Source organism: Nicotiana tomentosiformis, chromosome 2 (assembly GCF_000390325.3).
Source record: "Nicotiana tomentosiformis chromosome 2, ASM39032v3, whole genome shotgun sequence".
NCBI classification, from domain to species: Eukaryota; Viridiplantae; Streptophyta; class Magnoliopsida; order Solanales; family Solanaceae; genus Nicotiana; species Nicotiana tomentosiformis.
In genome coordinates this window covers 124,091,964-124,163,769 of record NC_090813.1, presented here as the reverse complement: position 1 = coordinate 124,163,769, position 71,806 = coordinate 124,091,964, and the positions used below count along the sequence as shown (strand labels likewise).

The 71,806-nt window shown below is 37.2% G+C and overlaps 5 protein-coding genes and 3 long non-coding RNA genes across 10 annotated transcripts; 4 read left to right on the top strand and 4 right to left on the bottom strand.

Annotated features, from left to right (window-relative positions):
- The first annotated feature begins 11,287 nt into the window (after positions 1-11,287).
- Positions 11,288-11,961, top strand: LOC104094587 (uncharacterized). Its single transcript, XM_009600551.1, has 2 exons — positions 11,288-11,416; positions 11,623-11,961. Exons 1-2 carry the CDS (start codon positions 11,288-11,290, stop codon positions 11,959-11,961), a joined length of 468 nt encoding a protein of 155 aa, XP_009598846.1.
- A 7,457-nt stretch (positions 11,962-19,418) lies between these two features.
- On the top strand, positions 19,419-23,846 carry LOC104094582 (UPF0725 protein At3g44770-like). Of its 3 annotated transcripts, XR_011414208.1 has the most exons (5): positions 19,419-19,707; positions 19,792-19,926; positions 20,002-20,195; positions 23,099-23,234; positions 23,305-23,520. XR_011414208.1 is itself a non-coding variant. In XM_009600543.4 (4 exons), exons 1-3 carry the CDS (start codon positions 19,546-19,548, stop codon positions 20,191-20,193), a joined length of 489 nt encoding a protein of 162 aa, XP_009598838.1. In that variant the 5' UTR covers positions 19,422-19,545; the 3' UTR covers positions 20,194-20,195; positions 23,627-23,846. The 3 variants fall into 3 exon arrangements, 2 of the variants coding, with proteins under 2 accessions (XP_009598838.1, XP_070052168.1); XM_009600543.4 differs by lacking the exons at positions 23,099-23,234; positions 23,305-23,520 and adding an exon at positions 23,627-23,846 and having other exon boundaries at positions 19,422-19,707; XM_070196067.1 differs by lacking the exon at positions 23,099-23,234 and having other exon boundaries at positions 19,422-19,707.
- Positions 23,847-27,853: 4,007 nt separating this feature from the next.
- On the top strand, positions 27,854-30,870 carry LOC104094584 (cyclic dof factor 1-like). Its single transcript, XM_009600547.4, has 2 exons — positions 27,854-28,199; positions 29,199-30,870. Exons 1-2 carry the CDS (start codon positions 28,059-28,061, stop codon positions 30,468-30,470), a joined length of 1,413 nt encoding a protein of 470 aa, XP_009598842.1. The 5' UTR covers positions 27,854-28,058; the 3' UTR covers positions 30,471-30,870.
- Positions 30,871-33,151: 2,281 nt separating this feature from the next.
- On the bottom strand, positions 33,152-35,563 carry LOC138905323 (uncharacterized). Its single transcript, XR_011413537.1, has 2 exons — positions 35,489-35,563; positions 33,152-33,249 (listed from the first exon to the last, which is right to left on the bottom strand). It is a non-coding gene; the product is annotated as an uncharacterized lncRNA (long non-coding RNA).
- An 839-nt stretch (positions 35,564-36,402) lies between these two features.
- On the top strand, positions 36,403-38,033 carry LOC138905322 (uncharacterized). Its single transcript, XR_011413536.1, has 3 exons — positions 36,403-36,617; positions 36,758-36,819; positions 37,718-38,033. It is a non-coding gene; the product is annotated as an uncharacterized lncRNA (long non-coding RNA).
- Positions 38,034-51,379: 13,346 nt separating this feature from the next.
- Positions 51,380-53,688, bottom strand: LOC104116512 (uncharacterized). Its single transcript, XR_690854.2, has 2 exons — positions 53,072-53,688; positions 51,380-51,742 (listed from the first exon to the last, which is right to left on the bottom strand). It is a non-coding gene; the product is annotated as an uncharacterized lncRNA (long non-coding RNA).
- A 4,335-nt stretch (positions 53,689-58,023) lies between these two features.
- Positions 58,024-58,347, bottom strand: LOC138905545 (uncharacterized). The gene has a single exon (XM_070194065.1). The coding sequence runs from the start codon at positions 58,345-58,347 to the stop codon at positions 58,024-58,026; it is 324 nt and encodes a 107-aa protein (XP_070050166.1).
- Positions 58,348-58,509: 162 nt separating this feature from the next.
- Positions 58,510-59,462, bottom strand: LOC138905544 (uncharacterized). Its single transcript, XM_070194064.1, has 3 exons — positions 58,997-59,462; positions 58,739-58,837; positions 58,510-58,637 (listed from the first exon to the last, which is right to left on the bottom strand). The coding sequence occupies exons 1-3, from the start codon at positions 59,460-59,462 to the stop codon at positions 58,510-58,512; spliced, it is 693 nt and encodes a 230-aa protein (XP_070050165.1).
- Positions 59,463-71,806: the final 12,344 nt, after the last annotated feature.

Below are 71,806 nucleotides of genomic sequence, written 5' to 3'. Positions count from 1 at the left end.
TCATCATCTCCTTTACGTATTGTTTGGATGGTTGTTATTAGGGTTGTACATAGGTCGAGTTGGTTCGAATTTTCTAATTACCAAATCAAATCAATTATATTGGGTTATTAAATCGAAAGACCAAACCAAATCAATAAAAGTTGGGTTTTTAAATCTCGGATTTTTCGGGTTTTCGGATTGTTTCGGGGCTTTTTTCATAAAGTCTTCAGAGCACAAAACATATAATTTGTGCTCCAAATATTTCTTTCATCCTAGTAAGACAGAACTATATAAGGTATTTTTTAATAAAATAACATAAATATGAGATGATTCATGGTATTGTACTAAAATATTCAACAATAAAGATGAGAAAATCGCATAAAATAAATATTATTAATAAGCCATAATGAAAATAAACATAATTTAAAATTACTAATACGTTGCTAAAATAAGTACAACCAATAAGTACTATTATTTACATGACTAAACACTAAAAGAAAAATAAATTATGCATTTTATCTAAACCATGAAAAAACTAAAAAATAGATATCCAACACTATTTTCATTCATAGTACAATTGGTTTAGGATTTATTTGAGTTACTAACATTTATGGACTATAAAACTTATTGGAGCATCCAAAAATTATAAGTCAAAGCTTGAAATAATACGTTAAAAGATAAAATTATGAAAAATCTTAAGAAATATTTATAAACTACACTACAATAAATATTTTCATGTATTAAATATGTTTAAAACTTTTATACATATAATGTCGGGTTGGTTTGGTTTCAGTTTGACTTTTTTTAGTTAAAACCAAACCAAACCAAATATCGTCGGGTTTTTATTTCCAACACCAAACCAATCAAACCAAATCATGAATTTTTTTTTTCGGTTTGACTCGGATTATCGGGTTGGTGCGGTTTGTCGGTTTCATTTATATACCCCTAGTTGTTACCCATTGTACCGTATTGTATTGTTACTCCAACTACCATATTTGTTTTGATTGTTAATATAAAATTGATTATACCGTTTTTTTTATATGAAGTAATGGGTTTCATTGATGGCATCAAGAAGATGCATAATAGTTACAAAAGTAGTGAAAATTGCTAGCTCCAATACAAAAAGGCAAAAAAATCAGCTTAGTACTAGGGAGCTAACAAAGTTCGGATAACTGTTGGCCCAAATGAAGTTTGTTTTGATGGTTGACAAAGGAACTCAAGCATGAACTAAGTCCATACACAGTGTACACGGACACAGACATATTCAAGCACAAGGCATGCATGTGAAGAAGATAAGTTTGAGTGGTTATATCTTATATCTACTAAACGAAAAGATTACATAAATGATAAGAAGAAGGACTCCTTACTCGAGAAAACTCTATCCTAGATAAGAGAGGAGTTAGAAGTTGAAGATAACTATTAACTCTTCCACCATGAAAGAGTATAGCATTAGAACTCTAGTTATTTCCCATTCTACTAACTCTATATATTGCAGGATGTTCTCATTTTACAAGTGACGCACAAACGCTGAAGTTAAACGTGAGTTGAGAGCAAAATAGCAAGGTATTTTGCAAACAATTCTTGTGTGATTCAAGTGTGTGAACCTGAAGCTACATGAACTAGATAGAAGAACCAGTTTCAAGTGTCTGTCTTTTATTATAGTTCAATTGTAGTAGGGCTTTTCAAATTGTACCTTTCAGCTTTATCTAGAGGCAATTATATTAGGTAATGTGAGTATTCAAGTTAGAGTTAACTTGAAGTTGTCGCAACAGTTAGAGGTTGGTTGCCACAACGGGATTAAAGGTAATCCTTAGGTTTACAAAGAGTTTTGTAAATGCTGTTTTGACTCAGTGATTTAGTGAAGTGTTGGAAAAAATCCTACTGAGTAGTAGGTCGTGATTTTTTTACCTTTTGAGCTAGGTATTTTTCACGTAAAAATATTTGTGTTCTTTACTTTTCGCATTTACTATTTCCATAATAGTAGTATAAGGAACAGTTAGAAGAACCAGGTCCTTCTATAATCAGTACACGCGAAAATTGAACAACACACAAATCACCCACCTCTTATGTGGCATTGAAGATAAAATATTATTTGGTATCAGAGCCAGGTTATCCTTAAATAGGGTAACACCTTAGGAGAAGATCAAGATGACTACACCACCAGAAACTGGGAAGGGCAATCCACTGCTAGGCCACCACTCTTTAATGGCCAGTACTACTCTTGATGGAAAAACAGGATGAGAGATCATATTATAGGAGAGTACTATGAGCTATGGGACATCGTCACCGATGGTCCACTGGCTACCTTGAAGATAAATACTAAAGGAGTAGAGGTTCCAAAGACAAGAGTCGATTGCACTGCTGAGGACTTAAAGAAATGGGAGAAGAATGCTAAAGCCTATAAATGGCTTGTTTGTGGACTTGGTCCAGATAAGTACAGCAGAATCTAAAGTTGTATCACTGCTAAGCAAATTTGGGACACATTACAAATGGCTCATGAAGGAGCACCTCAGGTGAAGAGATCCAGAGGAACTCTACTGTATTCTCAATATGAAAACTTTGTTATGAAGGAAGAAGAAACCATTCAAGAGATGTACGCAGGGTTTACTACACTGACAAATGAGCTAAAGTCTCTTGGAAGGATTATTCCTGAAGAAGATAGAGTCGAGAAGATACTGACTAGGGTTTTGCCTATCACTTGGGAGAGCAAAATCACTTCCATTTAAGAATTAAAAAATATTGCCACTCTCCCACTAGATGAATTAATTGGAAATCTCACTGAATATGAACTTAGGAGACAAACCATGAAAATGGATGTACCTAAGAAGGAAATGAGCTTGTGTCACGACCCAAAATCCACCTAGTCGTGATGGCACCTACTCCAACCCATCAGGTAAACCAATTAACAACTATTCAATTTAGATGAGATTTATTAAGAAAAGAAAGGATAATAAAATTTCTTTTATACAAAATTTTCAAAGACTGGTAGTACAAATCATAAGCTTCTAAGATTAAAATTTACAAAGCTAGTAAGAAATGAATACATCATCTGTTCGAAATGTATATAAACATATTTTTATAAATCTAAGGCTACCATGAACAAGAGGCAGCTACAACCGGAATGCAGGTACGTCTTCAAATCCTGCTTCCGTCGATCACAGCAACATCAACATTCAATATCTACACGTAAGGTGCAGAAGTGTAGTATGAGTACAACTGACCCCATGTACTCAATAAGTAACAAACCTAACCTTAAGTTGAAAGTAGTGACGAGCTGGAACACAGGTCAAAGTTCAACACCAATAGCCAACAACAAGTCATAACAATATAATAAAAGTGGTATAGGAAATAACTCAAAAATAAAATGTTCAGCTCGTTCAAAGTTCCAAAAAATAGATATGCTTTTCAAGTATAACAGTGAAAACCCAAATCTTTTGCCAAAAACACCAAAATATGAGTAAGTTTGTAAAATCGTAATTTTCCTTCCAAAACTTTTCAATAGGTAAATGTTTCATTATCATATGGCATGAGGAAAAGTACATCTCTATGCCTACATGTCAATGTGTATGAGAAGTCATGAATGACGTGATACCGTACAGTATGAGAAAAATGCGTCTTTATGCTTGTATGTCAAGTGTGCATGTCAATGCAATACAACATAGTGAACAACCATATGCATACTCTCAGAGTATCAATCCACTCAATCCTCCCAATCACTCAGCACTCGCACTTAATAGGTACAGGTGCTCACTGGGGGTGTGTACAGACTCCGGAGGGGCTATTTCAGCCCAAGTGCTAAATCCGCACGGATAACTCACGTGCTATAGTATCAATATCTGGATCCGCACGGACAACTCACATGCTAAAGTATCAATATCTGGATCCACACGGACAACTCGCGTGCTATAGTATTAATAACCTCACAATCAGGCCCTCGGCCTCACTCAGTCATCAATCTCTCCAATCTTTCGGGCTCACTATGTCATGAAACTATCCCAAAATGATGATGTGATGTGTCAATAAGTAACAACAAATACTGAGATATGATATACAATGAATGTACATGACTAAGCACGAAATTACAATTTAAAGATATAATTAGACAGCAGAAATGACCTCGGTGGGTTCCAATAATACCAACATTTTCCTAAGCATGATTTTGAACATGAGTTACAACCCAGTTTCTTTAACACATGACAAATACATGGAAAAATAGAAGTTAATTGACTACACCGCTCTACGGAATCGACCGTGTCTCAATTTCTACGGTGCGCGCCGACACGCCCGTCACCTAGCATGAGCATCACCTCCAAACAAATTACATAACACGTAATTCGGGGTTTTATACCCTCAACACCAAGTTTAAAAGTGTTACTTACCTCGAACAAGCCAAATCCAATACCGATCAAGCCAAACGATGCTCCAAAAATGCCATCACGCGCGTACCAACCTCCGAACGATTCGAAACTAGCCAAAAGCAACTCAAATACATCAAATAATGCAAAAGGAAACAACTCGATCAATAAAGGTTGAATCTTTAATCAAAAGCCTAAAATGAGCCAAAAAGCCAAACCCGGGACCGCATCTCGGAACCCGACGAAACTCATAAAATTCGACAACACATTCAATTACGAGTCCAACCACACTAGTTTCACTCAAATCCGACTCTGAATCGACATTCCAATTTTAAAAATTCATTTTATGAAACTATAGACAATTCCTACGATTTCTCTTTAAAAATCAATAATGCAAATGCCGAAAACGAAGATTAATTCATGAAATATAATCACAAGTGAGCCAAAAATACTTACCCAAGGCGTGTGGAAAAATATCTCTACAAAATTGCCCAATTCGAGCTCCAAAATCCGAAAATGAGAATAACCTCAAAACCCATGATTTTATCTTCTGTCCAGGCCTCTTCGCATCTGCATAAAAACTTCCGCTCCAGCGGCCTCGTATTTATGAGCCAATTCCCGCATCTACAGATCCACACTCAATAGCCATCCCTCGCACCTGCGAAACTTCTTCCGCTTCTGTGCAATCGCAGGTGAGAGCCAAGGGTCCGTATCTGCGCTCTTTCCACTTCGGCCACCTCACACTGGGATACCAATTCCTCTTATGCGCCTTCAGCTTGGCACCTGCGACCATCGCACTTGCGCCCAGTGGTTCGCAGGTGCGACCACACCAGAACAGACCTGCCCAACTTTAAAAAAAATGATCTGAAACGATCCGAACCTCGTACGAAACTCATCCGAGCCACTCGGGATCCCGTCGAAACATACCAACAAGTTCGGAAACATAATACGAACCTACTCGAGGCCTCGAATCACGCATAACAACATCGAAAAGACGAATCGCACCTCAAATCAAACTTAAATGAACTTTGAACTTTCAACTTTCAAAACTTACGCTGAAACATAACAAATCATCGGAATGAACTTAAATTTTGCACACAAGTCCCAAATAACATAACGAAGTTATTTCAATTTTTGGAACCACAATCCAAACCCGATATCCACAAATTGAACTCTTGGTCAAACTTATGAACTTTCCAAACCTTCAAATTTTTAAATTTCACCAATTAGTGCAGAATCCTTCTAAGAACATCCAAATGCAAATCCGGGCATACGCCCAAGTCCAAAATCACTATCCGGACCTAACGAAACCATCAAAACTCCGTTCCGGGGTTAAATTCAAAAAAGTCAAACTTGGTCAACTCTTCCAACTTAAAGCTTAAACTATGAAATTCATTCTTCCAAATCGATTTCGAATAACCTAAAAACCAAAATTGACAATTCGCATAAGTCATAATACCTCATACGGAGCTACTCATGCCCCCAAATCTCCAAGCGAAGTGCAAATGCTCGAAATGACCGGTCGGGTCGTTACAACTTGGCACTCAAAATCACTGAAGGTTCTGATCTAGAAGATGATGAAATGACTATGATCACCAAGGACTTCAAGAAGTACCTGAGGAGATAAAAAGGTTCTTCAAGAAGTGGAAGCTATAGCAAGTCAAAAGCTCCTGAGAAGCAAATAAATGATGGTTGCTACAAGTGTGGAAAACTGATCACCACATCAAGAACTGTCCTTTATGGGAAATTGAATGGAAGAAGGAAAGAGTTGAACGAAGGAACATGTTCAACCCATGAAAAGAAACAACAAAGGATCAACCAAGGTTATGGTCGCTGCTTGGGGAGAAAGCTCAGATGAAAGCTCAGATGATGATGATGAGGATGAACAAGCACTTATAGCCATTGGAGAATCTGATGAAGAAACTTAGGTAAATGTAATTCATCTCAAAGACAAGATTAAATTATTGTCTAAAAAAAGGTTATCTGAGTTACTTCTAGAACTAATTGATGAATCTGAGGATGTAAACAATGAAAGGGAATAGTTGTCTAAAGAATATGTGATTTTGAAGGCTAAGTTCAAAAACCTGGAACTTAGGGTTAGTGAAACTGTAAGTGAAAATACTGTGTTGAAGAACCAAGTTCATGCACTTGACTCAATTGTCCTAGATCTTAGATCTGAAAATCTAAAACTGAAAGTAGGAACAGGTAAAAAGACAACTGATCACACACAACTCACTCTATAAGAAAATATAGGAAAAATGAAAGATGAGTTGTATAAAAGGGATGAGCAGGTAAGAATCCTAAAGGATGATCTAAGCAAGGTCAAGAATGAGCTAGACAGAACTTGTAAATGAAACAGGTCCTCCGATGCACTTTCATGGCTACAAGAACACCATAGTAGCAACAGAAGAGGACTTGGCTTTAGGAACCTAGCACCTGAGTGAGATCCCAAAAACAAGTACCTCACACTTTCTGAGAACAAGAGTTGCACACACTGTGGTTAAACAGGTCACTATAAAAGTGAATGTACTGCAAAAGAAAATGCAAGTCAAAAGAACAAAGAATTTGTTCAAGGGAAGAATAGGCTACCAAGTTGGGCTAAAAAGAATTTGATTCATCCTTTTTCCTATAGAAAGGGACCCAAACTAGTTTGGGGTCCTAAGACTAACCCCTGATTTTCTTTTGCAGGTCCAAGTGAAGGGGAGCAGCCAAATATGGTACATGGATAGTGGCTTCTCAAAGCACATGACAAGAAGCAAGAACTCGTTCCTTTCACTTGAGGACCTTAAAGGAGGTAATGTCTCCTTTGGAAATGGAAAGAAAGGTGAGATCATTGGGGTTGGAAAGGTAGATAAGACTGATTCTCACTCTATTGAGAATGTCTACTTGATAGATGGACTGAAGTATAGTCTAATAAGTGTATCACAATTATGTGATAGAGGTAACATGGTAGCATTCACCTCTACAAAATGCTTTGTGATTAATCTTACCACTGACAAGATAGTTTTGCAGGGAAAAAGAGTGAACAACATATATGTTGTGGATTTATCCACACTTTCAGATAATGAACTCACTTGCTTATGTGTGTTGGATAATAATTCCCTCATTTGGTACAAGAGACTTGGACATGCCAGTCTAAGTCAACTCAACAAACTAGTCTCCAAGGACTTGGTGATAGGGCTGCCTAATATTAAGTTCAAGGAATATAAAGTTTGTGAGGTTTGTGCAAGGGGGAAACAAGTAAGATCCTCTTTCAAAAGAAAGAAAGTGGTAAGCACCACCAGGACGATGGAACTGGTCCATATGGATCTTTGTTGACCAATGAGTACATTGGGCGGAGGTGGTAAGAGATATGTGATGGTGCTTGTTGATGATTACTCTAGGTTTACTTGGACATTGTTTTTAACATCTAAAGATGAAGCATTTGACATGTTCACTTCTTTTGTTAGAAAAACTCAGAAACAACTAGGTAATCAACTTGCATCAATTAGGTCTGATCATGGTACTGAATTTGAGAATGCTAAATTTGCTGAATTTTGTGATAAGAATGGCATAAATCACAATTTTTCTGATCCTAGGACTCCATAACAAAATGGAGTAGTTGAAATAAAGAAAAGGGCATTGGAAGAAATGGCTAGGACTATGCTTCTTTCTAGTAAACTGCCCCATAGTTTCTGGACAGAAGCTGTGAACATTGCATGTTGCATCATAAATAGGTACATTACTAAACCTCTTATTGAAAAAACTCCCTATGAGTTACTTAAAGGGAGAAATCCAAATATATCCCATCTTAGGGCAATTGGATGCAAGTTCTTTGTGCACAATAATGGTAAGGACTCCCTAGGTAAGCTTGATCCCAAAAGTGATGAGGGAGTATTCTTGGGATATTCTTCACATAGTAAAGCTTATAAGATTTATAACAAAAGAACTATGTGTGTAGAAGAAAGTGTACATGTGGTTTTTGATGAAACTAACATTCTTTCTGAGAGGCAGGAATATGATGATGAAGCAATTGGGCTGGTAAGAAACTCAAATGAAATCACAGCCCAGACTGAAGCTACACCAGAGGAAGGAACAGGTCCTTCCACCCAGGGCAACTTGACAGGGGGAACTGAACAAAGAGGAACTGATCCTCAAACCTCGAGGGAGCTTGTCCATGAACATGTTCCTTAGCAACACAACATTGAAGGAACGTCTAAGGGAAACTAGTTGGTTGTGAAACCTTACAAGTATCAAAGTTCTCATCCCATTGAGAACATAATTACTGATCCAACCTCTAGAATTACAACCAGATCTTCTTTGAAGAATCTTTGTGCTTTTAATGCCTTTTTATCTCCTATCAAACCTAAAAATATTGTTGAGCCTTTGCAGGATGCAGACTGGGTGAATGCAATTCAAGATGAACTCAACCAATTTGAGAGAAGTCAAGTTTGGAATCTGGTACTAAGACCCAAGGACAGATCAGTAATTGGCATAAAATGGGTCTTCAAAAACAAACTTGACGAAGATGGAACGGTTACAAGGAACAAGGCAAGATTGGTGGTTCAAGGATATAGTCAAGAGGAGGGCATAAAATATGATGAGACATTTGCTCCAGTTGCTAGATTGGAGGCAATTAGACTTCTTATAGCCCTTGTTGCTTATATGGAATTACTCTCCATCATATGGATGTCAAGAGTGACTTCCTCAATGACTAGCTAAAGGAAGAAGTGTTTGTCAAGCAACCTCCGGGCTTTGAAAGCAAGGAATGTCTTGAGCATGCGTACAAGCTTGACAAGGCACTTTATGGTCTCAAGCAAGCTCCAAGAGCATGGTATGAAAGATTATCAAAATTCTTGCTTTAGCATGGCTACAAGAGAGGTAAAATTGATAATACTTTATTCTTGAAAGAAAAAGGTAAAGATCTCTTGGTAGTTCAGATATATGTTGATGATATATTCTTTGGAATAACTACTAATAAGTTAAGTAAAGAATTTGCTAAACTAATGGGGAGTGAATTTGAAATGAGTATGATGGGTGAGCTTAATTTTATTTTAGGCTTACAAATTAAACAAAATTCAAATGAAACTATGATCCATTAGTAGAAGTATGTAAAAGAGTTGTTTAAAAGGTTTAAAATAGAAGACTCCAAAGAAATTGATACTCCTATATCAACAACCACAAAATTGGATGTAGATGAACCTGGTTCATCTATTGATCAGAAGCTGTATAGGGGAATGATTGGCTCTTTGTTATATCTCATTGCTAGCAGAGACCTGACATATTTTTCAGTGTAGGCCTTTCTACTAGATTTCAGGCAAATCCAAAGGAGTCTCACTTGATTGCTGTCAAGAGGATTTTCAGATACCTAAAAGGCACTACTGACCTTTGTCTATGGTATCTAAAAGGTATTAATTTCAACTTAATGGGATATGTTGATGCTGATTATGCAGGTTTTCTTGTAGATAGAAAGAGCACCTCATGTATGGCATATTTTCTTGGCTCATGTATTGTGACTTGGGTCACCAAAAAGTAAAATTATGTGGCCTTATCTACTGCTGAAGCTGAGTATGTTGATGCTGCCTCTTGTTGTGCTTAATTATTGTGGATCAAACAATAATTAATGGACTTTAGAATTGATGTAGGTTGTATCCCCGTCTTTTATGATAACATTAGTGCAATTAGTATAACCAAGAATCCGGTACTAAGCACATAGATGCTAGACATCACTTTTTGAGGGACAACTATGAAAAGGGTTTGATCACTGTGGAATTTTGTGCTACTAACAAGCAAATAGCTAACATCTTCACAAAATCTCTAAGTAGAGATGACTTTGAAAGGAACATGTTAGAGTTAGGGATGATTAAGATCACCTAAAAGGAACCGGTTCTAACTCAAAAATTTGGTTAGGAAATCTGTGAAGTTTTGTATATAATTAGATTAGATTTTGCTCAGTCTCATACTTTTATCATTATACTCTTGTTTCATGTGCTAAAATATCTCATTAATCTCTAATGATATTATCTTTATTTTCTTGAAAAATTCAGACTTACACAAGAGATTTCTCACTGAAGAACCTGGTTCATCAAGATTACATGGTACGTACTCTCCTCTCTGTATATTTTAAAATAATTATATTTGGATTATGATAAAAAGGAGAGTCACATTTAATCCTAACCTCCTTAAGCTTATCTGTTACGAGATGAACCAGTTTTATTCAAATTGAGTCCCAAAACGCAATAAGTGCCTAGATTATAGGGAGAGTCTTCAACGTCTTTTCAATCTGACTCCTAGTTTGATTAGACTTCTGAGCTTCTAAAAAAGCTTTTGTTACCCAATTAAACTCTTCTTCTTTATATTGATTAGGCCTTAGTTGTTTCTTTACTTCTATTTCACAACCGCCAAACAACTCCCTCTAATCTTCTCTCATCTTCCAAAAATATCAATATTCTCTCATCCTCTAACCATCAATGGCTAACACTTCTGTAAACCCTCATCACCACCAAAAGAATCCATACCCACTCCTTCAACCACACCCTCAACCACACCTATCTCTAAGGAAGGAAGATTCAAGATGCTTGCTCGCAAAGTAGTCGTTGGAGGAGAACAAATCAAGAAAATCAATGAGCAACTGAAGGTAGGTCAAGTAGATGAACCCTAAAAATTTGAAGATTCTTTTAAGTCTGCAACTGAGGGGGAAGAAACTATTTCTTCTGAAACAGAGCAGGTAACATCTGGTCCTAAAATTACAACTGAAGTAATCTCTGAGGTTGCTCTAAATCTGGAAAATAGATTTGTTCGGGTAGGAACTGTGGTTAGGGTAGAGACCAATGAGTCTGGGAAAATTGGTGGTAAAAATAAAAGGAGAAAAGAAAAGGAGAGTGAGGGTTCTCAAGGCGATGTGAAGGGGAATTTGAAAAGGAGTGGTTGAATCTTCACCCACTCCTATTGGTTTTAGTGAAGAAATTAGAGTTATGGTAGTATGGAGTGAGAAATCTGCTGAAGAAGAAGAAAGTGTGAGAGAAAAAGGGGGAAGTGGGTCTGGCGAAGCTGCTGAGGGGTTGGTTAGGATGAGGAAGAGGTTCCAAGAACCTGTTCCATCTGTGCAGGAACCCTCGAAGACCTATTAAGAAGAGTGTTTGACAGCTACAATCCTAAAAAGAAAAGGAGTTCATCAATTAAAATTCTTGGCACTGCGAGGGCAAACAAGAAAAGAAAGGCTGCCTCTTCTATCCCTGTAGTGACTCCTCCTACAAGAGGAAGAGCTACAAGGAGTCATAAGAAGTAGAGTGAGACTGAATTGGAAAAGGCCCTAGAGAAAAGTAAGAGAAAAGCTGCTGCAAAGGGAAAGAAGAAGGTGGTTGAACCTGTTGAGGCAGTTGAAATTGAGGAGATGGACCTGGTTCTTCGTGATGAAGATGAGGCAGAAGAAATGGAGGTTGTGACTCCAAAGGCAAACAAGATCAAGACTTCCACAAAGAAGTCTGTTTCAAAGACAAAGTCTGCAGGGCCCTCTATCTTGGCTAAAAGAACCAGGTCTACCTTGAATTCTAGAAAAGTAAAAGTAGTGGGAGAAGAAGAAGGGAGTGAAGAAGAAGAACAAGAATCTGATGCAAAGAAGGATAAGATGGTTAAGATTGGGAAATGAACCATCTTGAAAGGTAGACTCCTCGGGAACTTGGAGGAGGAAGACATGATGATGGTGCTGGAAAAGTTACAACTGCAGGGTTGGAAGGACATGGTCCTCAAATGGATGGAAAACTTGCCGGAACTGAAATTGTGGAGTTCATGGCAAACCGTGAGATAAAAAATAGCAGAGTCACCAGTGTGGTGAAGGGGGTAACAGTGAGTTTTGATGACAAGGAATTGGGAGAAATCTTAGGTGTACCTGTTGCAGGGTATAATGATTACAAGAAACTCAAATGGCCAAGTCTAGAGAATCTCCCTACTACCCTTGCCATTACAAGGAAGTTTGATGACAATGAAGAAGAGCTTGAGCCCAAGTCTATATACAAAAGTGAGATGAATCCACCCCACAAAGTGTTGTTCGAATTTGTTAACAAAGTTTTGCTGCCTAGGCAGGAAAGGAGGCATATTTCCACATTCATGGACCTGGTCCTTATGGAATGTCTGGATAGTAGAAGGCAAATAAATTGGCCTGGATTTATCATCCACCTTCTCGATAGGGTTCTGACTGGCACCAAAACTCATGCCATACCCTATGGGTTCATTCTCACGGCTGTACTCGCATATTTCAAGGTACCCATCAAGAAATGGGAAGTTAGTACAAGCAAGGATCACTTTGGGGCAAACACTTTGACTGCTTGTGACTATGAAGTCCACACCACTCCCAAAGAATATAGTTCATCCAAGAAGGTACCTGTGAATAGCAAAGTGCAAGCCTTGGTGCAAGAAAGTGGGCTAAGGATGCTGAAAGTAAAAGGCTAAAGAAGAGGTTGGCAGAAGTAGAAACTGAGAGAGATGCTCTCAGGGCTGAGCTTGCAAAGGAAAAAGAGAAGAATGATGGCATTCTTCATGATATGCTGAAAGTGTTTCAAGCCAAGAACCCGGTCCTTCCCAGCCTTAAAATCTTTCTAGCCTAGGTAGACAAACTGGTGACCCGGATGTGATTTCTTTTAAACTTTTTACTTATGATCCAGTATTTTTATTTCTCTTTATGCTTTGTGGATGACTAGTATCAATGATAATCAACTGTTTTTGTGCTCTAACTATTTGTTGATACTTCTTAGATGGACAATATCATTAAATCGATAAATGATTCTTGACTCCATGATTGCATTTGAAGTAGCCCCAGTGGCCATGAGTAATTTCTATTAAAATCTGGCTATCTAACATAATGATGCAAATTTTTGATGATGCCAAAAGGGGGGAGATATGTTGTACTTTTTACTTTGGACTGTGATGTTTATAACCTAATGAACCTGGTCCTTGATGATTTATAACTTTAAAATAGAAAGTGTTCTAACATTGTGTTGATGTTGAGCTGAGTTGACACAGGGCATATGCTTATGCAAAGCATAGAGTTTGTCATCATAAAAAAAGGGGAATTTGTTGGCCCAAGTGAAGTTTGTTTTGATGATTGACAAAGGAACTCAAGCATGAACCGAGTCCATACACAGTGTACACAGACACAGGCATATTCAAGTATAAGGCATGCACGTGAAGGAGATGATTATATCTTATACCTCCTGAATGAAAAGGTTGCATAAATGATAAGGAGAAGGACTCCTTACTCGAGAGAACTCTATCCTAGATAATGGAGGAGTTAGAAGTTGAAGATAACTAGAACTCTTCCACCATGGAAGAGTATAACATTAGAACTCTAGTTATTTCCTATTATACTAACTCTATATATTCCAGGATGTTCTCATTTTATAGGTGACGCACAAACGTTGAAGTTAAACGTGAGTTGAGAGCAAAATAGCAAGGCATTTTGCAAACAATTCTTGTGTGATTCAAGTATGCGAACCTGAAGCTACATGATCCAGATAGAAGAACCAATTTCAAGTGTCGGTCTTTTATTCTAGTTTAATTGTAGTAGGGCTTTTCAAATTGTACCTTTCTGCTTTATCTAGAGGCAATTGTATTAGGTACTATGAGTATTCAATTTAGAGTTAACTTGAAATTGTCGCAACAGTTAGAGGTTGGTTGCCACAACGGGATTAGAGGTAATCCTTAGGTTTACAAAGAGTTTTGTAAATGCTGTTTTGGCTTAGTGATTTAGTGAAGTGTTGGGGAAAATACTACTAAGTAGTAGGTCGTAGTTTTTCACCTTTTGAGCTGGGTGTTTTTCACGTAAAAATACTTGTGTTCTTTACTTTCTGCATTTACTATTTTTGCAACAGTAGTATAAGAAACACTTAGAAGAATCAGGTCCTTCTATAATCAGTGTACGCGAAAATCGAACACTATATAAATCGCCCCCTCTTATGTGGAATTCAAGTATGAAACATCAATAAATATCAGGAGAATCTATAGGGGCTAGATAAGCCCAACTAAATAAATACACTAGGCAAAAAACTTTGAGAGATTGGACTTCAGTTGATATCCCCTCAAAACACCTTATATTTCTTTCATTCTGGATAGTCCAAGAAATGGCTGCAGGTATCATCTTCCATATTTTCCTGATGAAGCTATCAACTTCCCAAAGGCTCCAGCTCTCAAAAGCTTCCCTGAAGTTTTGTGGCATGACCCATCTGAGTCCAAAACGAGATAAAAATATATTCCAAATATTTATTACGACTGTGCAATGTAGAAAGAGGTGACTGTGTGACTTTGCATTCCTCTAGCACATAAAGTCTCTATTAGCCATAGGGAAGTTTCTTCTAGCCAAGTTATCCTATATTAGGCAAGCTTCATGAAGTGCAGTCTAATTGAAGCAGATAACTTTAGGTGGTAGTTTGACTTTCCAAATTAGCTTCCATAGACACTGGTTAGTGATTGCATTATGAGCTAGTCTAATGCCATATGAGCTAGTCTAGTGCCAATTGGTTGCTTGAGAATCCATTTAGGCCAGTAGTCTGAGCAATTCCTCAAATTTTCAATCTTGTATGTTCCTTCTGTAAATTATGTTCCAGGTGTTGTCTTCCCTGTTATGTAATATTGTTGAGTTAGGCTCTCTGGCGATCTGGTATAGTGCATGATAGGTATTTATTAAAGTTGTACTGCCCAACCACTTATCCTTTCAGAACTTGATATGATGTGTATTCCCAACTACAAAGTGCATTTTCTATGAGAACTCCTCTCAGAGTTTACAGATATGCTTCCAAACTCTAACTCCATTTGGTGTTGTTTAGTGCACCAGTGGTTCTGTATACCATGTTTGGTATTAACAAATTCCTTCCGCAGTCAGTTATTCTCTTGAGTGTACCTCCATAGCCACTTCATTAATAAGCATTTATTATGTAAAGCTAAATCCTTGATACCCAGTCCACCTTGGTACTTTGGTAATAAAAGTTTAGACCACTTAACCAGGTAAAATTTGTGATCACTGTTATTCCATTCCTATAGAAAATTTCTTCTTATTTTATCAAGTTGTTTCAAAATCTTACTACTCATTGGAAATAATGACATATAGCAGGTAGGGATATTGTCTAGGACGTTATTGATCAAAGTCAGTCTGCCACCCATAGATAAATACTGCAACTGCCAGGAAGCAAGCTTATTCTCAAACTTTTCAATGACCCCACTCCATATAGTTTCTGATTTGAATTTAGCTCCTAAAGGGGTCCCCAGGAAGAAATGCTAGATTTAAATAGAGCACTTGATTTCTGTCTGCCCCATAGAAAATCAGGGTGTCATCGGTGTATAGCAAATGTGAGATGTTAACAGTGCAAGTCCTCCGTACATTAAAGCCATTCACCCACTGCATCTTCTTAGCTTTGTCTAATATTTTGCTCAGTCCTTCCATTGCAAGTATGAATATAAATGGAGAGAGAGGGTTACCCTGCCTCAAGCCTCTTTGAGGGGAAAAGAAACCTGTTGGACTCCTATTAATCAGAGCAGAATACTTGACAGTGGACATATTGAATTTAATCCATTTGATCCATCTTTCCCCAATTCCTATCCCCCTGAAGATAGAAATGAGATATGACCAATTCACTTGATCAAAAGATTTTTCAATGTCCAACTTGCATAGGATACCTCCACCCCTTGCTCCAATTGCCAATCAAGAACCTCATTTTCTATCAGTGAGGCATCTATAATCTGTCATCCCTTAATGAATGCATTCCGATGGTTTGACACCAGATTTCCCATCACTTTTTTCAATCTTTCTAAAAGAACCTTGGCTATGATCTTATACACACTACCAATGAGACTAATTGGCCTATAGTCCCTTAATTCCATAGCCCTTTTTTCTTGGGGATTAATGCAATGAAAGAAGCATTATACGACCTGACCATCCAATAATGTTGATGGTAGTGACTCATGGTTGCAAGGATGTCATGTTTGATGAATTCCTAAGAGTGCTGGTAAAAGGTCATAGTAAACCCATCTGGTCAAGGTGCCTTGTCTAGTGCACTTAATTGTATAGCTGCTAGTACCTCCTCTTCATCAAAAGGTGCTTCCGGACCATTATTCTCTTCTACTGTAATGGTTGCTATGCCTTCAAAGATTATAGAGGGCCTTTAATTCTCCTATTCTGTGTATAATTTTCTATAAAAATCTAGTATCTCCCATTTTATAAGCTCCTTATCATCTACACTTTCATTGTTAACTAAGAGTCTATCTATGCAGTTTTTTCTTCTTTGTGAGTTTGCAATCTTTTGGAAATATTTAGTGTTCCTATCACCTTACTTAAGCCATTGACACTTTGATTTATGCCTCCATGATATCTCTTCTACTTTGGCTAGCTATTGAAGCTCCATTCTCAGGCTCATCATTTGATTGGACTCGATTAAAACCAATTTTTTACCTTCTGTCATTTGTTCGAGTGTCATTAGCTCATCAAGAGCCCTGGTTTTCCTGGTTTCTACCTTCCCAAATTCTTTTTTGTTCTATCGGGTGACGTATTTCTTCAAGCTTTTTAAATTTTGCAAAAGTATAAAGTCTGCTCTAACAGAGAAATAGTAGCCTTGCCACCAGTTCTTCAATTTGTCAACGAAACCTTCAAACTGCAACCACACATTCTCAAACTTGAAATAAGAAGGGGTTGCATCTCAGTTCCCACTCTCAAATAAAATTGGCCTGTGATCTGAGATCAACTTGGGTAAAGCAATTTGTCTCACATCTTTAAATGAATCATTCCATTCAAGGAAAATAAGAAACCTATCAATTCTAGAAGCTTGTATGCAATTGTCACATTTCGACCAGGTGTAATGAGCTCCTTGAAGGGGTGAATACATGACATCAAGGTCCTGTATCATTTCAGAGAATGGATCTCATAGCTCTAGATCTTCTAGTACAGTTTAATCTCTCGCTTTCAAACCTACAAATATTGAAGTCACCTTTTATGACCTAGAGGCCTTCCCATAATCTCCTCACACCTACAATTTCATTCCACATCACCTCCCTCTGTGGATTAGAGTGAGGTTCATAAGCACATGCGAAGCACCACCTAAATTCATCTTGGGTGCTTTAAAGCATACATGAGATGGAGTAATAACCCTGACGAGCGTTTATTATGTTTCATTGCCTTTTATCCCAAATCATTACAATCCATCTCCTAGTTTCACTTGCCTTTAATTCAATCCAATCAGCCCATCTGTTACCCCATAATTATTGAGTCAATCTGTTGAACCGGTCTTCAATCTTTGTTTCATACAGACATAAGATATCCACCCTCCTTTTTTGAGTGAGAGATTTAATAGTGCTCTTTTTCTCCTCCTCATTCAACCTTTTTACATTCCAACTTAGGATTTTAAGCTTCATCCAGAGAAGAATTTGTAGTGCCTGCCCCTTGATTCACTGTCATGTTGCCCTTTTCGGTCAGAGTTTATCCCACAGAGTAACCTCTTTCTTTCCCTTTCTCCTTTAGTTTTTTTCCCTTCACTGATTTTCATTGTGATTCCTGCTGTTGAATTTGAGCTTATCTCTTTTGCTCTATTCGCTATATTAAACCTAAGAGATCATGCTCAAACCCGTCCGCATTAATTCCGAAAGTCTTGTATGCCTTAACCATGGTTATTTTAGTCCACTTCGAGGTCTCGATAATGGATGGTTCAATTTACTGACTGGGCCCCCTTCGTACCATGTCAATGCAGAGCTTCATAGACTGCTTGGGAGAAGAAGTCTTTGTCAGAACTGCTTACCAGAATCAAATCCATATTCTGAGAATTGATGCGCAATGGTTTATGGATTCTTGGATGTGGAGTGACTTCGTCATTTACGTCTGAGTGACTGATGTCTGAGTGTTGCTCTTGTATGGGAGCTATGGAGGTCTCCTGTATCTTAATTTCTTCGGATTCAAGAGAAGGAACAACCAAGGCGTTAAACTTATTCACATAAAGGTTAGGCTTGTGGCCAACAACCCTCCAGATGGTCTTTTCTTTTAATAGCTTTGATTCCTTCGCTCGGGCTCTTCTTTTTTGGCCCTTTTTATAATAACTTTGGTCAGCTTCCAAGCCCAATTTGTATTATTAAATTCATTGTTTTGAAACAATAAGAAGCCACATTTTATGAAACAACCAAATTGGTGTGGTGAATTGTTTTTCATTTCTTTTTCCAATTATGCTCGTACTTATTATTCCATATTTCAATTACCCTTTACACTACGCTATTATTTATGTTACTTCACCCGACAACGTACTTTGTCTTCATTCTTCTGTCGTCCACTATTTTGTTAGTTTTCACTCTTTCTTTTTTTTTTTTTTTTGTATTTTTTTATCTCATCTATGATCTCTACATACTTTTTGCTGCTTTTAATTAACTATTTAATTTGCTTAGGTCTCTACCCTTGTTTCGAAACTACATGTACTTCTTTTGTCTATGATCATATTTTTTTTAATTCTCCTCATTGTGTTGCAACTATATCTAATTTTGGAGATTTTTATTCGCATGAAGTAAGTTTTTCTATTAAGTCGTATGTTCGGTGATATAATTGATCAAGTTAAAATCATGGTTTAAAGTTTAGCATCAGGTTTCTTAAACTATTTTTATGAGTAATTCTTGATAACTTTACTATTTAAAATAATTAAGGGTATTTTAGTAAAGTTGAATGTTACAGTACGATATAATACAGTTAAACTAAACAATAAAGATGTTATTTAACAATAACAAATGATATAATTTATTCAAATATTATATCCATCAAATAATACAATACAATATAATATAATACATTATAAAATAATAGATAATAATGATCCAAACGGAATGTTAATTTCTTTCACTTGAATAGAAGACCTTACTTTTGTGCTTCTCTTCTAAAAATAGTTGATCACATTGTACGGGCCACGGGGTGACTTATTTATTTGGATAGAAATTAAAGAAAAGACACCATCAATCTTTCGAGTAAGGAAAGCGGTAGTCGACCTAATCAAATAAAACCTTAAAAAATTTACACTATCTTTTATTTTTGCCAAAAAAAATTACAATGTCAAAAGAATTACACAAGAACAAAGTTAATGTACCCAAAGTTACATGTTTTATTTATGTCATGAGGTGTAATAAAATGCATGAGAAAGCATAACCAAAATTTTATTAGGTACAATGTCAGAAAAGAGAAGAAATTAAAGTAGAGACATAAAATTGAACCCTTTTGAACTAAAAGATGGCGGAGAATCCTCCTAGTGAGGGGACGCGAAAATTGGAAGAGGATGGAGGACCAGAAGATTGCTACGATTCTGATGATGATCTTATTATGTATGCGGACGGTCGCAAAATGTGTATCCAACTTCAGAAAGAGTATCACAGGCAAGTCAAGGAGAGCGAGGTAGGTGCTATTCTATTAAGTATGCATGTTTTTTGTCCTTGTACTTGAGGCGTTTCTTTTTGATTTGTTCTTTTCTGCAATTAGGGTTTTGATATCACTCTGGATTTGACTTTGGATGCTGCTATTGGGGCTCCAATTATTCCTCAACGGGGTAAGGAGAACAAACCCAAATTTGTTGACCTCTCCCAGTTAACCATTGCAACTTTCAATTCACAGAATGTAAGTAATTGCTTAATTAACTGCTCATTCTATTCTGTGATTGATTGATATTTGGCTGTTTTTCTTATTATTTAGGCTACAAAATACGAATTTGTGAAAAATGTGACTGTGAACACATCATATGCTGCTGGGATGTGGTGTTATATCACCTTTCAAGCCAGGGATGCTGACGATACCATAAAGACCTTTCAAGCATTGGCGTGGTGGGGAATTGATGGAGATAGAGATGTGAGATTTTGCAGGTTTAAGAAATCATCCAAGTGTTGAAGGTAAGCTATTTTAATATGCATCTTCTCTCTTGTTATTTACGTTGCTTATACATTGCTACGTGCTTATGATAAGTGTGCTTGTACAATTCATTGATTTATGCCTTTGCATATTGCTACACAACAAATACAACTAGTCCTCAATTTCAGGTCTGTGGTATGAAGCCTCACTATCCGTTTCACTCCATTTTGACTCGTTATATTCCAATATGCCCATGTATATTGGTAATGCTGTAAGAAACTCTGTTGCTATTATTGTGTGTGCTGGCCAGCAACTTCCATTGAAATAAAAAATACACCTCAAAACCTCATTGTTAGCTTCAACCAACATCATGTTTCCTGTAATGTTAAATGAGTGAATGATTGGAAAAAGATGTGTTGTATGGTCTATTTAGCAACAAGATGTTTGCTACTTCACTTTAAGAGGATCCCCGCCTTTATGGTTGTGTAAGGTTTATGATGTAAAAGGCGAAAGCCTCATATACCAGGTATTTTGAAAATAGAATGTGTTGGACAAAAGGTAGCTTTCTAGATAGAGTATCGAGTTATCTAAATTGTTAGAAAATCTGAATCGTTATTCTCTTCCTAGTAAACAAATAGTGGTTCTCACTTGTTATTTTCTCAAGAACAATCAACTAGGTAATATATTTGAGGTTTTTATTTGAGAAATTAGTGGAATAAGGAAGCACCTTAGTCGATCCATATCAACATTGCAAAAGAGATGATTTTGGTGAGCAAAGGGAGAGGAATAGAGTCCAATTCTCCACTTTGAAATTATTAACAACCTCTAAACCTGATCCAGATAACTGTGTTGATCATGAGACATGGTACTTGTGCAATGATAAGGGGATGTACTCTCTGTCAAAATGATTAAGGTATATACCTTGCATATTGCACAAGACTAGTCAATAACACGAGGGTAGAGAACTTGACATTCTTACACTTAAGTAATACGCTTCTGCTTGAGACCAAACACATGTGAAAAAGAATATACAAGAAGAAGCATGTTATTGATGGTTGCCTAACAACAAGCCTATGGCTGTGCATTTGCAAAATAACCATTGTGAATTGGAGCATGATATTGGATATATTTGAGATGAAATACGCGAGGATAACAAGGAGGGTATGCAAAGCCAGAACAAAGCTAGAATAGAGAACTTAGCAAAAGATCAAAAAGTATTTAGATTACTTTCCTTCAAAAACAAATGTGGGCTGAGACTAAAAATGTATTTCTTCGCTAACTTTTTTATAATAACATGGTGAAAGTAACTTATGTTGATACCATGTTGAACTTTCTCAGTGCACTTCAGGGCTAATACAGGAATTGAGCATTTGCTCTCTGTAATATACATGCAGCAGTCTCCTAACACCTACATGGTGCTGAGAGCCTGAGATATCTCAAGAGAGTAATACTTCTCAAAATATTCCTAACAGACATGATAATATACCTTATATACCTTTTCAATATCAAGTTTGCATAGAACCCTGAGGAGTCACTACTGATTCACCAATGGCGGCGTTTTTTTCTAAATTGAAATTTGAGCATTGACATCATGGAAATGATTATGTTGAAACTATCAATGAGGCTTAGGATATGAAAATTTTTTATATTGGAAGCTCCATTCTTCCAGGAATAGACAAACAGAAAACTTTTGCTGATAAAAGAGATGAATGAGCTGTCATAAAGTCATTTTTCAAGTGTCCCAACAGGCAATTGATGAAGGATAGGGTAAAATCATTTGATGAGGAGCTTTGTCATTGCTTAAATTCTGAAACCATGTAGGAAACCTTTTCTTTGGAAATAAGGCTTCTAGTTGAGAGGTATCAACAGACGGGTCTTTTCCAAATCTTTAATGGGAGTTTCTCAATTCTTTCATTATATAAAGGGCAGCCCGGTGCAATAAGCTCCCGCTATGCGCGGGGTTCGGGGAAGGGCCGGACCACAAGGGTCTATCGTACGCAACCTTACCCTGTATTTCTGCAAGAGGATTGTTTCCACAGCTCGAACCCGTGACCTCCTAGTCACATGGCAGCAACTTTACCAGTTACGCCAAGGCTCCCCTTCAAAAGTACGTGATAGCATCTTCATCTAAAAGAAAGAGATGATTGTGTTTCAAATCGGTTTTACCCTCTTACATCATACTCATTGAAAAGTTAACCATTCATGTAGATTTTTTCAATGGGTTTATACCTTTTGTGAGCATTACCTAACCTGAGGAAAATTTTGGTTTCTTCTTTATAGCAAAAAGAAGGAAGTAATAATACTCTAATTTCTAATGTCATTTGATTTAAGATGTTGGTAATCACCTTATAGATCATCCTCTAAGATTATTCTCTTTGCAAGAAGTTTATTCTCGTTGGACCAGAATGTTGCCTGCATCTTTCTCATCTGAGCTTGTTCAAAATGATTTTGCTGACTTAGTCCAAATATGAGGTAGCTAGTTGAAAAGAACTACTCCCTCCGTTTCAATTTATGTGAACTCATTTGACTGGGCACGGAGTTTAAGAAAAGAGAGAAGACTTTTGAATTTGTGGCGTAAAATAAGGCACATATATTTTGTGTGGCTATAAATCATTGCATAAAGGTAAATTGTTTCCAAATAGGGAAAGAGGTCATTCTTTTTGGCACGAACTAAAAAGGAAATAAGTTCACATAAATTGAAACGGAGGGAGTATGTTGTTTCTGGAATATTATGCCACTAGTTTTTTTAGAATGTTTGTTGATAGATTCAAGGAGAAGAATAGAAGACAGATTGCCAACAAAAGATTCCAGGAAAGAAGATTATGTTAAAATGGAAAGGAAATAAATTTGGAATATACTTTGTCAAAAGTGGGTACCAGTTCGTGAAGAAAATAAAAGACTATTTCTGTCAGTCTAAGCCTTAGAAAATATTTTTGGAATGTAGGTCAGCTCGAAAAGTCTCTTGTTCTGGTTGGATTGCTCTTCATGAAGCATGTCTTCCCACAAAGGTAATCTGAGAAGAAGATTATTCAGCTTATGTAATACTCCTTGGTGTTAAATGTGTAAAGAACAAATGAAAGGTATTACCACTAGTTCCTACATTGTTCAGTAGGAAATGACTTTTGTATTTTTATAGTCTGCTTTTTGCAGCTGGCCTGGAAGGAAGATAGAAACGGTATCAAGAGGATTCTGAATACGATTTCCTGTTGCATTAATTGTAAATTGTGGAGAGATAGGAATCATGGGGACTTTGAAGGAGTTTTCAGTTCTCAAATTTAAATGTTTAGACTCTATATGATTAGATGATATTATGAAATTTTGTGGACTACCTTCATTTTTTTGCCATCATGTTTGTATTTTGCACAAGTGCTGCTATGTTTTTGCTATGAGAAAATTGATGCTTTAAATTTGTTTTGAGCCAACCCTGCTTGCCTTTCTTTGTTATATATACTTATTATTTTATTGTCGGCAGGCGATAAGAGAACTCCTGATTCCGATGTTGAGGTGAAAGCTACCTAGTGAGCTTGCCATCTCTTTAAGCTCTTCTCAGTTGGTAGTTATTATTAAGAACGGTAATTGAAATTGGTGTAATTACTAGGGTAGTAATTACACAGTATTGTAATTACGACGACCTGTTTGTTTGTCATAATGTAATTATAATATAATTAAAAGTGTATTATTTGGTTGTACAAGAGTAATTACACAGTTAGATTAAATTTTAAATATAAAGTTAATTATCAAAAATTAAAAATTAAGATTTAACAAATATATGCTATTATAAATGATATTAAGTTTTACATTTAAGATACATATTGTTTCTTGAAAACATATTAATTACAAATTATATATTTATTACTAATATTATAAAAATAATTGACATATTTTTCAAATTAATAATATAAACTAAAAGTACATATTTTGTAAGAACATCATGGGCTGCATTCTTGATAAAAAAGATTTATAAATATAAAATGTCATAACATTACTCAAATATTTTACGAAAATATAATCTATCAATTCTATTGAAAAATGAATGGCATGCAATCTGAATTAATAAGTCATTCCTACTAAATCAAATGAAATGGAACTGGAAATATGACGTAATTCAAAATCCAAAAAAACATAATACTCATGTAAAATTACAACATAACGTAAAATAAGTTTTAACATAATTTATGTACATATAATTCAAAGGAAAATACTCTCTCCGTTCACTTTTACTTGTCCACTATATTAAAAATACATTTTCACTTTTACTTGTCCACTATACTAAATCAAGAGAAAGACAATATTTTTTTCCTGTTTTACCCTTATCATTAATTACTCATTTCCAAACTTATTTCCCAAGACTTCTTGAAAGACTATCATTATTAAGAGTTGTATGGTAAAAATACATACTGTATTTATTATTTCTTAAGGGATATGAAAAGTCCAAAGTGGACAAGTAAAAGTGAACAGATGGAGTGAAAACATAAGTCCACAACCTCATTCAACAATGAGATTCTACTTTAATGACATCACTCATTATATGCCAAGTTTATTAATGACTTATTATTTCTAATATTAGGAGGTGTAATTTCAAAACTAGAATTAATATCACAATTATGCTAAATGAAGAAAATAAAAAAAAATAAAAAATATGAGCAACTACCTGGAATCACAAAAAATAAAAATATTATTTAAATATTAAAAAGTAATCTATCATTTTAACATAGTTAAGTTTGCATATAACCTCATCCAGTAACAAATTCAATTTTAATGACATCACTCATTATAAGTCAAGTTTGTGGATAACTTATTCTTTCTAAGATTACGAGGTATAAGTTTTTTATAAAAATTAAAATAATAACATAGCTAAGTGTAATAAAAAATAAATAAAAATAATCAGAAAAAATAAAATCAAAAATTATATAGAAACACGTGAAGTAAATGTTGGAAAATGAGAAATAAGTAAATAAAAGATAAATAACGTAAAAAAATAATATTTGGAAAAAAAGAATTTAAAAGGTTAAAAACTAAATTAAAAATAAAAAAGAATAGAAATAAAAAGTAACTTAAAAAAGAAAAGAAAAGAGATTTAAAAATAACCTTGTAATTACACCATTTAATTACCAACAATTCTTAGTCCCCTCTTGAGAATTAGAAAATGTAATTACACCCCCTCAATAACACCCAATTACATATTGACCAAGTAATTACTTGGTGTCTTCTGTAATCAACTATTACTTGCTTAATTTTTAGTAGTTAATCGTAGTAGTAGTCATCAAATCAAGTGTTAATTTTTCTGGATAGTAATCAACTGAAGATTATTCGAACACTGTTTAAATCCAATCCCCCGTGGAGATGATAATTAAACTATAATATTTTTGACTAGCAAATAATAATTTTGTGTTGTATTTTGCGTTCGTCAAATTTTAGCGTTGTGTAATTACATTCAATTACAGTCAACTCCAATTGCTTTTCAAACAGGTCAAATTATTTCCAAATTCGAAAAGTGTTAAGTCAAGAAAGTCTTTGCAAGTGTCCAAATATAATTTGTCCAAAGATTTATCAAGGTGAAACCCCCCTTGTGATTTCAAATTAAGTATTTCCAACCTTCTCTTCTTTCGTTTTTAAAATCCTTTTCATCGTTAGTAAATCGTCTCATATTTTGCTGTTGGTATTATTAGAGTTCCAGCATGAAAGAGTAGACTCCATATATGAAAATTCTTCAAAAAATAAGTCTAAATTTACCCTCTCAATTTTTTATTATGGTTAAAATTAATTTCATATTGGAGCTTCTTTAAAGATTAAAATAAAAGGAGACTTTTTATGCTGGATAATATTAGAAAAAAGTCAAACTATAGGCAATTTTTGACACTTTCTCAAAGTAAATAACTTTCTTTAGAGCAATGGTATTAAAAAAATAAACTTTTACAATATCAAAACAATTCCACATGAAAGAAAATGCATCAAGAAAGGGACAAATACATAAACTTTAAACTCTTGAACTCGTAGCCAATTCATATTTTTCTCATAAAAAAATCTTTATACTAACAAAATGTTAAGCTTAAGCAATTTTTCAGTTACTTGTACAAATAAAGTGTATAGAAGGTAATTCTAAACAATAATCAAAAGTTGAGGGCAAAATTTGGATTTATTTTCCTCGAAATTTTTTGATATATGAAATCCATCCATTTTTACGATGAAGCTTTGTTAATAATAAAAGTAAATACAAGACGATTAACGAATGTGAAAAACATGAATAGAACATATTAAGCAGTTCCAGATAGTACATGAATAAATATAAACCTTTTTCTAATTATTAAATTTAAAAGTTTGCTCTTGGAAGAAAAAACGTCAGTCAACGTTTTGGCCCAACTTGCAATTCCATCCACTAGAAATCGAAAAACACATAAAGGAAATTAGAAAAATGGAAGCAAACCCGAAAAGATTGGCGGCTTTCAAAAGTAGGTCCCAATTAGAAGAATTAGGGGACGAGAAAAAAAGAGAAGAAAAGGTGCTGCTGACTCAGATAAAAAGAGTCACTTTATAGAGAATCAAAAAAGAGTAAAAGCAGAAATAGAAAATCTCAACGCCACAAACAGCTTGTGGCTCAGAATTGTTTTCTGCCTCTGACGTGGCATACCCAGCTGTATTTAACACTTTCTGCACGTACTTTCCATAAACAAGTTGCTGATAATCCCCAAATTATTTTTTGAAAAAGAAGAATTCGAAATTGATGACTTTAAATTATGCTTTATCTAAAACTATTAAGATTTGATTATGTTCATATCAATCAACTAATCGTTTCAGCCTTATAATTGGTAGAGTAGACTATATGGATCTGTATATTCATCTGCTTAACTCAAATTTGTTTAGCTATAATACTTATTTAATTCAACTAGTTAGTACGGGGAGAAGTAACTAGGCATGACATTACTTATCTCCAGTTTATCGAGGACATGATCCTTGATAAGAAAATGTGGATGTCGAGAATTAGGATGTAGGTTAGTAGATAGTCGAACGTCTCTCTTTTCCATAGATTTACAGTATTATCAGTTATTTCGTTTGCTTCAGTTATTTTATTATCTTATTGATGTTATTGTTTTCTTTCCTTCCATGCTTTTTAGAGCCGAATTTCTATTGGAAACATGTTTTCTACCTTCACAAAATAGGGGTAAGGTCTGCAAATTCATCAGACTTCTCAGACTCCGCTTATGAGATTACATTAAATTTATTATTTGTTGTAGTTGGTATAATCTATTTGTTTTGATTCACATAATAAATTATAAATCCAAATCAACCATCACCACTCAATGGCCAACAAAGTCCTACCCAAATATGCCTAATACAATATTGATATTAACATGATATTTAAATTTGTTATACTGAACTCATTATATCTTTAAAATTATATATTTAAATTTAATATTTATTAAAAATTTAAAAATTTCCGCATAACATATACTCCCTTCAATCACTTTTAGCTGTCAAGTATTCTAAAAATAAATTATCATTTTTACTTGTTACTTTTCGCATATCAAAAGAAAAGTAATTTATCTTTTCTGTTTTGTCATTAATTACTTATTCCAAATTATTTTTTAAATTTATTAAGACTATATACCAATTAATATAAATATCATGATAAATTATATTTTATTCGTTAGTATTTTTTAATGAGCGTGCAAAGTCTGGACAAGTAAAAGTGAATAAGAAAAAATTGAGATGTAGTGGTGACACACACATAGGGTGTTTGTGTGTGTCGGGGTTGTATGTGTATGTGTCAGATCTGTGGGGAGTAACATGAGACTGAATCCCCAAAATCACAGGATTTGTTTGTTGGATTATGTTATGTTCTTCTCTCTCTTTTTTCTAACTTTATCTTAGGAAATTGAAAAAGTGCATAGCAGCAAACACCAAATATGTCGGAACTAAAAGACCCAGCCATCAAACTGTTCGGTAAAACCATTCAGTTGACTGATATTCCAGAATCTTCTGCAACTCTTCAAGATGATTCTTCGCCTGAGGAGACCAATGAAGAAGAAGATATAGAAACTCACAAGGTATGGATTGTAGCTTTTTGCACTTAGAAAGAATATATAATTTGTTAGAAGACTGTTATTGACTTTCCATTTGACTCAGCTATAGCTAATACAGGAGCACTTTCATCAGGTTTTTGAACGAGAGAGAAACTATATACTCTACTTCGTTCAATTGATATAGAATAAATCCGGCCGCAGCCTTGAGTTTTTGTTGAAATTTGTCGATTTGTGTATTAGGTCACGCATTCATTAATTTTGTTTGGGGTTCCTTCGTGTTATTTTCAGCTCCTTATCTCCTTGAACGCTTGGTTTTTCTAATGGAAAGTTATTAAGTAATTTTACAATGGATTTAACTTATATCTACTCAAAGAACATGTTATAGAAGATTACTTGCCTATTTCTTAGGTTACTTATTCCAATTATTATGATCTCTAATGATCATTTACGTTGTCAGGGTATAGAATTTGAACCCTTTTACAGTTGTTTGGAGATTCATTAGAGTTCGAGTTAATTCCATCAATCATTTCAACATTTTTCACATCTCTATATCTAAGATTTGTTTTACTTTCCTATGTTTGATTCCTATAACAAGCAATCTATTAGCGTGAATAGATGGTTTAATTTTAGACTTGCTAAATGGGAAAAGTTTAAATTTTGACTAGCTAACTGAGAAACTTTTTCTTCATACCATTTATTTGTGTAATGGTATGAACACTCTACTTCCAAGCTCAGAGAGTACAGATACTTAATTTGTTATTCACTTGTGTACTTACTCCTCCCTGGTTACTTTCGTCAATATATAACTTACTATTGCTTCTTGTTTTTACCTTTGGCCTCGACATTTCTCTCGACAACTTTTCATGCTTCTTAACGATGAAGAATCTTGGTTGTTGCAATAGTATAGGACTAGTGAAGTCGCGTTTAACCTTTTCTTTTGAGATCTCCTAAGTTTCCAATAATTTGAATAGAAGAGTTTACCGGCTCAATTTACTCCTCTGTGAAAATGCATCACTCATACAGGATTACTTTGGAGGAAACGTGGATGATGATAAGGATGAGATGGGAACTTTGACTGGCAAGGAGTTACAGGGTCAGAATTCAGATCCATCGAGAAGTGATACTATAGAGGGGCCACCTGTTGATAACGACTGTTCAACAAGACCTTCAAAAAGTGAAGAAGAGCAGCGCGAAGCAAGTAATTCGCAAGAGAAAATCCTCAAAAGGCCAGATAAGATACTTCCATGTCCCCGGTGTAACAGCATGGAAACCAAATTTTGTTATTTCAACAATTACAATGTGAGCCAGCCTAGACACTTCTGCAAGAATTGCCAGAGATATTGGACAGCTGGTGGGACCATGAGGAATGTGCCTGTAGGTGCTGGTCGTCGCAAAAACAAGAACTCAATTCCACATTACCGACAAATGTCTGTCCCTGAAACATTTCCCAATGCACAAACAGATTATCCAAACGGAATCCAGCAACCTATTCTTGCATTTGGCTCCCATAAGCCACTCTGTGAATCAATGGCTTCAGTTTTGAACATTGCTGACAAAACAATGCATAATTGTCCGCCAAATGGGTTCTATAAACCAGAAGAGTCCGGGGTTCAAGTTAGTTACGGAGCTGGAGATAATGGAGATGACCATTCCCGAAGATCTTCAGTCTCTGCCGCAAATTCAGATGATGAAGTTAACAAAATCGGACCTGACCTGCTAAGGAAGAACTGCCCTAGCTTTCCGCCTTACTTGGCTTGCTATCCTGGGGCTGCTTGGCCATATCCGTGCAGTTCTGTCCATTGGACCTCTGCAGTCCCTCCTCCTGGTTATTGCCCTCCTGTCTTTCCTATGCCGTTTTACCCAACAGCTGCTTATTGGGGTTATAATGTAGCAGGTTCTTGGAATGTCCCTTTGGTGTCCCCACCTACTGCTTCCCTAACCCAAACACCTACAACATCTGGTCCTAATTCACCAACTCTGGGGAAACACTCAAGGGATGAAAACATACTAAAACCGCTGAGCAGCAAGGAAGAGCCTTCAAATGAGAGTAATCATGAGAAGTGCCTCTGGGTTCCAAAAACTCTGCGGATTGATGATCCAGGAGAGGCTGCAAAGAGTTCTATATGGGCGACATTGGGAATAAAACATGATAGTGTTGATTCAGTTGGTGGAAGTCCTTTCAGTACTTTTCAGTCGAAGAATGGCGGAAACAATAGTGTTTCAGAAAACTCTACTGTATTACAAGCAAATCCAGCAGCATTGTCTCGCTCACGAAATTTCAATGAGGGCTTATAAGCAGTTGTAGAATCATTGAGAATTTTAAATATCAGAAAATGATAGCAAGGCCACCCAACAAATTTTCAGCTCAGTAACTCTTATCTACTGTTACCTGTCACGGCATATTTTGGCTAGAGCCAGTTCTTCACGCAGTAGTGTTGGCGAAAGTGTAGGGTAGATTCCTTTATTTCTTTCAAATCGGAGTAGATGAATCTCTAGCAGCTAATTTCTCCTTTTTGTGTGAAAAAGAAAGGTGCTTTTTGGATGATAGTGTTTTGGTTTTTCTCTTTTTCATTTTTTTCCCACTTTGTTAGTTGATGTACATACTTGTATTTGAGAAAGTGAGAGGTAAACTAGGCTGTTTGTGCACTAAATTCACCATGTGATGAATAAGTTAAAGGTAAAATTTAATGTTCTATTATTTACTTTATCATTTATTATTAATGCTCTATTATGAATGCACTGTCCTATATATTTCCTGAGGTTGCTTTAGTGAGTTATTTTAGCTCATCTCTAAGAGATGTATCTTTGCTTATTTGAAGAACCTTACCTTGCAATTCTTCCTCTAGGTGTCAGCCTTTCATGATTGTAAATTGAAGGGTAATGCATAATTTAAACTCTGTATGGTGCTTATTATACTATCTTTTCAGAGGAAGGCATAAAGGAGTTAATTCCATCCATAGCAGTAATGTATTAAGTTGCAGAAGGCTGTGCTGAAAACGACAAAATAAAGGCATTGCAAGAGAGACTCGGTGCATCTTTATCTTTAGCAAGAGCTTATTCTAGTGAAGAAGAGACACCGCCATTTTAGTGCCAGCTTGCCAAGGGCAAAGGTAATGGCTATTTTCAAAGTTTCTTCTTTCTTCTCCTCTTGATTCCTTAACTTGTCAACCCTTCTCTATCTGTGTGAACAAATAGAGCCATAGAGCAATCAAGACTATCTTACCAGTAGCTTAGCTATGTAATGATGGATTTTATCGTGTCCTTATGATCCAAATTATCTGTGGCCTTTCATTGCTTATGCTTTTTAAGCCATGGATACTTCTTTTGGGTAGCTCGGGGGGCTTTAGTCAAACCTAATCTGGTGCTATGATCTACAGTGAATTCTGCTTTCTTTTTTCCCCTTGTCTTGCATTCCTCTGCTTGGAACAGCCAAAATGAATGGCTTCGCTTACATCATGTCTGTAAGAGATTCTTTGCTCAAATTGCTGCTGTTATACAGCAAGAGGACATGGTGATGTGTTGCAAAGTTCGCATGCCAAGTCTAAATGGCTGGTCTTGTGTGATTTGATGGGAATTTATAAGCTTCAATTGCTATTTTAATTGGTTTAAGTCAACTCCAGTAGTACGGCCAAGTCATTGGCAGTGAAGTGGGAGAGTCGACTTTAGGATAAAATAATTTTATGGTTGTAGTAATTTTCTAGTTCTTGAATCCCACCTGTCCTGGCTACTGTTGCGCATTTCAGTTTTCTCTTCCCTAAAGAGAAGTGGTCAATGGTCTTGATCTCCAAGCTGAACAAAGGGACTGCGTGAAAGAGGACCAGGTCCCTCATTCTTATTCAATAAGAGTCTTAAGATGTGAAACCTTTTCCTTCAGTATTGCACAGAAGAGAGCATTTGGAATAAAAATTTCCTGTGTTTCATTAACTGAACTCTAAGATTAAGAGGTAGTAAATAACGGTGTGGCAAAAGAAGCAGCTGCTTCTCTGCCTTATTGCCTAGTTAAAGTTGTTTTCCTCATTGCGAGGAAAGATGAAAAGTCTGGCAAAAGAATTAGCCTTTTATACTAAGGATGGGTTTGGTACAAAGGACATTTTCCAAAATTTTCATGTTTGGTTGGGTTAAATGATTTAGAAAATATTTTCCTTATTCACTCATTTTCCTCCAATTACTACCCTACCAAAAGGAATGAAAATATTTTTCAAAACTTTCTTTAACCTTCCCCACCCACCCCCAATCGGCACCCTCGCTACCCCGGCACCCAAACCTCAGACCTGCCACCATGCACCCGACGCCCACCCTTAGGTGGGCTTCCCCAACCAACCCCCTGTCCCGCCACCCTTCCCTCGAATCTCTGGTGCTTCCGGTCAAAGCATGCTTAATCAGTTCGATCTTGTTAATTTTCTACTACAATGCGAACTGGCAAGCTTCTATATGCTCTTCTATTTGTGGTTTTGGTGTTGGATTGGTTACACGTGAATTCAACCACTAGCCATAGTTTGATTACAAAACTGAAGAAAAGAATGAGTAGATAAGTACTATTTGTAATAAGTAGCGAGTACTTTGTGTTGGTAATAGCCGCAAACAGGATATATTCGTCTCTTTAAATGGATATAACATGTCTTGGGAATAAACCCCCTACAGAAATAATATTCACGGTAATAAAAGCAAAATAATAACGTAGCACCGAGATACGATAATTAACAAGAATAAAAGAGTGACAACGACACCAAGATTTTTACGTGAAAAACCCTTTTGAATAAGGGAAAAACCACGGTCCCGAGATGAGCAACTAATATCACTATAACAAGGAATTTTACACTTTGTAGATCCGAGTAAAATACCCCAAAGACCACTACAACACTCAAAAGAAATAACCTTGTTTTGATATTCTCACCTCACTATAATATCGCTCATTCTCTATTTTTTTCACAGATTATTTTCTTAAACCCTGTCTGTGATGCCTCACTCTTTCTTTCTCTCCTTTTTTTGGTGTGTAGAAATGAGAGCTGAAGCTCTCCTTTTATAGCTGAAGCCTCACTCTCTAAAGCCTACTATATTTGACAATTTACACACACTTTTCCTTCTTTTTCTTCAATGTTGACAATTCAAAAATTAAAGAAATTTTCAGCCAAATATTTTCCTTAGGCACATGCTTATTACTTTGGCTTTTGAATGAGATTAACCCCATCAATCTCCCCCTCCAATCTATTCATCTAGAGGAGGTAGCACTGTTTTCTAGTTTGAGTGCATGCCGACAAGTTCTTTGCATAGCTCGAACTTGTCTCTTGGTACCACCTTGGTCAACATATCAGCAGGATTTTCACTCGTGTGAATCTTTTTGACCTGTAAAGATTCGTTCTCCACCTGCTCACAAATCCAATGATATCTCACATCTATACGCTTTGTTCTTGCGTGGTACATGGGGTTCTTGCTCAAGTCTATTGCACTTTGACTGTCGCAATAGATAACATACTCCTTTTGATGCAATTCCAGCTCTTGAAGAAACCGCTTGAGCCATATCATCTCCTTGCCAGCTTCTGTAGCGGTAATGTACTCTGCTTCAGTTGTTGAAAGTGCAACACACTTCTGCAATTTAGATTGCCATGATATAGATCCCCTTGAAAAAGTAAATAGATATCCAGTAGTAGATTTTCTATTATCAGTATAACCGACCATATCAGCATCCGTGTATCCCTTCAAGATTGGATCAGATCCTCCAAAACAGAAGCAATCTCCCACGGTACCTCTTAGGTAACTGAGTATCCACTTGACTTCTTCCCAATGTTCCTTTCCAGGATTTTCAAGGAATCTGCAAATAACACCAACTGCATGAGCCAGGTCTGGTGCATACCATTGCATACATCAAGCTTCCGACTGTTGAAGAATAAGGAACTCTAGCCATGTTCCATTTCTCCTCCATTGTTGTAGGACACATCTTCTTGCTCAACTTTAGATGACTAGCAAGAGGTGTGCTGACTGGCTTAGCATTCTTCATGTTAAAGCGTTCCAGTACACGTTCAATGTACCTCTCCTAAGACAGCCACAACTTTCTGCTTGTTCGCTCTCGAATTATCTTCATACCTAGAATTTGTTGTGCTGGGCTCAAGTCCTTCATATCAAATGACTTGGACAAATCTCCATTCAACTTTGCGATCAACCTCTTATCTTTTCCTACAATTAACATGTCATCCACGAACAATAATAATATAATAAAGTTATTCTCAAAATATTTTTTGAAGTATACACATGGATCAGAATAGGTCTTTATATATGTTTGACTTTTTATGAATGAGTCAAACTTTATGTACCACTGCCTTGGTGCCTGCTTCAATCCATAAAGACTCTTATTTAATTTGCACACCATGTGTTTATTTTCAGCTACTTCAAATCTTTCTGGCTGCTCCATATAAATCTCCTCTTCCAAATCTTCATGAAGAAATGCAGTTTTCACATCCAATTGCTCCACTTCAAGATCTAGGCTAGCTGGTAAGCTCAAAATTGTTCGAATAGAAGTCATTTTGACAACATGTGAGAAAATTTCGTCAAAATCAATACATTTTTTTTATGTTCGAAGCCTTTAACCACCAATCGAGCTTTGTATCTGACCAGCTTGCCATTTTCATCTTTCTTGAGTTTAAAGACCCACTTACATTTGAGTGATCTTTTACCCTTTGGAAGTTCAACCAGCTTATACGTGTCATTTTTCTGCAGAGATTTCATCCATTCTTGCATGGCTTTTATCCACTGGTTCTTTTCTGTATGGGACAACACCTCTTTAAAACTTTCTGGCTCCCCCTCATCACTGACGAGGACATACTCTGTGACGGGGTACCTACATGACTCTACCCTCGGCCTTTCTGATCTCATCACAGAAGGTAGGGGCAGGAGTTATCAAAGGAGTTCGAGCAACTATGGTAGATCCGGAGCTCGTGGGAAGTCTAAGAACCGGTCCAAATCAAGAGCCAGAAATTGCTACAATTGTGATCAACCAGGTCACTTCAAAGAGGTATTGATGGGGTCCACCTCATTTAAAAGCCAAAGTAATAGGCATGTACTTAAGGAAAATATTTGGCTGAGAATTTCTTTGGTTTGGTAGCCAACTTTGTTGAATTGTCAACATTGAACAAAAAGAAGGAAAATATTTGGCTGAGAATTTCTTTGGTTTAGTAGCCAAATTTGTCGAATTTCTTTGGTTTGGTAGCCGACTTCGTTGAATTGTCAACATTGAAGAAAAAAAAGAAAAAGTGTGTGCAAATTGTCAAGAGAGTGAGGCTTCGGCTATAAAAGGAGAGCTTCAGCTCTCATTTCTACACACCAAAAAAATTAAACAAAGTTGGCTACTAAACCAAAGAAATTCAACAAAGTTGACTACCAAACCAAAGAAATTCTCAGCCAAATATTTTACTTAGGCACATGCCTATTACTTTGGTTTTTGAATGAGATGGACCCCATCAACACCTCTTTAAGACTTTCACTGTCGGTAGTACTATACTCGATGAAAAGAAAAGAAAAAATGTCTGGAATAAAGTACGAGGTAACAAAATTCAACAACTGGTATCAGAGCCAAAATACTTTGGGTTGGTGATAGCAGCAAACAGGATATATTGGTCTCTTTAAATGGATATAACATGTGTCATTTTTTATAATATGAACTACTACTTAGTATTATTTACTGCTTCATGCATGCTAAAAATCCCCCTTTTTCTATAAGAAATAGTCGTTTACATTTTAGCCATTTAGTAAAATCCGGATAAAGACTGTAGATGGCATGATTTGCTGCGGGATTCTGTTGTTGAACTTGTCAATTAGATAAGGAGGAATTTTAATGCTAATATTCAGGGTTAAATACATTGAGAAAGAACCTATTCGCATTAAATGTTGATACTAAACCAATGAACAACGAACATGTATTCTTTTACATATATTTTTATCACGTTAATTATTGTATAGTTTTGCCTCAATATATCATCTAATCATGATTAAATTAATTAATTTAGTGTAAACATCGATGATAGATAAATTATTTTTAGGTAAATATTTATCTGCATCTGGTATTTACACCAAATCAAGCAATTTAACCTTAATATTTAAAATTAAATTGAAAAGTTAAGTAATAAATATGCATATGAAAGACGTGTCTTGTAATTATTTGTTTGGTGTAAACACGACCACATATTATTTAAAATTAGCGTTATTTCCATGTATTTATTAGTATCTTCATAATTTGTTTGTTTGATAACTCGGGTGAGAAATCTAATAGTTTTCGTCAATGACTCAACCTAAAAAGGATTCTAATTGAACTACACCTCTTCCCTAAACACAAAATCCCATAATTCCATTTTCAGAACACACCAATTAAGCAAAAACCAAAGATGAGGCGTTTCATTGCTCTTGCACTTGTCGTAGCTGTTTTTCTAATGATTTCCTTTTCTCAGTGTCACGGTTATCCATTCTCTCTTCTTTCCATGTTTTTTCCCCTTGGATTCTTACTTTATTAGAAATTGACTACAAAATGTGGATTAGTAATCTTTGTTGAAATATTCTTTGTTCACTAACTTTATTCTGCTGTTTTGATTGTTTAGGATTCGGTAGAAAAACATTGGGATCTTTTGGCTATGGACACACCCATAGAGTTTTGCTTGAGGTTCGTTTCTTTTTCTTTTTTTCTTTTGTAATTTTATTTGAATGCTTTCTGTCCCAAAAGGAACAATATTATTTGGTCATGAAAATTATTTTTACTATGAATAAATATTGTGTATGGTAGAATGAAATGGTTGAGTAATTGAAAAATGAGATCATTCAGGAATGGAATATTCATCAAGGGTTGAGAGTAATTGAATTTTTGGTCGTAGATCCGTAACACAAGAAAGTGTTTTTAATTATTCCAGCAGAAATGAAACACTCTGTGTCAATTTTATATCATAAAGTTATTATTTGTGAATTATATAACTTCTTTTTTTACCACTTTTTTATACAACTCAAATTATCTCTGGTTATAAAATTTTACTAGTACTTATAGTGCTTAAAAGATTGAGGTGTCCAAGTCCAATGGAGACCGATGTTTAGACGATCTGATCCTCCTGCTCCAAAATCTATTGTTCTTTTTGAAACAAAAGGAAATATTTTTTTATGTATTCTCTAAATTTGAATATCTTATTTCAAAAGGATTGAGAAATTAACATGTAAATTCACTTTAAAAATTAGATGTATCTTCGTACTTGTAATTCCAAAGTTCTTTTGAGACGGAAGGTGTATACTATTTTCATCGTGGTTCATTTCATATTTTTCCTTGACTCTTTTTGAGGGTTTAAAATATAGAATTCATGCGGATATTTTAAGGGCAAGTAATACATTTGGTTGGTCGGCCCAAAATAATTGTATCCGCTAGTCAATATACAAAAAATACATATTAATTATGCATAAAAATATGATTACTTTTTGTATATTATATATTAATATACAAAAAATTTACATTTCGCCTGCAATTTTAAATTGAGAGCGACTATTGTGTGATTTTTCCATAATTTAATTTAACGTGACAGGAGAAACCAAGGACAGCGTACGAGGCGGACTATGCATATGCTGGGCCAAACTTCAATTCCCATTCTGGTTTTCTTTTTTCTCCACCTTTTCCTCCGCCACCTCAACCTCAAGACATGAATTGACCTTTTAAGCTTCATCAGTTTTATCTCTTCAGTTGATGAGATTTGCAAATTTTTTATGATTGTTTTCATATGCGCAAAATACAACATTGGTTGGACTGCTGAAATTAATTGCATTTGTCAGCTGAAATGTGAATAAAATATGTATATTTTTATATGTAATACACATATATTCAAAAATATATATTTTGTCGGATATTATTTTAAGAGCGACTAAAAATTATGTATTTCTCTTTTTCATATTCTGGATTTTCATCACCAACTAGACTACCAAAAGTTTTGGAATACTAACATATCCAAGGTGGATTCATGTAGTAGTAGTTATACCAACCTTTCTTTTATGATTAAAACCTATGAGAAGCCAATTGACTCTTAAGCCCGAAACAACCTGACACATACTTGGTATGAAAAGTTAGTACTGATGGTACAATTCAGGGTATAGAAACTAAAATTCTTTTCATTAAATTTGACTCATAAATAATTAGGAGAGTAAGGAATATTCTACTTAGCAGCAACTTGTTGTCAAAACCCAAAATCTAACCCGTCGTGATGGCGCCTATCGTGGTACTAGGCAAACCGACCTATCCAAAACACTTTTAAAATTTAACAGAAGTGAATTAAGACATTTAAAATAACCGGAGTTTCTCATAAATACGGGGTAAAACCCAAATAAAATATAAGTGCGGAAAAATAGCCCGACATCGGGGTGTCACTAAGTCATGAGCATCTAGATAACCAAACTAATACAACCAGTGTCTAAGTATCAATACAAGACGTAAAGAAATATAGAAGGAGTAACAAGGTCCTGCGGACGCTGACAGCTATCTTGCAGTCTCCGAAACTCAAACAGTGCAAGGTGTAGCATGAGTACAACCAACTTAGCAAGTAACAAAAATAAATAAGGAACTGAGAAGCAGTGACGAGCTATACAGTACAGTTCATTTTAAAAATTTTCACTAAAGAGTGAACATGCTTTCAAATCTTGTGGTATAAGTCAAATCAGTTCGCGTTCGTGTAAAACAGATATGAATCTTCCAGAAATTTCACAACAACAATAGATAACAACTGAGTGCAACAATAAATAAAAGCAAGTACAACCTCTTAAGGCAGTAGCCACTCAACCCACCTCAACAGCTCACACTCTCGACTCTCAGCCCTCAACACACACTCTCAATAGTTACCTGTGCTCACTGGGGGTGTTCAGACTCATGAGGGGCTCCTACAGCCCAATCGCTAATCCGCACGGACAACTCACGTGTTGCACGGACAACTCACATTCTATAATATCATATCTGGATCCGCACGGACAACTCTCGTGTTGCACGGACAACTCACGTGACATAGTATAAACATAAGGATACGCACGAACAACTCACGTGCCATATAACAATACCTCACAACCAGTCCCTCGGCCTTACTCAGTGATGAACCTCTCTAGTCTCACAGCTCTCAATAAAGAAAGGGAAACACAGCCCAAATCAAAGTGTTACAGTATATCATCAGGGAAAACAAATAACAGAGACTAAGGTAAATATGTACAGGAATTACTATGACCAAGTATAACTACCATGAGCAGGAATATAGCCTAAGCATGATTTCTAACATGAAAATAGTCAAGTTCTAATAGAGAGGAATGCATATAAACACAATTAAAGGCTATTAGACTTTACAGTCTCCCGGAACGGACCAAGTATCAATCCCTCACGGCGTACATCCACACGCCTGTCACATAGCATGGGTGCCACCTCCAAATAGTCACATTATACCAAACTTCGGGTTTCATACCCTCAAGACCAGATTTAAAATTGTTACTTACCTCAACAGTGTAGAACTCCTACTCCAGAATGCTCTTTCCTCTCGAACCAGATGACCTGAATCTAGCAACGAGCAATAGAATACGGTCAATATGAGCTAAAGGAATAAATCCCACAAGGAAAATACCAATTTATAGGCCAAATCCCGAAATTCACTCAAACCCGACCCTCGGACCCACGTCTTGAAATTTGACAAAAGTTCCAAAACCCGAAAGCACATTCACTCCCGAGTCAACCCATACTAAATTCATCAGAATCCGACCTCATTTGGTACCTCAATCCCCAATTTACTCTCTCCAAAATCCCAAGCCCTAACCCGTTATTTCACTCCAAAAATCCTACTAATTAGGTGAAAAATTAATGAGAAAATACTATAGCCAATGATAATAGAGCTCAAGCAACTTACCTCAGTGAATACCCTTGAATCCACTCTGAAAATCACTCCAAAAGCTTCAAAACCCGACTTGAAAATGGTGGAAATGAACCAAAATTCGCGAAGTGTTCAATTTATAGTTTCTGCCCAGGTCTTTCGCATCTGCGGCTAAATATGCGCACCTGCGGTGCCGCATCTGTGAAAGAACCTCCGCACCTGCGGAAAATCAATAAAACCCCCAACTTCGCACATGCGCTCCATATTCGCATCTGCGACCACGCAGGTGCGGAAAAGACCTCGCACCTGCGGCCACTGCCTGACCTCTCACTTCCGCTTCTGCGGCACCTATCCGCATCTGCGGACTCGCAGATGCGACCTATCTTACGCACCTGCGGACCCAGCCTACCTCAACACTGTCCGCACCTGCGAACTCCAACGCTCGCCTGCGACCTCGCACCTGCGGCTCCCCCTCCGCACGTGCAGAAATACGAGTAGCAGCAGCTTCAGCTGCATTTTGTTTTCCAACTTCAACAATCTGTTAACCACCTGGAACCACCCCGAGTCCCCCGAGACCTCAACCAACCATACCAACAAGTCCTATATCAACATACAAACTTAGTCGAGCCTTCGAATCACTTAAAACAACATCAAAACACCAAATTACCCTCGGATTCAAGCATAAGAACTTCTAACCTTCCAAGTTCGACAACCGATGCCGAAACCAACCAAACCACGTCCGAATGACCTCAAATTTAACACACACGTCACAAATGACACCACGAACCTACTCCAACTTCCGGAATTTTATTCTGACCCCGATATCAAATTTTTCACTTCCGATCAAAATCGTCAAATTTTTAACTTTGGCCAATTCAAGCATAATTCTACTACGGACCTTCAAATCACATTCCGGACGCACTCCCAAGTCCAAAATCACCTAACTAAGTTAATGCAATCATCAGAATTCAAGTCCAAAATCGTTTACATATAAGTCAACATCCGGTTGACTTTTCCAACTTAAGCTTCTACTTTAGAGACTAAGTGTCTCAATCCACTCTAAAATCACTCCGGACCCGAACCAACAACCCGATATAACATAATATAGCTGAAAGCACAGAAGGAAGCAGAAATGGAAAAAACGGGGCTATAACTCTCTAATGACCCAAAATGTCATCTTTAAATTTAATAAGTAATTCTGTATTCTAAGACCTCAAAAAGTACCATTTATTATTCCTCGATTTGCATGCGCAGTCCGTAAAATTTTATGGAAAATTTTTATGTGAAAAATAGATTAAAATGTGAAATAGAGCTTTAAAACTCAACTGAGTTAATTTTGGTCAACATTTTGAGCAAACGGACCTGGATCAGTGTTTTGACAGCTTCAGTAGCTCCGTATCGTGATTTGGGACTTGGGCATATGCCCGGAATTTAATTTGGAGGTCCCTAACTCAAGTTATGACCATTTAACGAAAACTAGTAATTTAAAGGCTAAAGATTTTCAAGTTTGACCACGGGGTTGACTTTTTTTATAGCGGAGCCGGAATCCGATTCTGGAAATTTGAAGAGCTCCGTTATGTCATTTATGACTTGTGTGCCAAATTTGAAGTTATTCCGGATTCATTTAATATGTTTTGGCACGAAATTTGTAAATTGAAATATTTAAAACTCAAAGTTCGAATCGGGATGTGAATTATAATTCCAGCATTGTTTGACGTGATACGAGACCCCGAGTAAGTCCGTATTATATTATTGGACTTGTTGGTATATTCGTACGGGGTCCCGAGTACCCCCGAGAGTGATACGGATTGAAATCAGATCAAGAATTGGACTTAAGCAAAATCTGTATTTTTCAATCTGCTGTAATCGCACCTGCGGATTTTTCTCGTAGGTGCGAGCTCGCAGAAGCGAGCCTTCGATCGCAGATGCGCCCGGGCGGGGCTGGACAAAATTTCGCAGGTGCGAGATTTTTCCTCCGCAGGTGCGAGGCCTCGCCTGGCAGCCCCACTTCGCAGATGCGAGCTCGCATGTGCGAGCCCAGGCACCGCATGTGCGGAAATGCCTGGGCAATGTATATATCGAAGAGTCCAATATTTTTACTCATTTTGGTCATTTTGAGCTCGGTTAAGGCGAACTTTTGGGCGATTTTTACGGAAAATATTGGGGTAAGTATTCCTTATCCTATATTGATTATATTTCATGATTCCATACTCGTTTATATCATGAATCCGTGAATTTATGGAAGAAAAATCAGATTTTTCTAAAATCTTTCAAAAACGAGAAATTTAGATTTGAAGGTCCATTTGATATCGGAATTGGACAATTTTTATATGGTTGAACTCGTATCGGAACGGGTGTTCGGATTTCGTGAGTTTTTTCGGGATTTGAGACGTGGGTCCCACTGTCAAATATTTAAATGAATTTAGGATTTTTATCCTAAAAAATTATAAATTCATATGTAATTAATTCTTATGATTAGTATTAAATATATCGAATTGTTTGTGAATAGATTTGAAGCTTTCGGGGACAAATTTAAAAGGAAAGGCTGTGATTGAATAATTGATTGGAATTTGCAAAGCGAGGTAAGTGTCGTGGTTAACCTTGACCTGAGGGAATAGAACCCTTAAATTATTTGTTATGTTAATTGCATGCGAACGACGTATAGGCGAGGTGACGAGTGTCTATGTGTCGTCAAATTAATTATTTGCATGCTTACTTGAAAAATCATAAATTATTTTAAATTATAAATTAATTATTATAATAATTATTTCTCTCCTATTCTTTGTCAAATATTAATTATTGAATTCCTTCATTAATTGTTACATGTTATTTGAATTATGTGTTTTAATTGTTATTTGACATTTAGCATATTAAATATTAAACTGCCTATTTTTCCCCTGATTTCTATAATAATTTGCTATTTGTCATTATTTGTTTCATAATTAAATCATAATTGTTGTATGCTTCTTGTCTTATAATTTTATATTAATTGTTGCATTTATTGAAAAAATTTCTTCTATAAGAATTGATTGAAATGGATATATTGGAGGATCGGGTTGCACGTCGCAACAGACTTATTAAAAAGTCCATATTGGAGGATCGGGTTGCACGCCGCAACAAACTTATTAAAAGTCAATATTGGGAGATTGGATTGCACGCCGCAATAGACTTATTGAAAAGTCAATATTGGGGGATCGGATTGCACGCCGCGACAGACTTATTTAAAAGTCTATATATATACTTGATTGAAATAAATATATAACAGACTTATTAAGAGTCAATATTAGGGGATCGGATTGCACGCCGCAATAGACTTATTTAAAAGTAAATATTGGGGGATCGGATTGCACGCCGCAATGGACTTATTTAAAAGTCTATATATATACTTGATTGAAATAAATATATGACAAACCTGATTAAAAGGAATATATTGAGAGAGCGGGTTGCACACTGCAACAGAATTGATTGTGAATATATTGTGAGAGCGGGTTGCACGCTGCAACAGAATTGGGTGAGATAATAATGGATTATGACTGCTGAGTTGGCTTCAATTATTATAAATGAGTTACCTGATTTATTTCTATTATTTGTTGTTGTTATTAATATTGCGTACAGGTTAATGTAAGTGAACCGCCTTAGCCTCGTCACTACTTCGTCGAGGTTAGGCTCAGCACTTACCAGTACATGGGGTCGGTTGTACTGATACTACACTCTGCACTTCTTGTGCAGATTTTGGAGTTGGTCCCAGCGGCGTACCATAGACTTGTTCGGATTTCAGCTACTCGAAGGAGACTTGAGGTATAACTGCATGGCATCCACAGTTCTGAAGTCCCCGTCTATTTTACTTTAGCTGTGTATTTATTTTCAGACAGCTTAATTTTATTCAGATCTTTATTTGTATTTATTCTAGAAACTCGTGCACTTGTGACACCAATTCTGGGGTGGTATTTAGACACCGTTGTTTTTATGGATTATTTCACTATATTTCAAACTTTGCTTCCGCTTTTGTTTCCTTGATTATTAGTACTTTAAAATTAATTTAAAAATTAGTTAATATTATTCTAACGTTGGCTTGCCTAGCAAGTGAAATGTTAGGCACCATCACGGTCCGAAGGAAGAAATTTCGGATCGTGACAAACTCTCGAAACGACCGGTCGAGTCGTTACACTTGTTTAGAGCTACTGCACTTGTAACATTACAATTGAATTGTGACTTCTTTATTTCTAAATTGGTCCCTTACCATGGGCATGGCTATGGTTACATATATAACAGAGACTGTCATTTTTTTGGGGTACTATTTTGCATAACTACAGAGTATTGAAATATTATGAATCCAAAAGAAGCATTTACATTGAGCTGATGTCTACTAGCATGAGATTGAGGGATAATTGATTTTGTTGTAGTATTTGTCACACCTTGTTTTTTCGAAGATAAAGAAGTTTTTTCAATTAAAGTGACATTATTCGAAATGAGATTATTTATTTAATTAGAGTCGTCACTTGGAATATTTATTATGGTGTCCCAAGTCACCGGTTTGTTTTAAAATTCCAAATCGAGGAAATTGACTCTGTTTTAAAATCCGCGAAACACAGAAGATCGGGTAAGAAATTATATTAAATCGGGAGAAGGTATTAGGCATTTTCGGATTCCGTGATATTAGTACGGTCGCTTTAATCATACCTGACTTAATTAATTATTTAAATACATATTTTTAGAACCTATGTGTATTTTATCTTTTACCGCTTTTAATTATGGCGTTATGGACTTATCTTTGAAACATATCACATGTGCGTAAACCTGTTTTATTTAGTGCGCTAAAATCATGTCACGCATACGTGTACACAATTAATCGCGTTTTATTAATTATTAAGATTGTTTTTGGCCAAAGTCGCGCGAACACATACTTTGATTTATTTTTAGAATCATAATTATATCACGCAAACATGTGCATTATCATGATGATATATTAGAATGCGCCTAAAGCATTCTACTAATATTCATAAGTTAATATTCTAAACTAACTTTGAGATTATTTGTGAAGTGGAATTATGGAAAAAGCATGGTGGACCTGCATAGGTAGTTTTAGCTTTGACAGAAGACTCACCGTGAATCACTACTCTATTGAAGAGGACGAACACCCCACTGTAATTCAAATATAAATTCTGGTGATTTGGTTAATTAAAGGCAAGCAAGGATAATTGATTAAACTTAGCAACGATATTGTAACTAAATCAAGGCAAACTCAGTTTTATGAATTAAGCCCAAATTGAGCCTTCATCACAATTAGTTGGGCCTAGCCATATGAGCCCAGCCAAGTTCCAGGCGCAGCTCTTATGGTTTTCGAATCTGAAGACCCCTGAAATGGCCAGCCCAATGCCAAGCTCACTACAAGCCTTAAACATAGTCATTTTCAGAATTGGGCTCCGAATGAGGCCCAAATGACAAAGGAGAGAAGTTACGTCCTCATAGGCTCACACGAATAAGAGGTATATATCAATTACACAAAAAGTTCAACCAATTTGAAAAAAAACATAATATGAGCAGCATTTGTTGACATATTGATTAGTTACACTCATTAATGAACGGATTTATTACAAATGAAATAAAACAATAAGGAAAGAATAATATTCAAGGAAAAGAGAGAGGTAATTCTTATTGAATTTCGGATCATTTACAATGGGGTAAAGCCCCTCTATTTATAGAGGGAAAAATGACTTAGCCACAAAGTAACAAACTCTCTAAAAGATAGACATTCACTCTAAGTACAATTCTATTCATAACACTCCCCCTTGAATGTCTACTCAATAGGTAATGTGCCTTGTTAAAACCTTAACTAATGGGCAAAAAATCTAGTAAAGTAAAAAGAGTACACGTATTTAATAATACGTCTTTTGGTTGCCTCGTTAAAAACCTTGCAAGGAAAACCCAATGGGACAAAACCTTGTAAGGAAAAAAGAGTATAACGTGTATTAACTCCCCCTGATGAGAGCATCAATTCACATCTTTAAGCCTTCGCATCCCGATCTTGTACACTAGCTTCTTGAAGGTTGATGTCGGTAGAGATTTGGTGAACAAATCAGTCATATTATCACTTGAACGAATATGTTGCACATTGATATCACCATTATTTTGAAGATCATGTGTGAAAAATAACTTTGATGAAATGTGCTTTGTCCTATCTCCTTTTATGAATCCTCCATTCGATTGGGCTATGCATGTTGCATTGTCTTCATACAAAATTGTGGGTAGTTTGTCACATTTGTCTCGAATAGGATGTATTATAGACCTCAACCGCACACATTCTCGACTTGCTTCATGAATATCAATTATCTCAGCATGATTAGATGAAGTAGCCACGATTGATTGCTTAGTCGATCGCCAAGATATGACAGTGCCTCCACAGGTAAACGCATAGCTTGTTTGAGATCGAGCCTTGTGTGGGTCGGATAAATACCCAGCATCGGCATAACCAACAAGATCGGGACTGAAATTATTGCTATAAAATAAGCCCATATCAGTAGTTCCTTTTAGATACTGCAGTATGTGTTTGATTCCACTCCAATGTCTCCTTGTAGAAGCAGAGCTATATCTTGCTAAGACATTAACTGAAAAAGTTATGTCACGTCTTGTAGTATTAGCAAGATACATTAGTGCACCAATTGCACTAAGATATAGTACTTCAGGACCAAGTAGCTCTTCATTCTTTTCTTGAGGTCGGAACGGATCCTTATTCACATCAAGTGATCGAACCACCATCAGAGTACTTAATGAATATGCTTCATCCATGTAAAACCGTTTTAATACCTTTTCTGTGTAGGCAGATTGATGAACAAAAATTCCGTTTGCCAAATGTTTAATTTTCAAACCGAGACATAATTTTGTCTTTCCGAAATCTTTCATCTCGAATTCCTTCTTTAAATAATCAATTGCCTTTTGGAGTTCTATAGGAGTTCCAATAAGGTTTATGTCATCAACATATACGGCAAGTACAACAAATTCCGATGTTATTTTTTTTATAAAAACACATGGGCAAATGGCATCATTTATATAACCTTCCTTTAATAAATAATTACTAAGGCGGTTATACTACATTCTTCTTGATTGATTTAGAGACCATACAAAGATCTTTGTAATTTTATTGAAAATATTTCTCGGGACTTTGAATTATGTGCATCGGGCATTTTAAATCCTTCGAAAATTTTTATGTATATCTCATTATCGAGTGAGCCGTAAATGTAGGTTGTAACCACATCCATTAATTGCATGTCAAGATTTTCATGGATAGCAAAACTAATGAGATAACGGAACGTTATAACATCCATAACAGGAGAATACGTCTTTTCATAATCGACATAAGGCCTTTGTGAAAATCCTTGTGCAACAAGGCGTACCTTATATCTTTGTATCTCATTTTTCTCATTCCTTTTACGTAAAAGACCCATTTATAGCCAACGGGCTTAACACCATTAGGCGTTTGGAATACAGACCCAAAAACTTTACGTTTCGCAAGTGAATCTAACTCGGATTGGATTACTTCTTGCCATTTTGGCCAATCACGTCTTTGTCGGCATTCTTCAACAGATTGAGGTTCAGGATCCTCACTATCTTACATAATGCTAGATGCAACATTGTATGCAAAGACATAATCCACCACTATATCCCATTGTTTCAAATTTGTCTCAATATCGATTGGATTTATTAGTAGTTCCTTATTTTCTTGGGTATCATGCTCAGTGATTTTCTCATGAATCTCAGGATTGGTTAAATCGTGGATTTCTTCATGAGACTCTTTCATAGTGCCATCATGATCATTTGTTTTCCTTTTTCTAGGATTTCGATCCTTAGAACCCAATGGTCTGCCACGTTTTAGGCCTGCTTTTGACTCGTTAGCTATGACACTAGAAGATTGTCCAACGGGGACATCAATGCGGATTGGAACATTCTTTACAGGGATATGTGATTTTGTTATCCTTTTCAGATCCGTAAATGCGCCTGGAATTTGATTTGATATTTTCTGTAAATGGATAATCTTTTGCACCTCTTTTTACAAATAGAGGCGCGTGGATCAAGATGAGATAATGATGGATTTTTTCATGAAATTTCCCGTTTGATTTCACCAATTTCACCCCCTAATTTTGGAGAAAATACCTCATCGAATCGACAATCTGTAGATCGAGCAGTGAACAAATCTCCCGTTAATATTTCGAGGTAGCGAATAATGGACGGCGATTCAAATCCAACATATATTCCTAACCTTCTTTGGGGACCCATTTTGATGCGATATGGCGGGGCTACAAGCACATATACTGCGCATCCAGAAATTCGTAAATTGGATATATTAGGTTTATGACCCAAAACTAATTACAACGGGAAATATTTATGATAATTTGTCGGTCTGAGACGAAGCATTACTGCATGCAAAATGGCATGACCCCAACAGAAATGGGTAACCTTGTTTTCACGAGTAACGGTCTTGCAATCAATTACAGATGTTTAATTAAAGACTCTACAAGGCCATTTTAAGTGTGAACATGAGCTATAGGATGTTCCACTTTTATCCCAATTGATAAGCAATAATCATTAAATGCTTGGGATAAAAAATCATCAGCATTATCAAGTCGAATAGACTTAATTGGATTATCGGGAAACTGTGCCCGTAATTGAATTATTTGTGCCATTAATTTTACAAATGCGGGGTTGCGAGATGATAATAGGCATACATGAGACCATCTAGAAGACGCATCTATTAAGACCATAAAATATCTAAACGACCCACTAGGTGGGTGAATAGGTCCACAAATATTCCAATCGATAATGTCAAAGTACAAAAGTATTGAAATTAGTAACCTTTTGATTTACAATAGAATGTGCCTCAATTGAACTTATTCTTATCCAATACAGTCCACTAGACAAAGATGGGAATTTCTCAATAACCCTTTTCTGGCTAGAGATATTTTTGGTAACGATGAGATATTCAAGGTTATTCTCATCTATTGTCTCAATATGATATCCATTTTAGCGGATATCTTTAAAACTCAACAAGTCCTCTTGTACTTGGAGGAGAACATTACATTATTTATGATAAGCATTGTTCCCTTAGGTAGAGTTATAATAGCTCTTTCAGAGCCTTCAATTAAATTACTACTACTAAAAATTATAGTAACATCTGCCTTATACATACTTAAATGAGAGAAATATTTCTTCTCTTTGAATATAGTATGTGTCGTATATGAATCAATTAATTAAATATTTTTACAATTAAAACTCGATCCAAGTTTGCTTTGTGAGGTATCCATATTTGATTCACATGGTTTGACATACAAAAGAAATATATGAATAAACATCAGTATTATTAGAGAAAAAGAAAAAATAAATAAAATTAAATCAATGGTTCAATAGTGACTTTTAATGCAATTTCGAGCAAACTCTAATTATGATACAAACAATTACATAGCTAAGAATAATGCAATTATTGTCACATATTTTAAAAAATGTAATAGTGAACAAGTTGACTGTTAACATAACAAGAAGTTAATTTCTCTCTTATCATTCTGCTCCGATTCTTAAAACTTTCCACCAATAATTTTTAATGTAAAACATGCAAGCCTAAACTCATTTTGGTAGACATGGGTTCAGACAGGGGCGGAGCTACAGCAGTGGGTGTGGGTTCGGGCGAACCTTATATTTTTATTGAAATATTTACTAAATCTATATAAATATATACTGCCGAATCCAGTAACAAAAGGGGTCTTGATTCAATGGTAAGGACTGTGGGTTCACTGGGAAATATGGGGGTTCTATTCTTGTTAAAAGCAGTATTTTATTTTAAAATTTAGAACCCACACACTTCAAATCCTAGCTCCGCCTCTGATTTCAGTGTACTTCTCAAATATCAAAATTGACGGAGAACTCCAAGTTTTATTAACTATTATTTGACTCATTAATTGTCCAAGAATAAAGAACATTAAGTTCATTTCTTTGGTGTTAGATGTTCTTCGTTTTACTAGCCTCTTTCGTCTGTTTAGTACTTAACCAATTATCAATTTGTTGTTTTGCTAGTCAACAGAAAAGTTAAGTAAACCAAATCAATAACAAATAATGATTAATCAAAACAAAGTCAGATAGAACGAAAGCTTTATTAAATAACCGACTATCGCTAAACTAATTGATACTAATTGAAAAACTAGTATTGATGTAAAGACTATGATTACATGATCTTTATTCACTAATTACTATGAATAGATAAAAATCAAATTATTCAATCATCTTTAATCACGGATCTATCACCGATCAAGTAGTCTATTTTTTTATTAGGGTGCTCAAAACAATCTGTCACATCCAAATGGGTGATGTCAAATTCATTGTCATAGACAAAATTAGCTTCAGGGCCTTTATTCTTTAGAGGTGCTTGATAAAGCTCAACCAAATGTCTTGGTGTACGATAAATATTTGCCAAGTACCCTTTTCCACCGCAACGGTAGCATTCGGTTTCTCAACCATTTGTCTTTGGCTTCTCATCTTTCCCTTTCCAATTTTGGTGGTTATTTTTCTTTGGGGGATGATTAATACCAGAAAAATTTCTTCCTTGTCCGCGGCCACGACCACGAATAGGGTCACGGCCTTTTTCACGCTTAGCATAATGGGAATACACCTCATCCACTTCAGGCAATAGTGTAGACCCAATAGGTCGATTATCGTGATTTCTCTTGAGCAGGTCATTGTTTCGTTGAGCCACAAGGAGAAGAGAAATCAACTCAAAATACTTCTTGAAACCTTTCTCTCGGTACTGCTATTGTAAGACCATATTGGAGGCATGAAACGTTGTGAACGTTTTTTCAAACATATGATAGTTAGTGATACTATCTCCTCAGAGTTTCCACTTAGAAGTAATTCTGAACATCGCCGAATTGTATTCAGAAACAGACTTATAGTCTTGGAGCCTCAGATGAGCCCAATCATATCGTGCTTGGAAGTGTGACCAACTTTAAGTTGTCCTATTTTTCCCTTAAGATATTCCACAAAACAAGTGGATCTTTGACTGTGTGATATTCTATTTTCAACCCTTCATCAAGGTGATGGAGCAAGAAAATCAAGGTCTTAACACAGTCTTGGGTAGATGCTTTATTTTTATCTTTAATGGTATCTCCAAGACCCATTGCATCTAAATGGATTTCAGCATCCAACAACCACGACATATAGTTCTTGCCCGAAATTTTAAGGGCAACGAACTTTCGTTTCATAATATCAAACATTATTAAAAGAGTAGAAAAATTATACCTTAGTCTTCTCAAAGAGTTTCTTGAGACGGTAGAGTCTCGTGCTGATAACGTGAAATAAAACAATAAGGAAAGAATAATATTGCAAGGAAAGAGAGAGGTAATTCTTATTGAATTTCAGATCATTTACAATGAGGTAAAGCCCATCTATTTATGGGGAGGAAATGACTTAGCCACAAAGTAACAAACTCTCTAAATGATAGAGATTCACTCTAAGTACAATTCTATTCATAACAACAAACCTGTTTTCAACTCATTTTTACACCAAAAAAAAAACTATCCATAAGAAATAGTCTCCAAATCCTAAACTAAATAACAACGTAACTGAGATCAAATCAAAATACAAACGAACTCCTCCATATTTCTTCTTCAAAATTCCAGATCTATATAGCACTGGTCAATACATTACTGCTGGATATGGACATTTCTTCAACTTCAAACCAACCTGAAAATCTCAATTCTAACTTCATTTTAACTGGTCAACATATATAATTTAAAATGTTTCCATGATTACTACATCATGAACACTTATGTTCAGATTTATACTAGTTCTATATGCTGAAATTTCAGATCCAGTTCTACTCGCAAACAAACATGGCAGATAATATTCAATCAAACACATAAATGACTAAACTACTTCAAGGAACATTTATCAAACATATAGTCGACCCATGATTGCAAGTCTGATGATATTATAGCATTTGAGTACTGTTATATCGAAGGAGAGTATCCGTACCTTAACAACAGCCAAAGCAACAAGGAAGAAGGAAAATATAACTCTAATTTTTTAGAAGTGCAGCTAGAAATCAGATTCAACCACAACTTGACAACACAACAACAAATAGCAGAAATTGAAACTGGACTGAACTTCAATCCCAAAAATATGAGGCCAAATAGCTGTAATTGAAGCAAACTGAGAAGAATTCCTTTTTTTTTTTTTAGCTTTTTCTCATATTTTCTGAAATTTTAACGCTGAAATTCCAGAACTTTTGCGTGAAAATGAGAGTAAAGATGAGTGAAAGGAAAATGTGTCTGAAAATGCAGGAATTAATATGTCCTAAAATCTGCGGGAGGGGTGTCTTTTATAGCAAAATGAGAGAATGATCTGAAAAATATGACAACTCTAAAAAATAGGGGAAAAGGCATCTTTCTCTAACAGATTTTGTACAACTGTCCCTTTCAGATGTTCCTCTCTTTCCTTCCAGCCCCCCCTCCCCCTTGTACTTTAAACCTTAAGTTCCCTTTTGACCTAATTTCTATTGTTTTATTGCTTTTTGGCCCCGACTAATCTCTTCTGGAACCTTTCCAACAAATAATAAAAAGATTCAATCAAAATATTTAATTCTCCAATTACCCTTTTAAGCCTCGTAAAGTACCCTTCATTATTTTAGTATTTGCAAATCACAGACTTCTTTTACTTGTATTTACTTTTGTTACCTTTTAAACTCACCCAACCTCACACGTTTGGGCCTGGATCAAGTGATATTAGCCCAATGACACCTATCAATACAAGCCCGAATTCCTCAAAGCCCAAACAAGAATCAGGGAACAAAAATATGCAAGAGTTTTAGCTAATTCGACCTTCAATTAACAGATGCAGACGATATACAATCATAGCTGATTAAACATGCATTCAACTAATCTAAAAATCTTTAAATTATCCTAAACCAAAAATCAATTAACTGATCATTTAACACTACAAGCATATGACAAACATTAAGCATGCTCAAGTAAATAAATCAAAAGAAATTAGGGATAAAAGCAAAGAAATTACCGATGGTGGTCCAACTGTCGGCAAAAGAAACCCGGACAACAACCAATGCCGTGACATGAACACTGGTTCAACGCACGAAAGCGGAACCGGTGCTACACATAACGATATCGATCAACTGGCCGGTAAAAATCAATTGAAGAGGTTGGAGGAATTTGAACCCTAAAGGTCTGCTACCTTGAACGTTCCTTATGTTCTTGGCTTATGGTTCGGACGGCTATGAATGAGGGAGAGAGAATGCGAGAAACTATTTGAAGTTTTCAGATGGGTCAAACAGAAAATGACCAGCTCCCAGCGAACATGAAATCACACTAAAACTAACACCAATCGACAGCTTATGTCAAAATCCATCGTTCGATATAAATTTTAACGTGAAAAGGGGTCGGAATCGGTCAAGAGATGAAAATGGGTGATTTTGCATTTTCGGCCAAACCTACATCTAGTAATCGAAGAGATCTAGTGTTTTTTTTGGAAATCTTATGACGGGAGGGGCATGAGGAGGTGATGGGGAGTATGGGGTGAAATTTTGGGTGGATTTAGAGTGCGTCGCCGTCGTAGGCGATTTCTGGCAGCGGCTCTGAGCGGATAGTGAGAGAGATGGAGAAATGAAGGGGGGGGGGGGGGGGGTCTCTAGGGTTTGGGGGGTATGTTAGGACAATTATAAAGGATTAGGGATTGGAGTTCTCAGCCGTTGGATTAAATCTGATGAATGGTTGTGATTATTTTAAGCCAAAACGAGGTCATTTGGGTTATAGGGGAATTTGACCGCATTATGGAGACTGGGCTTGGGGCGAAATTTGGACGGGTTTTGTAATTTAATTGGGTTGTTGGGCATTGGCCCAATTCGAAGACAAGACTAAACAATTCCCTTTTCTCTTCTAATTCCTTTTTCAAAAATAGCCAACTTAATTGAACTCCTAGTTACTCCTCTTTTGCATTACTAAACCACTTATCAACTAATTAAAATTGTGAATCAATTTAAGCCAATAAAATTAAAACATGCAAAGAAAATGACTAATGTAGTAATATTTTTTTGTGATTTTTATTTTATGAATGCAACTAACACGTGATTAATTCCTAAATGCAATTAACACTAAATGAAAGATAAAATATTTTTCGATGATTTTTTATGATTTAAAACTATGCATTTAAAAATATGATTAAATCCTAAAATGCAACTAAAATGTTAGAATGCAACAAGAATAAAAGATGAAAGTATTTTTATCATTTTGTGATTTAAGATATTCCTAATTAGGCAAAAAAAAAAAAAAAAAAAGCAACCAACTACAATAAAATGCAAACAACAAATAGAGAAATATTTTTACAAAAATCTAAGCTAATTAGAAAACTATTTTGGGGGCTTTTTAGGAATAATTTTATGTAGGGCAAAAATTAGGTGCTCACAGCTGCCCCTCTTTACTCGAGAACATGAAAAGTTTTCGGGTAAAGATAAAGTGAGCAATCACGAGTAATTTTTGACCGTTAGATAATCCATGGGAAGCATTTTGGAAAAGTTTGATCGAACCTTGCTTCTCATATTACCTACATATCCTTAGCTATAAAGGAATCACGTCAGTGTAGTTCTGGAATTTTGGTAGCTGGGACTACCGAAAAGCTGTGATTTCACTGTTGTTGCTACTGTTACTGCTTGTTGAACTCCTTATTACACCAAAATCAAAATCAAAAGAAACTAAACAAGCCTATCAGCTATGAGTTGTAAGATTCCTATCTATAAGTCTTTTGAAGCTTGATCTTGAGTCTTGACTGGTTCTTCACGCAAACTCTAATATGAACCATGATGCTTGATAGCTGCAGGTGCTAGTTCATTGTTCTATGGCTTCTTCTAACCAAAAAGAGACCTTCAATGCTCGTGACTTTAGTCATGTCTTGAGCAGTTCACATCTTTTCCATCCGCTTCTGCATTTTGGATTTACTTCTTTCTTTTCTTTTCTTTATTCTGGATTGAGACATCTACTTTTGGTCATCTCGAACTCTGTGCCTCGAAGTAAAACCTGCTCAGACACCAAAATAAATAAATGAACAAAATTTTTCTGCCCCAATTTTCACTAGGAAAATTTCGTGAGCTATTTGTAACAAAACTCTATACTACTTCATGATTGAAAGCAATAAAAGGTCGGGATTGGTGTACCCAGGGAAAATATGATTCTTTGAGAATTGTGTACCCTGATTGTTTAAATGATGTCTCAACTAAGGATTAGTGTACCTTATGTTAGGAAAATGTGGCTAGGGAATGGTATACCCTACATTTGGAATGATATCAGGGAGTGATGTACCCTGCATTTAAGATCAAATCAACTAGGGAGTGGTGTACCCTATGTTAGGAAATACAGCTAGGGATTGGCGACCCTATACCAGCAAAAACTAGGGAATGGTGTTAGGGAGTGGTGTACCCTGCATTTCGGCTTAATCAAGCAGTAATGATACCAGGGAGTGGTGTACCCCGCATTCAAGATAAATTGGTAATGATATCAGGGAGTGGTGTACCCTGCATTTAAGCTCAATCAACTAGGGAGTGGTGTACCGTATGTTGGAAAATACAGCTAGGGATTGGTGTACCCTATACGGGTAAGGAGTCTAGGGAGTGGTGTACCCTATGCCTAAAATATCATCAACTAGGGAATGGTGTAACCTATGTTGGAAAACATAGCTAGGGGTTGGTGTACCATATACTGGTAAGGCGACTAGGGAGTGGTGTACCCTATGTCTAAAATATCATCAACTAAGGAATGGTGTACCCTACGTTGGAAAATACGGCTAGGGATTGGTGTACCTTATACTGGTAAGGAGACTAGGGAGTGGTGTACCCAATGTGTAATAATGATATCAGGGAGTAGTGTACCATGCATTTAAGTCTATCAATAAAGATATCAGGGAATGGTGTACCCTGCATTTAAGATCAACTCAACTAGGGAGTGGCGTACCCTATGTTGGAAAATACAGCTAGGGATTGGTATACCATATACTGGTAATGAGACTAGGGAGTGGTGTACCATATATCTAGGATATCATCAACTAGGGAATGATGTACCCTATGTTAGAAAACACAACTAGGGATTAGTGTACCCTATACTGGTAAGGAGACTAGGGAGTGGTGTATCCTATGTCTAAAAATGATATTAGGGAGTGGTGTACCCTGCATTTAAGCTCTATCAATAAAGATATCAGGGAGTGGTGTACCCTGCATTTAAGATCAACTCAACTAGGGAGTGGTGTACCCTACGTTGGAAAATACAGATAGGGATTAGTGTACCCTATACTAGTAACGAGACTAAGGAGTGGTGTACCCTATGTATAGGATATCATCAACTAGGGAATGGTGTACCCTATGTTGGAAAACATAACTAGGGATTGGTGTACCCTATGATGGTAAGGAGACTAGGGAGTGGTGTGCCCTATGTCTAAAAGGTCATCAACTAGAGAATGGTGTACCCTACATTGGATAATGCAGCTATGGATTGGTATATCCTATACTACCATGATTTTGAATTTTCTTTCTTTTTGTTTTTTTCTTTTTCATTTTATTTAGAGAATGAGTAAAATGCAGGAAAGAATTTTGAGAAGACTTCCCTTTTTGGAGTTTTGCTGTTGCGGAGCTGCTTTTAGTCTCTGTGCGGTTTCCTTTTTGGTTGCATCTGCTTCTTGCAAGGTTGTCTTTGGATTACACCTGTTTCTCGTTTTTCAACAAAGAACAATTGTTAATTTAAAACAGTGGTTGGTTTTGTGGCCTTGAGTGTTTCAGCCATTTGATTTCGGCCCATATTCATTTGATGATGATTTCAGCGGCAACTGGTTGTTTCTTGATTACCGATTACATTTCTGGCCCCATAGAACCTTTGGCTTTTCGAACTTTTGCCATGACGGCCAGTCACGTAACGAGACTTAACCTTTCCAACTTTATTTTGCCTTTGTGAGCATTTAATTTTTGACTTCTTTCTTCAAAGTTTCAATTTCAGAGCATTGGGGAACCTTTGGCTTTTCAAACATTGCAAGACGGTTAGTCACGTGGGACTTAACCTTTTCAACTTTATTTTTCCCTTGTAGGCACTTCAATTTGATTTTCTCCTTCCAAGAGTTTTCACTAACAAGACTCTCATTTTTAATTTCTTTACTCACTATCGCCTTACAGTGCATGTGAGGGTTTTCACCAATAAGACTCTCATTTTATTTATCTCATTTTGGTTGCATTAGATCCATGTAACTGTATCCTCTGATGCTTGAACATTCTCACCGATTGATCGAAAGGACTTGACACGGATTTAGATAAAAGAATTTGGATTGAATTATAATTTTGGAACCTTTTGGGCGAACCATCGCTGAACCATTGTAACGTCTGCCCCAGTTTTCACTTTTGGGGGAATGTGGATTTTTGTTTTGGTGCGATCAAACCCCAGAGAGAGGTTGCCTATATATCCTTTCGGAATCAGGTCGAACGTAGTTTAATTACATGAACTTTGTTTTTGATTTTCTTTTTATTTTCTTTTGTTTTCTTCTCTTTTTTTTCATTTCATTTTATTTCAATAATAACTTTCAGGTTCCAAAGAGGGTAATCAAAGAAAGGGAACCGGCTCAAAGGGTTTGCAAAGGGTTGATAGTGTTTGGGTAGCGAGAAAGAAAGTCTTCGTCATCCCAATCAGAGATTGTTAAAGCTGTGTAAAGGGTCAAACATAATACCTTTTGACCGTGTCTGCATTGACAGTTGTCTCGGGGACATTTACTTCGATGTCTCCCAAATACAGCGCTCCATTTGGCAGCACTCTTGTTACAATGTATGGACCTTTTCAATTTGGAGCAAATTTTCCTTTGGCTTCTTCATGATGCGGGAGAATACGTCTCAGAACGAGTTGCCCCACTTCGAATTTTATGGGCCGCACTTTCTTGTTGTAGGCACGAGCCATTCTTTGTTGGTACAACTGCAAGTGGAAAACTGCGGCCATTCACTTTTCATCAATCATAGCCAATTGTTCCAACCTGGTTTTGACCCATTCATCATCCTCGATCTCAGCTTCAACAATGATCCGAAAAGAGTGAATCTCAACTTCTATGGGTATCACGACTTCAGTGCCATAAACCAATAAGTAGGGAGTGGCTCCAACTGATGTGCGCACGGTTGTGTGATATCCCAATAGTGCAAAAGGCAACTTTTCATGCCATTGTATGGAACCCTGAACCATTTTCCTAAGGATCTTTCTGATGTTCTTGTTTGCAGCTTCAATGACGTCATTAGCTTTTGGCCAATAAGGGGTAGAATTACGATGCATAATTTTAAATTGTTCGCATACCTCCCTCATCAAGTGGTTGTTCAAATTTGTAGCATTATCCGTAATGATAGTTTTAGGAATACCAAAATGATAAATAATATTAGAATGCACAAAGTCCACCACTGCTTTCTTAGTGACGACTTTGAAAGTGACTGCTTCGACTCACTTTGTGAAATAATCAATGGTAACCAAGATGAATATGTGCCCATTTGAAGCTTTCGGCTCGATTGGCCTAATAACATCCATGTCCCAGGCAACGAACGACCAAGGCACTGACATAGGATGCAACTCTGAAGGCGGTGAATGAATTAAGTCACTGTGTATCTGACACTAATGGCATTTAATGGACAAAACTGCAACAATCCTTTTTCCATGGTCATCCAATAATAACCTGCCCGGAGGATTTTCTTTGCAAGGACATACTCGTTCGTGTAAGGCCCACATACTCCCGAATGCACTTCGTTCATGATCCTTTCATCTTCTCGAGAATCTACACAACTCAAAAGATTCAGATCTGGAGTTCTTTTGTATAGGATCTCTCCACTCAAAAAGAAACTGCTTGGAAGCCTTCTGAAAAGATCTCCACTAGCCTATTCGGGATGTTATTTTATTTTCAAAAACCTTTTGATATCATGATACCATGGCTCACCATCTGGCTCCATTTCAATTGCGTTACAATAACCGTGCCTTTCTCGAGCCTGAATTTTGAGCTGGTCAATATGAACATTACCCGGGTATAGTAGCATTGAGGCTAAAGTAGCTAGTGCATCTGCTAGCTCATTGTGGAATCGGGGAATATACTTGAATTCGACGGACTTAAACTGTTTACTGATGTCTTCTACATGTTGCCTGTACGGGATGAGTTTGATGTCTCGAGTTTCCCATTCACCTTGGAGTTGCTGGATAATTAAATCAGAATCGTCCATGATTAATAACTCTTGTACATCCAGATCAACCGTCATGTTCATACCCATGATGCGAGCTTCATACTCAGCAGCATTGTTTGTGCAAAAGAACCAAAGTCGGGTTGTGGCTGGATGGTGTTGACCTGTGGGTGAGATCAGAATTGCCCCAATCCCTACGCCTTTTATGTTTACAGCCCCATCAAAGAACATTTTCTAGACATTGATGTTCTCTGAAATTACTTCAACCGAGTTTACTTCCTCGTCCGGAAAGTAAGTGCTTAGGGGTTGGTATTGATCATCAACCGGGTTTTTAGCGAGATGATCCGCCAAGGCTTGAGCTTTCATCGCCGTGCGAGTGACATAGACAATGTCAAACTCGGTGAGCAGGATCTGCCATTTTGCTAACCTTCCGTTGGCATTGGCTTCTGGAATATATACTTCAGAGTATCCATTCTGGTTATGAGGTACGTTGTATAAGCCAACAAGTATTGTCTCGGCTTTTGGGCGACCAAGTTAGGGCGCAACAAGTTCTTTCCAACAAAGTGTACTTAGCTTTATAACTGGTGAACTTCTTGCTCAGATAATATATGGCTTGTTTTGTTTTCCCGATTACATCGTGTTCCTCCAGGACGCAGCCGAAAGAATTTTCCAGGACTATTAGGTATAAGAACAAGGGTTTTCCTGGTTCAGGCAGAACCAACATCGATGGATTTGACAGATATTCTTTGATTTTATCAAAAGCTTCTTGACACTCATCTGTCTATTTGATTGCCGCGTCTTTCTTCAATAGCTTGAATATGGGCTCACAAGTGGTGGTAAGCTGAGCGATGAATCTGCTAATGTAATTCAATCTCCCTAGCAGCTCGGTGTAGTGACAGACTGCACAACACGAGGATATTGGAGTCCCACGGGGTGGACTTTACCACCTTTTAGTTGTAGGGCAGGGCCCGTAGATGGTGGCAGTCTTATCTTCTCGGCAGACCATTAGGTTCTCCTCCTATGACTTGGGATCAGTTCACACACCTCTTTTTGGACAGATATATTCCACCCTGTCAGAGGGAAGAGTTGTGGTTTCAGTTCGAGCATCTGTAACAGGGTTAGATATCGGTGACCGACTATGAGGCGAGATTCTCTGAGTTGTCTCGCCATGCACTTATGATACTTCCTACCAATACAGAGAGAGTGCGGAGGTTTGTTGCAGGTTTGCACTCTGGTATCCAGGCCACCATGGCTCGAGAGGTTGAGTTGGGGACTTCTTACGGGCTATTTGTGGAGATAGCTCGGAGAAAAAGTAGGAGTGAGAGGTGAGAGTGAAAATTTATCTGATTTTTAAAAATCTCGGTATTTGAAAAATCCTAAAACTCTGCTGAAGTTTTGAAAAAAAAAGAAGAGAAAAGTCATTTCAAAATAAGCCAAAATTTTCAAGTGTCAGGTTTTCCCTGTTTTGTTAAAACTGACCGAACTACACAGGTTTGATTCTCACTGGATGTGAGATATGTAGGCAACCTCCATAGGGTTTGACCTCATTTTTACAAAAATAACCAAAAAAAAAGAAATGTGTCTAGCGTTTTGTTAAATAAGTGAGCTGACCCACCGGTTGCATCCTGAGTCGTTTATGTCAGAATAGCCTCAGAACATCTTCAAAATTGTCGAAGGGCTATTCTCACAAGAACGAACATGTCTGTCAATTGGGCATCACTTTTACCCTAACGCCCTCCCCCGGCCACAAAACTTTCCTTGAAAGTACGAAGGGGCCATTGTTGCAAAAAATAGCCATCCTTGCTTTGGCCAATGTTGCATAAATAGCCACCCCTTTTGGTTTTTCTTAGAAAATTGAAAGATTGTTTTGCAAAAGAGTCCATTGGTTTGTCTTTTGAAACTAGTGTCAACCTTAACCCTAACCATCCACAGGTACAAAATGAGCACTATTCAGAACACGCTGTTAACGGTTATAGACCAGGCTCCACTTTAGCTTTAGATGTGGTGGTATGACTTGGGGCAAGATGGTCAGGATTGAGTAACAAAGCACTTGGGCGCCCTCACAAATATTATGAAAGTTAACCATGGGATGATTTGATTGAGGCACTACTGACCTTTTGGGATCCCGTTCACAATGTCTTCCGCTTCACGGATTTTGAGCTTACTCCTACCTTGGAAGAAATAGCTGGATATTCCAGTTTCGACAGGGATTTGAGAAACCAGAAACTCATATTTCCAAGGACTCTCTATGTGCATCGATTCTTCGATCTTCTGAATATCAGTAAGCAAATTAGAAAAACCAATGTAGACAGAGGATGTTGTTCTTTCTACTTCTTGTACTCCAGGTTTGGACAGCCAAATGGTTTAAAAATGCATGAAAAAGGCCTTAACAACAAGCAGAACAAGGACACATGGCAGGTTCACCGTCGCTTTGCCTTCATAGTGGCATTTCTGGTAATTATGGTCTTATCAAATGAAAAGCGGACAATTGATATCCACATAGCCAGAATTGTGCATGTCCTCACTACCAAAGAACATCAAACTCTTGCCCCGATTATTCTATCAGACATTATCGGGCATTAACATTGTGTATATCCGGGGCAAAGTTCTTCGAAGGGTGCAATATTTTATTACAGATGTGGTTGATTGAGCATCTCTGTCATCACCTCAAATTCATGAGCTATGGCCCGAGCAAGAACAACCTCATCGGGAATTACGAGGAAAGAGTAAAAAATTACAATTCGCCAGAAGGGTTGGAAGCATGGATATCCCACTTAAAATCTTTAAACGCAAGTCAAATTGAGTTGACTTTGGGATGGCTCCCGGTAAGGGAAGTGATACACATGTCGACCTTAAAAAGTTATCTACTGGTGATGAGTTTGAGAAGTGTCCAACCGTATGCACCTCAGAGAGTTTTAAGACAGCTAGGAAGGTACCAAGTAGTGCCTGAGGATGAAGATTTGAGTGTGCAAGTGATTGAGCTACACCCCGAAGCCCCATTACCCGAGACTTTAGTCCAGCAAATTTTGGATGGTTGTCGGTATTTGAAAGATGATACCCAGGTACCGGATCCTGTGAAAGGTGAGGTAGTTCTAGGTTACGCTATATGGTTCGGGAAAAGGTCTCGTGTAGATGATGAGCCTGAGCCTGAGCCAGAAAGGCCCACCAAAAGGCCGCATGTTCAAGCTTTTGATGATAAAATCCAAGAACGGTTGGCCTGGGGTGAAAAGGAAAAGGGATACCAAGCAACCATTCATACTTTAGAAGAAAAGCTGAGAAACCTCAAATTCTTACAAGCACAAGAAGGTGAGGTGAAAAGAAAAGTCTGACCCGTGAGAACGAGGCCCTCCGAGCCTAACTCCGGGAAATGAGAATAGCTGCTGAGACGCTTGTAAGAAGTGAAAGGGACCAAAAAATCATAGAAAACCTGAGGCAAAAAGTGCACGACTATGCGGTCGATCTAATAAAGGCCGAAAAAGATTTAGCAAAAGCTCGGGCAAAGATGGTCCAATTGGGGAAAGATGAAGAAAAATGGACAAACTTAGCTTGCCAGGCAAAGCAAAGTTGCGACAAAGAAGTCGCAGTCAAGGAAAGAGTTAGCAGCTTTTGAGAACGAAACGGGCCAACAAGTAAGAGACTTTAGGACGGAGAGGGAGCATTGCCATTCCTTGATCAACCAGTTTGAAGAGGATGTGTTGAAATTACAAAATTGGAATAACAGAGCCATGCAAGTCGAGGTAGTCCGAGAATAACAGATTGGATGATTGCTCCAGTAGAAAGGTGCGATTAAGCTTAGAATCAAAGAAATAGCTGACTACACTGCGATGAAATGCAATGAGTGTGAGAATATGACTAGAGCTATGTTCTTCACTTTGGTGCTGTCTTTCGCTCGCCAGGTCATGGCCGACCTAGAGTTCCTTCAGGAAGAGATTACAAGCGAGCTCACGCCGAGACCGACTGAAGTCACCCGGGCCCCTAGGATAACGTTTGAGAGTCATATGTGTTCTTAATTATTGAGTCTGTAGTTTACCTTTTTCTCACGTCAAGTCTGTTTGTCCTTCGTCCATTTCGAATCCTTGTAATCAAAACCCAAAAAGAGTCTGTTATTAATGAAATATTAAAAACCCCAAAAATTTCTTTGTTTTTATTTTATTTCCTTGAACTACGTAATGGTCTGATTCATGCAGCGTCATGATACATAGGCAATCCTCATCGGATACGATCATAGCCATAATTAATCTGAGCAAAAATCAACAAAAAAGAGAGAAAATAAATTAAAAAAAAAAGAAAGAAAGAGTTACAAAAACAAAAGAGAAAAACGAGGAGTGACAAAACAAAAGGAAAAAGAGAGCGAGAAGTGGAAGTAAAGAGTACAGACATTTAAAAGGCCGGGATGAAACACGCAACCATTGCAAACATATGGTAGAAACGTTTAACTGTTCAGGTGCATTGCATCCCAATGTGCGATTTCCTATCTGTTAAATGTTTCAAAACTAACAAGGTTGTTGTGCGTGCCTTTAGCCAGGTTTTATTCAGGTGGTTGGTTCTTGTTGGTAATCTGGCTTCTCATCCATACTTCACAATATCTAAAGGCAAAGTCCCTATGGCCTCCGAAAGTCATCTACCAATTATCTATATTGAGGATAGCCGGACATCGGTTATTCTAGAACCTGAATCAGGAACTGCTGAAGAGAACAGGATATTGCGTCTTCGCATAATGGAAATGTAGGATGCCTGGTCTAATGGTAGGGAACCGCCAAGTGCAATTCATGGGTTCCCTGAGTTGATCCCTAGGTCGGGTAGATCTACCAATGTCCCCGTGTCTAACCCTTTCATCCCATGCAGGTACCCTTCAATGTCGTCTAACGGTCATGGTATGCCTTCTGCGGTTCGCCTCCAGGCGCCAATTTCTAGGGCATCTCTAGCATTGTTCTTCGCTGTAACGGTCTTTACCGCGTCACAACCAACTGTACCCAAGTCGTGTTTTGAACCCCCAACATTAACTTTCCAAGGTCCGCAATTTCAGCAGGATATGACTTACATCATTCCGGACTCGTACACCCAACATCTACAGTATGAGCTTCGGGCTGAACTAGAAAGAACAGTTAAAATCCCGAGTAGGAAGAAATGGCTCGAAAAATGAAAAGCTTGGAGCAGAGTTTTAAGAACGTGCAGGACTTGAGTGGGCAAAAAAAGTGTCTACTATTCCGACTTGTGCATGTTTCCACATGTTCATTTGCCAGCTCATTTTAAAATGCCGAAATTTGAAAAGTACGACAGGCACGAAAACCCGATCGCTCATTTGAAAAGGTATTGCAATCAACTAAGAAAGGGTGGTGGAAAAGAGGAACTTCTGATGGCATACTTCGGAGAGAGTCTGGCTGGAATCGCTTCTGAGTGGTACATGGACCAGGAAATCGCTCACTGGCATTTATGGGATGATCTTGCCAGAGATTTTGTCCTCCAATTTCAATACGATATGGATATTGCTCCAGACATAAATTCTTTATCTAATCTAAAGAAGAAATCCACGAAAACTTTTCATTAATATACTATTAAGTGGCGCAAGCAGGCCGCCCGTGTGAAGCCACCGATGGATGAGACAGAAATGGTCACAGTTTTCTTGCAAGCCCAAGAGGCTGATTATTTCTAGAACATGATGTCCACCATGGGAAAACCATTTGCTGAAGCCATAAAGATTGGGGAAATGGTTGAGAACGAATTGAAAACAGGACGGATATTGAGTCAAGCCGCCCTTAAAGCTACATCACAAGCCATCCAGAATGGCTCGGCGGCCAATCGCAAAAAGCGAAAAGAGGGAGCCATGATGCCTTCGAGCTCAAGGGGATCTCATCGATCATTTAACATTCTTATATGCCACCATGAACCCCACAATATTACTACCCATACCATAACGCTGCGTACGCTGTGACACCGCCTCCATATGTGGGGATGAATGCACAACACTACATACGGCCCCGATAAAACTACAATCAAAACCGAGCTCCACCTCCTAGAAATAACAGTCCTTACCAAGCTCCATATAATCCTCGCCCACCCTAAAATACACCCCAATATAATCCACGCCCCCCAGAGCCTCCCAGAAGAAAACATTTCACCCCCATTGGTGACTCTTACTCAAGTTTGCTCCAAAAGTTAATCCAATTGGGTTTTTTACAACCTGTGGCTCCAAATCGGCCAAACCCTGAGTCTCCAAAATATAGGGCCGATTCCAGATATGCGTACCATTCAGGGGTGGTAGTCCATGATATAAAAGATTGCTGGACCCTCAAGAGAGCAGTCGAAGACTTGATTGAAGCGAAAAGAATTGTGTTAAGGGACGAGGAGGTCCCCAATGTGACCAATAATCCATTGCCTACTCATAATAACATTCCAGTTATCGGTATGATCTGTGATGACAAAGAATTTGACCCAGCGCCGAAGGCCATTGTTTACATCGCTAGTTCAGAGGCAAGACCTAAAGTCGCGATAAAACTGGCCAAAACTGAAAAGAAAGTAGCTCCGGTTCCTCAGGTCGTTGAAATAAAAGCTGGGTCGACACCTGCCAAGAATTTGATTCTTTATGTTCCTAAGGCCTCGAGAAAAGAACAGCATGTCCTCAACACTCCAAAGAAGTTTGATGAAAAGAAAGTTATGTTGAATGTGCCAAGGTTGTATGTGCAGAAAGGAACACATGTGGCACGGGGGCCGGTAATTTTGCCAAGGCTGACTAAGCTCGTGGCTATCAGTCATGCACCACAGAGTCCGATGAGCGATCCCTTGGAATTATAGCAAGACAGTTGTCACTTACAAAGGGAAATAAGTTATGGGGGAAGTAAATGAGATAACTCGGTCTGGGAGGTACTATAGCCCGGATGAGCTAAGGAAATCCAAGCCAAACGGGGACAAACAAATGCCACCCAAGAAACCTACGAGCAATGAAGAAGCGGAGGAGTTCTTTAAGAAGATGAAAACCTCAGAGTACTCGATAGTCGACCAACTCCGGAAGACTCCCTCCCAGATCTCACTCTTATCTCTGTTGTTGAGTTCAGATGAACACCAAAAAGTGCTCCTCAAAACTTTGAATGAAGTGTATGTCCCAGTTGAAACTACCGTCGAACAATTGTAAAGGATAGCCGAAAGATTTTTTGAGATCAATAAGATCTCATTCAGCTGTGGTGATTTTCTTGTAGAGGGAGCTGCCCACAACAAAGCCCTCCACCTGAATGTTAAATGTGAGGGCTACTATGTGAAAAAGGTGATGTTGGATGGCGGGTCTGGAGTAGATATTTTTCCTCTCTCAACGCTCTAGAGGATAGAAATCGGTATTGAAAGAATTTGGGCCAACAATGTCTGTGTACGCGCCTTCGATGAGGTTAAGAGAGACACAATCAGAGAAATTGATCTAATCTTAACTATTGCCCCCGTGGATTTTGAGGTGACCCTCCAAGTCTTGGACATAGAAACCTCATACAATTTCCTTCTGGGCAGACCATGGATTCATATCGCCGGGGCTGTTACTTCCATTCTTCACCAGATGGTCAAGCTTGAGTATGACAATCAAGAAATTATTGTCCATGGAGAAGACGAGAAATCTATTTACCGGGACCCCTCAGTCCCGTGTCTTGAAGCCAGGGACGGCAATGAGCACATTGTGTATTATGCTTTTGAAATTGTGGTCGCTGATCAGTTTGAAGAAGGGGCCCCACTACCTCAACCTTGTTTTTCTAATGCTTTACTTATGGTTGCCACTCAAATGATCAGAAATGGGTACAAGCCCGGAAAGGGGCTCGAGCATCTCTATAGGGCATTACTTAGCCCATTTCCTCGTTCTTCAATGAGAATTCTTTCGGGTTGGGTTTCTAAGCTACAAAGGGTGATAGAACATGGGATGACAACAATAAAGAAAATGGGTGGGTCCTGTCACAACCCATTCCACATCTCGCCCGATCATTTGTCAAACGAAAGTATGTGGAGGAAGAAGAAAAGGGCTTTACGACTGAAGAAATTAATGATATATGCAGAGCTTTGAAACAAATGCTATATAAATGCCACATGGCCCAACCAGAGGAAGGCACGAGCCATGCCAAGGTGCAGTATATGGGACCAAATTTCAAGATCTAGAACTGGGAGGCTACCCCGTTCCCCGTCAGGCGGGAATCCCGGTAGTTCAGTCTTGCTATCTTTTTTGCATTACGGGTTATTTCAGGGTGTAACTCGAATGTTTTACTTTAGTGTCTTTTAATTCTGATGTAAATCCTCCTATCTTTCAATTCAATGAAATGGAATCAATATTGCATCGTTCATAGATGTCTCTTTTCCTTTGTTCCGGTTTTGCTATTTTTCTTATCGTTTTCTTTTGAGTTTTAATAATGCGTACTTAAATAACATGACATTCTGGCGGACTTCATGCTCAGACCCTAAAATACTGTCTAACTTTAAAATAATAAATCAAGATCTAGAATATAATGAAGATGAGGCTTTTAGGGAAATAAATCGAGAATTGGAATAATTTGAGAATAAGCCTAAGCCAAACATAAACGAAAACGAGCCAGTTAATTTGGGAAATTCAGAAGAGGTCCGAGAAACCATGATAAACATTCACGCTGATGAGAGAACTAGGTATGCCTTGATCCAACTTTTGTTTGAATTCAAAGACGTGTTTGAATGGTCTTATGATGATATGCCAGGGCTGAGTGTTGATTTGGTGGTACATAAATTGCCTACCTATCCCGGTTATCTGCTCGTCCAACAGAAGCAAAGAAAGTTCAAAACTAACAGCAGTGATAAGATCAAGGAATAAATCACCAAACAATTGAAAGCTAGTGTAATACGAGTGGTTCGATACACCACATGGCTGGCTAATACGGTACCGGTGCCAAAGAAATACGGAAAAACCCAAGTTTGTGTTGATTATCGGGATTTGAACAAGGCGAGTCCAAAAGACAACTTTCCATTGCCAAATATCCACATTCTTGTTGACAATTGTGCTAAACACGAGATACAGTCTTTCGTAGATTGTTATGCTGGGTATCACCAGGTTCTGATGGATGAAGAAGATGCACAAAAGATTGCTTTTACCACACCTTGGGAACTTACTATTACAGGGTCATGTCGTTTGGTCTGAAAAATGCCAGGGTAACCTGTATGAGAGCTATGACTACCATCTTTCATGACATGATGTATCAAGAGATTGAGGTATATGTGGATGATGTGATCATTAAATCTAGAATTCAAAAAGATCATGTGCGAGATCTGAGGAAGTTCTTTGAGCGTCTGTGCACGTAAGACTTGAAATTAAACCCAGCTAAATGTGCATTCAGAGTTCCGTCTGGTAAACTCTTGGGGTTTATAGTCAGTCAGAGGGGTATTGAATTAGATCCGACAAAGATAAAGTCTATTCGGGATTTTTCACCTCCGGAGAGCAAGAAAGAGGGAAATAAAGTCCTAGGGGTCCCAATTCCGCCTACCCCCAAAGACAGGAGGATGAAGCCTAGTCCATCTGTCCAATAGCTTATGCGGATCGTCGGTTGTAGCTACTCTGGGCTCAGGTATAGCTGCTGCTACTGGCTGAGCTTCGCCCAGGGGTAGTGCGCTCGGTGTCTGATATACGGCAGCTGCATACCCTGGATCTTGAGCGGTAGGGGTCTGTGCTCCCCCTCCCGATTGAGATGTGGCTGGGTCTGCTGGAAATAAACCAGCCTGAGTCATAGAATCGATGAACCACATCATACGGCCCATGACCTCCTGGAATCTCGGTGCGGACATGAAATCCACCTGGATTGGCTCTGCTGCAGGCACCTCATCATGCTCCTCAATAATAGGATCCTCTGCTGGATCTACTTGTGGAACAACTGGGGCAACTTTGGGATGTCCTCATCCTCTACCATAGGCTGGAGCCCTCCCTTGGCCTCTGCCTCGGCCTCCAATAGCTAGGGGAGCGCTCCTCCATGATCGGGTACCTCCGCCGCACGCGCTCTCACCATCTGTGAGAGAATAAGAGAAATATACTTAGTAGAACATCAACTGCACGATAGGAGATGAAGAAAGAGTAGTTTCCTAACACCCTATAGCCTCTCGAAGATAAGTACGGATGTCTCCGCACCGATTCACAAGACTCTATTAGGCTTGCTCATAACTTGTGAGACCTACGTGAACCTAGTGTTCTGATACCATGTTGTCACGATCCAAAAAGTTCAACCAATTTGAGAAAAACATAATATGAGCAGCATTTGTTGACATATTGATTAGTTACACTCATTAATGAACAAATTTATTACAAACCTGTTTTCAACTCAATTTTACACCAAAAAAATCTATCCATAAAAAATAGTCTCCAAATCCTAAACTAAATAAAAACGTAATTGAGATCAAATCAAAATACAAACGAACTCCTCCATATTTCTTCTTCAAAATTCCAAATCTATATAGCACTGGTCAATACATTACTGCTGGATATGGACATTCCTTCAGCTTCAAACTGTAACGAACTGGCCGGTCGTTTTGAATATTATAACCAGTGTTTTAAAAAGCGTGGGCGTAAGGCGGGGCATTTTACATATGCCTCAGCGGGGCGTAAGCCCCATAGGTATTTAATTTTTAATATTTTATAAAATAATATAATGACATTTAATATTTATAAACAGGTAAAATTGCATAAAAATTAAAGAAAACTATATATATGTGTGCTCCATCCCCACAAAAAACTAATCAAAATAATCTATTATACGTTACTTATAAGCACAAGTAATTTGAGTCTAAAAGAATAAAGTTTTCTATATGGAAGAACAAAAAGGATGATTAACCTGCAATTTAAACTTTGAATTTGCTGCTATGAAGAAAAATGTAGTTCTCTTTGTATTTGTAAAAAAAATTAAATATTTATTGCTTTTGGAAGATATTAGCAGACTAGCGGACAAGATAAAAAATTAAAAAAACCATGAATTAGGGCTTAAATCAATAAAAAGGGTCTTTACTTTTAAATTTAATACTTTTGAGTTCCTTTTTAAACCTTTTGAGTAATTACCAAACTAACTTTTGAGAATTTGGGTATTATATGAAGGACTAATTCAACAAATTTTATTTTAATTTGAAAACGTCTCTGGGGCTTACTCCTTACTAAACAAACGCGCCCCGAATGCCCGGGCGTACGCCCCAAATTGTGGGGCGTATGCCTCTTTAGACTTTCGCCTCACACCATCGCCCCGCGGCATTTTTGGTACGCCTCGCCCCGGAGCTCGCCCCAGAAACGCCTTTTAGAACAGAGATTATAACCTCATTTCCCCATTTACTGCTCAATTTATGCCTTGCTATTGATTTATGACTTATCGGGTTAGTTGGTTCGGGTCCGGAAGAAATTCGGAGTGAAATAAGACACTTAGTCTCATAATTGAAAAAATAATTAAGTTAGAAAAGTGGACCGGTTATGGACCTATGTATAAACAACCTCAGATTCGAATTCTGATAATTACAATAGCTCCGTATGGTAATTTCTGACTTAGGAGCATGTCCGGAAGAATTTTTGGAGGTCCGTAGAGGAATTAGACTTGAAATGCCGAAAGTTGAATTTTTGAGAAGTTTGACTGAGGGGTTGACTTTTTGATATCGGGGTCGAAATCCGATTCTGATAATTTTAATAGGTATGTTATGTTATTTATGACTTGTGTGCAAAATTTGAAGTCAATCGGACATGATTTGATAGGTTTCGGCGTTGTTTGTAGAAATGGAAAGTTTTAAAGTTTAATAGGCTTGAATTAGGGTGTAATTCATGGTTTTAGCATTGTTTGAGGTGATTTGAGGATTCGACTAAGTTTGTATGATATTTTAGGACTTGTTGGTATATTTGATTGAGGTCCCGAGAGCCTCGGGTGAGTTTCGGATGGTTAACGGATCAAAAATTGAACTACAACAGCTGCTGCAATTTCCTTCTCTTCAAAATTTCTTCTGCCAGAATCGAGCCCAGAATTGAGCCCAAATAAATCGAGCCCAGAAAATCGAGCCCAGAATTGAGCCCAGAATCAAAGATGATCGAGCCCAGGGTCGAGGTCCATGATCGAAGGCAGGCTCGAGGATCAGGCTCGAAGCCACGATCGAGCCCAGGGTCGAGGGACACGATCGAAGGCAGGGTCGAGGATTAGGCTCGAAACTACGAACGAGCCCAGGGTCGAGGGCCACGATCGAAGGTAGGGTCGAGAGCCATGATCGAGGCCCATGATCGAGGCCCAGGATCTAGACCCAGGATCGAGGACCTCGATCGAAGGCCAAGATCGAGGCAAAACCGAGGCAGTCTGGGAAGAATTATAAAAATAGAGACTTCGTCCCATTCGCCATTTTGACAAATTGGAGCTTGAGGAGAGGCGATTTTGATATATTTTCAAGGAAAACTTGAGGTAAGTCCCTTGTGATCATTTCTACTCCATAATATTGAATTATCATCGAATAATCCGACTAGATTAAATGATTTTGAGGTGTAAATCGGAGATTGGAACTTAGAAATTTGGAAATAAGATTTGTATATTTGAGGGTCGAGTTGAGGTCGGATTTTGATAAAATTGGTATGGGTAGACTCGTGGTTT

Bases quoted from the DNA above. Each gene is read 5' to 3' on its own strand.
- LOC104094587 (XM_009600551.1), top strand. From the start codon at position 11,288: ATGGTAGTATGGAGTGAGAAATCTGCTGAAGAAGAAGAAAGTGTGAGA. The intron at 11,417-11,622 runs GTGCAGGAACCC...GAATTGGAAAAG, and splicing joins TCCAAGAACCTGTTCCATCT to GCCCTAGAGAAAAGTAAGAG.
- LOC104094582 (XM_009600543.4), top strand. From the start codon at position 19,546: ATGGCGGAGAATCCTCCTAGTGAGGGGACGCGAAAATTGGAAGAGGAT. The intron at 19,708-19,791 runs GTAGGTGCTATT...TTCTGCAATTAG, and splicing joins GGCAAGTCAAGGAGAGCGAG to GGTTTTGATATCACTCTGGA. The intron at 19,927-20,001 runs GTAAGTAATTGC...CTTATTATTTAG, and splicing joins CAACTTTCAATTCACAGAAT to GCTACAAAATACGAATTTGT.
- LOC138905545 (XM_070194065.1), bottom strand. From the start codon at position 58,347: ATGCATCGTAATTCTACCCCTTATTGGCCAAAAGCTAATGACGTCATT.
- LOC138905544 (XM_070194064.1), bottom strand. From the start codon at position 59,462: ATGTTCTTTGATGGGGCTGTAAACATAAAAGGCGTAGGGATTGGGGCA. The intron at 58,838-58,996 runs GTGAGCCATGGT...TGAGTTGTGTAG, and splicing joins AATTGAAATGGAGCCAGATG to ATTCTCGAGAAGATGAAAGG. The intron at 58,638-58,738 runs GTTATTATTGGA...CACCGCCTTCAG, and splicing joins AAAGAAAATCCTCCGGGCAG to AGTTGCATCCTATGTCAGTG.
- LOC104094584 (XM_009600547.4), top strand. From the start codon at position 28,059: ATGTCGGAACTAAAAGACCCAGCCATCAAACTGTTCGGTAAAACCATT. The intron at 28,200-29,198 runs GTATGGATTGTA...TCACTCATACAG, and splicing joins AAGATATAGAAACTCACAAG to GATTACTTTGGAGGAAACGT.